The 72,089-nt window shown below is 37.9% G+C and overlaps 1 protein-coding gene across 1 annotated transcript; it reads right to left on the bottom strand.

The window, feature by feature from the left end:
• Positions 1-33,334: 33,334 nt before the first annotated feature.
• Positions 33,335-44,367, bottom strand: LOC102970894 (alcohol dehydrogenase 1-like). The gene is made up of 9 exons (XM_007080972.2): positions 44,332-44,367; positions 41,651-41,752; positions 39,137-39,275; positions 37,610-37,697; positions 37,248-37,467; positions 36,810-37,070; positions 35,571-35,706; positions 34,630-34,766; positions 33,335-33,361 (listed from the first exon to the last, which is right to left on the bottom strand). Exons 1-9 carry the CDS (start codon positions 44,365-44,367, stop codon positions 33,335-33,337), a joined length of 1,146 nt encoding a protein of 381 aa, XP_007081034.2.
• Between the last annotated feature and the right edge of the window lie 27,722 nt (positions 44,368-72,089).

Here is a 72,089-nt window from a genome sequence, read left to right as displayed (position 1 = left end):
CTTAGGATCTTATAGACTTAAGAGGCAAATCTTAGTGAAGAACTGAGCTAGACAGATAATTCCATAGATATCATATTGAGTTGACTTATGGAAAATTGCTCAAGAAATTTTCATTTCTATATTTATATGTGGGTAAGATTTCCCTTTCTATATAAAATCAATGACTCATTTTCTTTTGTAGGGGAAAGTACTGGACTAAGAGTCAGGAGACTTTGAACCAAGTTCTGACCCAACCATTTTTATTATGTAATATTAAGCAAGAATGGTTATTTCTCTGCCTATATTTCATCATCTTTAAAGTGAAAGACTTGAACTAGAGTCTTTTTAATATCCTTCCCAGCTCTAAGGTGGTATAATGTAAGCTACTATGTTGGGGGAAGAAATGTTTCATCTGGTAGAACCAACAAAGTGTAATCCCAAATTCTGGGTCTGGTATTACAAAGTTTTTTACTTTGTGATATTTCTGTTGTTTTTCACCATTTCAAACTGGAAAGAACATTTACATATTTATAATATAGTTAACATATCTACTCTTGCCATATTTTTAAACATTAGACTTTTTTTTTTTTTAATTTTTTTAACGTTTATTTATTTTTGAGACAGAGACAGAGCATGAATGGGGGAGGGTCAGAGAGAGGGAGACACAGAAACAGAAGCAGGCTCCAGGCTCTGAGCTGTCAGCACAGAGCCCGACGCGGGGCTCGAACTCACGGACTGTGAGATCGTGACCCGAGCCGAAGTCGGCCGCTTAACCGGCTGAGCCACCCAGGCGCCCCTAAACATTAGACATTTTATTTTATTCCTTTTATAATTTCATTTCAGAATCCTGAAATGTATACCATTAGTGTCTCTAAATACAAATCTTTTTGTTATTGTTCTTTTTTTATTTATTATTTTCTGTTATGAAGTTAGTTTCATTTTTGCCTTAGGTGTAGCTTATAAATTGATTTTTTAGAAATGATCCCTAAGACCGATGCAAAGTTTGGAGTTCAGAAAATAGTCCTAAGAAATTCCAGTGGGGGAATGGCATTCAATAAGGGACCACCTATGCAAGGTCTAGATTAATTGGTAAGGATCACTGTAAAGCAGAAATTTGGTACCTTTGAAATCACCTAATCTAATCTACTTTTTATAGATTATTACAGAGTTACTCAATGGTTCCATAAAACACTTGTGATTACATGTAATAACTACTTTAGTTAAATTCTCTCCATTTTGAGGATTGAGTTCTTTTTGAAATTTTGCTTGAGGTAACAATGCCTTTGGTTCACTTTTTTATTTTGAAAGACATTTTTAAGTTATAGAAAAATTGCCAAAGTATCAAGGCCATGAAATTTAAGGAAAGAATGAGGAGCTATTCCAGTTCAGAGGACTAAAAAGATATAGCTAAATGTGGCTTGTGATTCTGAATTGGATCCTTTGGTTCTAAGAACATTATTGGGGCAATTAATGTAATTTGAGGAATAGATGATAGGAAAGTATTAATATGAATGCCCTGATTTTGGTGTTTGTACCATGAGAATGTCTTTGTATAAAATATGCATTAAAGCAATTGGGGATAATGGGATACTACATTGTTAACTTATTCTCAAATAGTTCAGGTAGATAAATTCTTTGTTCTGTACATGCTACTTTTCTGTAAGTTTGGGTTATTTAAAAATATAAAGTTTTTTTTTTTAAAGTATGAAGAAAAAATCTACACCCATACTCTAGTTTTAATCATTTTCCAATAATTTCCTTTATAGGATATTCCCCGCCCCCCCCCCCCCCCCCCAAGAGTTCAAGATCCATTCCAGGATCATGGATTGCATTTAGTTGTCATATCTCATTTGTTCCCTTTAATTCTGAACAGTTTCTTAGGCTTTCTTTACCTTTCACGAATTGGCATTTTTGAAGAACCACATGCCAGGAATTCTTGTCTGAAGTTCTCTTAAAATTTTGAATATGAGGCTAGCAGACTTATGATCTTTCATGTTTTTTAAGAAATAAAAATATTTTGATGAGTCAGTGAAAGCACACACATCATTTTCTTGGGATGCCTTCATTTTCTAATAACTCTCTGTTGTAGTTAGCTCTTGTAAAAGAAAAAAAATCATTCATGACACTTGTTAAAGGCAGTAAAGAAGACTTGCAATGGGGGCTTTGCAGCAGGGGAGAGAGATTGGGCTCACCTCTGAATATGACAAAGACAAGTGGAGATTTATAGCCAAGGAGCAAGGTGGGGGTCAGTGGAAGGAAAATTACTCAGAGCAAATATTAAGACCAGGGAGATTCATGCTGGCCTGGCTCAACAGGATCCTGTAGACAACGGTGATAAGATGGTGAGGTTGAGGAAAGAGGAATTAGATCAGATGTCAAAGGTGTTTTTGTTTTTCTAAAATGATCCAGCAGGATTCTTGCTAAAACTGGACTAAGCAGGCCAAGGACAGAGCCCAAGGTCAGAGCCTACTTGGGAAGAGGGCTCAGTGGAGCCTGACTCAGGTTTGGTCAAAGAGTCTTTATCACTCCTTGGTAAGGAATTACAACTTTTTGCTTCAGATGCAGCTTCCATAGATGCATTGATACACATCCATTTAGGCAATTACATACTTATGTAACAGGAAGAAAAAGTGTTACTTTAGAATCTGCCTATATATACTTTGTGATAATTGGCCAAGGAAAAGTAAAAGGCTCACTCAGGTGCAGAAAAAATGCCTTCATGGTCATGGGTGGTCCTGTAAGGCAGGGCTTCTGGTCAGAGATTAGATAGAAGAGGTGTAGACAAAGAAGAATTATATTTGTGTAAGTAATAGAAATAAAAAATAGGTGGATTTTAAGACTTATGCTAATATAATTCTTCTGCTTGTGGGTGCAACAGAAGTACCAGGATTTGAAGAGTGTAGAGAAGGGCAAGAATAGGCTTGGATGAGATCTGAGTGAGAAGAGAAACAGCCCATGGAAATTCCCAAGCATGGGGATGGCCAGAGAACACGGGGGCAGCAGCATCTAACATTAAATTGCATGTTGTCTGTTCATGCCCCACTGCACTATAATGTATCTTTCTTGAGTCATCGGCAAAGTCTGCTTTCCCCCAGGGCCTTGGGGTGGTGGTGCTTTCAGAAATACGGGAAGAGGGAAAGTATAGCATGTGGTGAAGTGGCACAGATGACAGTAGGTTTAGGAGGACAGCTGACCCATGGGATGATTAAAAAAAAAAAAAAATCAGCAGGAGCAGGAATGCAGACCACATGAATGTAAGCCCAGAAATAGAAAGTGTGGAAGGGGGTATGCATACCAGTGATTGTTGTGGGGTCCCCAGGCACTGTTTTTGCAGGGAGGATAGTGAACAAAAGGTGGGGACACACGTGCATGACAAATATTTGGATTACTGATAAAATCAAAAGTTTTCCTACAAGAGAAGTTTTTTGTTTTTATTTTGAGATAAATCTTGTCATGACTTTAAGCCATATATATATATATATATATATATATATATATATATATATGTATATGTATTAAATGGTTGTTATATGTTAAAATAGTTGCCTCATATTAAGAGACACTCTTGCAGGTAGGCTATCAAAGTTAGGCCTATGTTGTGCAAACAGTTGGGTAATTAATAAGAGGCATGTCTATAGAAACAAAATGTTTGGAGCAAAGTATAAATGTAGTGTTTGAGTCCTGAGTGCTGCCAGTGAGATTTCTAGATGTCAAGCTTAAAGCATCCTTGGGTGGAGTGGGAGCAGGCAGGGGTAACCTGATGGATTTTTGTCGTTAGTAGCTCAAATGTCTCTGGTGATCCTTTTGAGTGACCCATAGAGCAGCAGGCACGAATATTGTGTGGACATGGGCCATGGTGGCAGTTTCTCTGAAGATTACCTCAAAGTGCCTAGCATCAGTTTTCAGGGCTGTAGGAAAAAGAGCACTTTGAGTTCTCAATGATTTCAAGTCAAGAGAATTGGAGAAAATTGGAAACTTCAGTTTGGAAGGTTTATAGCCAGATATTTAAGGAAACCAGAAGAATTCAGGATCTGGCCTAGTTTTATAGGCAAACAACAAACACTCAAAGACAATTAATCAGAACTAGAATTTAACATCCGTAAAGTGTGTTACTGAAACATAATCTTTTTCTCCAGAATCACCCTCCTTCCTATCAGAGATAGCCAAATTAAGACCAATTTATTGTTTGTGAAACACATCTAGTTTTAATAAACTTGGTTAATTATTTACATAAGCACAGCAAAATACCGATTGACCATATAGGTTTTTAAAAAATCTGCTTTGCTGAAATTTTTATAGGGGATTTCAGATTGAACTTTTCATAGCCTCTCAAGGCCAGAGGCCAAACCAAATATTTGCCATCAAACTCACTTGCAGGATCTGTAGATTTGGGTGAGTTCCTCTCTTTCTGAGGTGCCCCAAATAGCCTGAGGTTCCTGCACCTGCCAGGAAGTTACATTTTTTTAATTCACCTGGTAAGGCTGCTGGGAACTTTGTAAAGAAGTTATCAGGCCGAAATTTCCAAAGGGCTTCATTGGTTCCGTGAAGTCAACTTTAGTTCTTTAAAGCTGTCTGATCATATCTGAGTCTATGCCTGTCCCTTTCAAATAGGACATTCCAGTCAAAGCCTTAGTAAAATAACCAGTGTTAGAAGAAGAGATTCTTATTGAGCTTCTGCAAATAATTATAATTACCATGAAAGAAAGAACGCTCACTGAGAGTTTTTTGAATTCTAGAGGGTTCAGATAAAGGGGAAAAGATAAATGTTTTAATTTGTTTACAAAGCATTTTTAAAATCAATTTTTTATAAGTTGTAGATATCTTAATTTTTTTTAATGTTTATTGTTAGAGTGCACACACACATGTGCAGGCGTGCACACACACATGCACATATGTACGAGTGGGGGAGGGGCAGGGGGAGAGAGAGACACACACAGAAATCGAAACAGGTTCCAGACTCTGCTGTCAGCATAGAGCCCGACGCGGGGCTTAAGCCCACAAACTGTGAGATCATGACCCAAGCCAAAGTCAGACGCTCAACCGATTGAGCCACCCAGGCACCCATATAAGTTGTAGATATCTTAAGGGAAAAAGTTTCCTTAAATCTTGAAGAGCAAACATTAGACAACCAACAATGTTTCAAATAAAAGTCATAAAAACTATAATTATCCTCCTCAATTCATTTAGTCCAATGTTATTTATTCTTCTTTTGTTTGAATGCAGTTTTTCCATTAGTTCCAGAAACTTTTAGTTTAGTTTTGTGATCTTAAACATATCAGAAACTTGTATTTGTCAAAAGTAATTTTCATGAATCTCCTTGAGGCTGAAACACATTCATAAGAGCATCAGAGGGAAACAGTAATCATAAGTGGCAAAAGACTGAAAATGGCCATGGTTAAATACCTGATGAGAATTCATTTTAATGCAGTTGACAAGAATATTTGTTTATTTTTATGACATACAACATTTTAATAATTAGGATTTCAAGTGATAGCATTATACAAGAACATATTAAAACTTTAGGCATGGGATGTCTGGGTGGCTCAGTTGGTTGAAGGTCTGACTCTTGGTTTCGGCTCAGGTCATGATCTCACTGTTCATGAGTTTGAGCACTGTGTTGGGCTTGACAGTGTGGAGCCTGCTTGGGATTCTCTCTCTCTCCCTCTCTCTCTGTCCCTCCTCTGCTTGCTCTATCAAAATAAATAAACCTAGAACAATTAAAAAAAATGGAAAACTTTAGGCATTTTATATGCTTTTCTTTTTTTAAGATCTTATTTTTTAAATAACCTCCACACCCAACATGGGGCTTGAACTCACAACCTTGAAACCAAGAGTTGCATGCTTTACTGACTGAGCCAGCCAGGCACCCCAGGAATTTTTTAATACTTTCTAGTACAGTTATAGCATTCATTCATACAATATAACCTAAGAAGGTTTATCGTCCCTTATCTGATGATGCTTCCCATGTAGTTTAACATAGCAAATAAACAAGCCTAATTAGTCAAAAAGACTTAATTCAGTATGTGAATATTTGGGAAGTCTGTACAATCAGAATTTTAAAGCACATGCCTCAATAGGATCACAGATCATTACAAAACTTAAAACTTAATTGTCTGTTTAACCAATGTGTTCATAAGAGATTCTAAAGACAAATACAAAAGATTACACAGTTGTCAGAAAAACTTAGCTCTTTTAATATTGAGAAGATAAAACCATCTTAAGTAATTGAAGATCTCATAAGGAAAAAACATAAAAACTGATTCCCTAGATAGATAAAGAAATGCCTTTGTTCATGATTTTTTATCAAGAGCAGACAAACAATCCAAGAAAACTTTGTCTTTTTAACAGTGAGAAACTGAATTCTACTCTTACACCAGTGTACTTTTAAAACTTATTCATTACAGTCTTAGGCCTGTCTACATATAACATTCTTTTCTAAAGATTCCCCTTTATAAACCTACTACAACTTTCCATTTTCATTTAGATTTTGTCCTAAATTTTCCCTCTCTAAATAACTAGTCTCACTTCAGAATGAAATCACTTTTTTTTTCTGCAATAAGATGTATTTTCATGTCTTATACCTTTCTTATATCTCTCTTGCTTTCCTACATGCAGAGTTGCTTTCCTTATCATTTCTAGCAGTCTCAATTACATTCATCAAAATTTTAACTTTTAGAGACTTAAGTCTCCAGTGAAAACTAAGTAGTAGCCAGTTGTGAACTGTCTCTTACATCAGAATTCTTTATATTGGCAAATTTATAACTTCTAGAAACATGTTTTTTTCATACATAACATATAAAACATGTTCCTAATAGACCCAGGTATCTTGAGTTTCTCTGTAATAAGGCAAATGCAGACAAACTTGTGTTTAGTAATTGTTTTAGTATTTTATCTTATTTGGAAAAGACTTAGATATTTGATGAATTTAATCCAATTTATCATTTAACCTAGCAAAACTTAAAAGTTTCAGGTTACTAAAGATTTGAAAGCTGTTAAAAGTTCACCTATAAACCTTTTTATTTATTAAACCTATTTGCTCTTTAACAATTACCATGAAAAGTTCATGACACAGAAAAAATTAACCATCATTTTAAGTCATTTTTGTTGACAAATTGCAACAGAGATAACATGAGCTTATTTGACCTGTAGTAAACCTTGACAGAATAAACATTATATATTTAATTCTAATAAGTCTAAAGACATGTCTATTTTAATTAAACCAACAACCTTGACTTTTAATTTACCAAAGATTATCCCAGAGCATGTGAACTTGAAAGATATTTGCGTTAATTTTTATCATTTTGAGTTTTATTTATTTATTTTTCAAAGTGTATTTATTTTGAGCGAGTATGCACCTGTGAGTGGGGGAGGGACAGAGAGAGAGGGAGAGAGACAATCCCAAGCAGGTTCTGTGCTGTCACCATGGAGACTGACGTGGGGCTTGAACCCACAAACTGTGAGATCATGACCCGAGCCAAAACCAAGAGTCGAATGCTTAACCCACTAAGCCACCCAGGTGCCCCCTTTTTGAGTTTTAGAGTGCCCAGTTTTTACAAGTACTTGCCTTTAAACCAGTTAAAGCTCCTTTACAAATTAATTTTAGCAATACCATCTGGAGGTAGAGAAAATATCTCATATTTATAGGACATATGGGAACATATACAAACAAAACTAGCCTTTGTTTCACTAATATTTGTGGAGAGGATATTAAAGGTTCAAATTCCAAATATCTCTCTTCTACAAAACAAATTTAATTATAGGATGGCATTATAATTTATGGATCCGTTAATTAGTCATTTCCTACTTTCCAATTAGAACACAGCTGGTTTTGTCCAAATATGCCAAAAGCTGCAGCGACAAAAAACTAAATCAAGCCCCAGAATACCTTTGTGAGCCTTGGTTCCTCACCAAAAGTTGGGGGCTCATTAGCTGACCCAAATAGCTTCCGAATTTCTGGTTGCTTAGTCTTATAACGGGCTTTCTCTAATTGTGTGCACAAGAAAACATATTCAGTCATGTCAAAGAGAATCATAGGAGTTTGTTACTGTTATAATTCTGGTTTGGTATTTAAATTATTAACTAAATTAAAAATAATTATTTAGTGGGAAGAAACTAGCCGTTATTGAATGCATAGTGAATATTAGGCACTTTGTTACTGATTTCATCCTCTCTTACAGCCCTGTAAGGTAGATAATATGTTTCCTGTTAACAAGGTTCATACTATCTGATTCTGAACAATTATTAGCTAAGAGAGCAGGGATTTGATTTGAAGTCTGTTTGAATCCAAAGTTCATGTTTGTTTGTTTGTTTCTTTCTTTTTTTTTTCCAGATAAGCGCTGCTCTGTAAAGTTTCAGGTTGTTTGATAAAATTTGGGCTCTGTAGTTTCCCTTCTCTTACCATTACCTGTAAATAGAATTGTGACTTCTAGGATACTGTCCCTTTTACTTTCATTGTTGTTAAGTTAGTAAACATATAGAATTAATAGGTCCTAGTTAGAAAAAGGAGATTGTTTTTACATCTTTAGATGAGTGTCTATAAGATAATTCATAATAACATATAATAATTTTCACATTGGGATACTGGGCAAATGTAACTCTTGTTTTTCAGATTTTAGCTTAAGCATCCCTTGTTCCAAGTTGCCCTCCCATACCCCTCAGATTGGGTGAGGGCCCCTTGTGTTACGCTCTCAGAACACCCTCCACTCTTCCTTCACGGCACTTTGAACCTTCACTTTTAAATTTAGTGGTGTTTAGTTGTACCTCTTTTTCATCTCATGTTTTCTCTAGGATGAATATAGTGTGTAGGATTTAAATGGACTTACTGTAATTCTGTAACATCGACTTACCATGCAAGCTCTAGCTGCATCTCAGGTTATGGCAGGGGCACATGCGCGGAATGAACCTGAACTGCTCTGAAGTAGAGTCCACATATGTCTTTTTCTTCCAGAGAAAACAAAGGTCAGAGTCCTGAAGAAACCACAGAAGGAGATACTGAGTTGTTAAACATTACATACATTTTGTTGAATGTTAATGAAATACAAAATGAGAATTATAGCTCAAGCTATAAGTCCTGCTAATGTTAATGAGCAAAGCATGGTTGCCAAACCAAATAACAAAAACCTAAAAAAAATCACAGAACATACCACAAAAGACAATAAATGTTATATTTTCTAAAAGACTCAGCACAAATACAAACCTTATATCTAGGCCTATTATAAATACACATTGCTGTGTTAGTATTTATAGCTCACCTTAGTATTTAAAACTTGACTTCCAATCTAGAATAGATTCATTCTGTTCTGTTCATTTTGGCCAATTATCTTCTTTAAAATATTTATCACAATTTGTAATTATGTATTTATGTGTGAGTTTACATGTTTAATGTCTGTCTCCTTGAGACTGTAAGCCCTACAAAGGTAAAAGACCATACCTGATTTGCTCAAATCATGCACGGGCTGCCATCCATGCCTGCCACACAGTTCTTACATAGACAATTTGTTTCTTGAACGTTGAATGGCTAGGCTTAGCACTACCTGTAACCTGAGCCATCTTTAAATAGGGAAGGGTCGAATTTGGCCTTTGTACCATCAGTGTTAATAACATTAAAAAGATAAACAAGATAAATTTCTTGTTAAAAATTCTTTCCTGTTAAAAACGTATAGTTTTAGATCTATATAGAGTCATTATGTACTTTACAGATCCACGGCCAATTCTGGGTTTAATTTGTGAGACTGCCAGAAACTCCCAAAGGCTGGCTCCATGCATTAAGACAAGTAATTGAAGAGAATGTCTGCTGGATTGGTGAAGATAATTGCCACTGGAAACATTATTTTTTACGGAGGGATGGTGCAGTCCAGAGGATTTGAATCTGTCTGGAAAATACTTATGAGGTGCCTTAAGACTTGTAGATTTCAGTTAAGAGCATGTTATAGTGTCTTAAAGACTTAAATTTTTAATTATTTGTTTTTAAAAATTACATAAATGGTACATCTTTGTTGTAAACATGAGTTGGGGTGGTTTCAATCCACCATTTACCAGGTAAGTTACTGTATGTAATTTATCTTTTGATTATGGCCTTTATACTCTTCAGGTGTTCTCTTCCTGATATGTGTGTTATCTCAGTTTATCTCTGGCACTCTAGCTATCAGAATATCATGCGAAAAATCAGGATGCTGGAAAGAACACATTTACAAAAATATCCCTAGTTTTTGCGGTCATCAGGGTGTTCATGGCCAACAGTGGCTGAAAACTTGAAAATGTCAAGGAGCTGCTTAGAAGATTTCCTGACGAAGAGCTGTGTGGCGCTGTGTCCTTCCAGTAGTCACCAGCACTTTTACTTTCCCTCCTTAGTTTTAGCATCTTCTCCTTTTGGCAAACTGCCTGGACGGAGATGCCACTGCTTCCTGGTCCTAAGTCAGTCCACTGGCCCCAACTTGTCTAGCTACTCTCTTTCCCGGGATGCTCCCTGGGCCATGGAGCATGCACACGGAGCACTAGCTGACAATGCCCAGGGGCCAAGCCATGCCATTTAATGTGTCTTCCATTCAGTTTGGAGCAAGTCGCTAGTCGCTGGGTTAGGATAGTGTTTCTCAAGTTACCCATAGTGAAGGATGACTTTTGTTTATATTTTCAGTCTATTGTAGACTGGTACTTTTTTATAAAAAAAATTTAAAAATCAATTGTTAGAAAAATAAAATAGGAAATAAAGACAAAGACAAGAATAGCCCTAATTTTTATTTTTTTAAAAATTTTTTTAATGTTTATTTCAGAGAGAGAGAGAGAGAGAGAGAGAGAGAGGCAGAGCATGAGCACGGGAGGGGTGGAGAGAGAAGGAGACACAGAATATGAAGCAGGCTCCAGGCTCTGAGTTGTCAGCACAGAGCCTGACGCGGGGCTCGAACTCAGACCGTGAGATCATGACCTGAGCCGAAGTTGGACGCTTAACCGACTGAGCCACCCAGGTGCCCCAAGAATAAGCCCTAATTTTTATTATTAGATTCAAAAGACCTAAAAGTATTCTGCCAGTGTGCTACAGAAGCTTCAAAATGTTTACTCTCAGTTTTGGTATTTACTTGGTCATGGGCTGATAGCAAAGAATACCTGGGCCTGTACTGGTCCACTGTCCACACTTTGAGTAGCTGATTTGGGCTTTTGCTCTGGAACCCTCGCCACATATTTTTGGAAAGTGTTTTGTATTTGGAGACCTTACTTGTGGTCCTACTGTATGTATTCATGTGTTTATGTATGTGTGTGTGTGCATGGTAGTTCTAGTTATGCTCTTACCTACTACTTTCTTTTTGATGTGATTACTTCAGTTTAAGTGGAACTTCCAGCAACATTTTCCAATGGCATGGCACTTCTACAAAATTCTTTGGGAACGCCAAGGGCCTATCACATGCTGTACCTCTAATTGCTCGTGCCTGGGCATAGCCTTTTCTTTCTTTCTTTTTTTAAAATTTTATCAAGTTTTTAATTTTAATTCAAGTGTAGTTATCATACAATGTTATATTAGTTTCAAGTGAATAATATAGTGATTCAACAATTCTATGTATGTATCAGTGCTCATCATGGTTACGTGTACTTTTTAATCCCCATGAGCTATTTCACCCATCTCCCTACCCAATTCCTTTCTAGTAGCCATCAATTTGTTCTCTATAGTTAAGAGTTTGTTTCTTGGTTTGTCTCTCTCTCTTTTTTCCCCCTTGTTCATTTGTTTTGTTTAATTCCACATATGAATGAAAACATATGGTATTTGTCTTTCTGACTGACTTCGCTTAACATTATATTCTCTAGCCATCCATGTTGTTGCAAATGGCAAGATTTCACTCTTCTCTATGACTGAATAATATTTCATTGCATATATGTACCACATCTTCTTTATCCATCATCTATCAATGGATACTTGTGATGCTTCCATAATTTGGCTATTAAAAATAGCTGCAATAAACATAGAGGCGCATATATACTTTTGAATTAGCATTTTTATATTCTTTGGATAAATACCCAGTAGTGTGATGACTGGATCATAAGGTAGTTCTATTTTTAACTTTTTGAGGAAACTCCATACTGTTTTCCACAGTGGCTGCACCAGTTTGCATTACCACAGACAGTGCAAGAGGGTTCCTTTTTCTCCATGTCCTCACCAACACTTATTTCTTGTGGTGTGGATTTTAGCCATTATGACAGGTGTGAGGTGATAGCTCATTGTAGTTTTGATTTGTATTTTCCTGATGGTGAATGATGTTGAGCACCTTTTCATGTCTGTTGATCATCTGGATGTCTTTGGAGAAAAGTCTGTTCATGTCTTCTGCCAGTTTTTTTTTTAATGTGTATTTATTTATTTATTTATTTATTTATTTAGAGAGAGGGAGCATATGTACACTAGTGGGGGAGGGGCAGAGAGAGAGGGAGAGAGAGAATCTCAAGCAGGCTCCTCCCTGCCAGCACAGAGTGTGATGTGGGGCTTGAACCCATGAACTGTGAGATCATGACCTGAGCCAAAATCAAGAGTCAGGCGTTTAACTGACTGAGCCATCCAGGTGCCCCATGTCTTCTGCCAGTTTTAATTAGAATATTGCTTTTTGGGTGTTGAGTTGTATAAGTTCTTTATATATTTTTGATACTTGGGCATACGCTTTATCTGATAGAAAGTGGCCTCCTGCTTACAAACCCAAAGGGATGTGACTAGAATATCTCTAGATACACACAAAAATGTGCGAGGATTACAAGTGTGTAACACATGGTGGGCAGGTTGTTGGCATCTGTCTTGTGTACTGTTTGTTCCCCCGGTGTAAAAGTCATTAAATTATTTTGTCTCAACTCCAACCTCCCTTGTATGCTTGGCTGTGTGATGCTGGGGCTCTTGTAAACCACAGCTCTGTGTTATTCTCTGCCAATAGGTGGCACTGGGGTTGTGGAGGAGAAGAGACTGGGAGGGAGGAGAGGAGACTGATATGCCCAGTGAGTTTCCTGTTTTATTCTTGGATGTTTGCATTTCCTGTGACCATCACCCCAGCGTCATTTCTTCACCCCAGTAGCAGCAGGGCCCTCTCATAGCAGCAGCTCAATCCAGTTAGAAGTTATTCCAGTCCTTGCAAAAGTAGCCCATGGTGGACCCTCAGCGACCCAGCTAGCCTGAACACCCTCCTCGGAGGTCTGAGTTTCAGGTCTGTTGGGCCCATCTCTCCATTTTTAATAATTACAACCTTGTCTTTTTGTTCTCTCCATCCTATTTTGTTCTCTCAATAAATTGCAGTTTATTGCAATTGCTACCTTTATTACAGTGTAGTTTTCTCTTCTTGCCTTTTTAGTTACCTAGTAACCAACCTTATTGCTACTTAACAATTTCTTTCTTTATGAACTGGTGTGGTTTTTGTCTCTAGACTGAATCCTGACTGAAGCATAGCCAAGAACAAAGGCAAGGACCTTTGACTGTTTCAGTGTGTATGCTTTGGGTATGCCCAATAGCACACATTTGAATTTGAGCTTGAGCTAAGTTTGGTGTCATAGAAGACAATAAAATAGAGAAACTGGTTTTGGTATTCCTGAACCTCTCTTAGTGCCTGAGAGATAAAATGGCAATGACAATTATAAGAACTGTGGGTTTAGTTGGGTTTTGTTAAGTGTCATTAATATATTGAAGGAAAAACAAAACAACAAGCTTGAATTAACCAATCACCAACTAACAGCATGACTGAAAACCATGAAACTTAAAAAATTTTTTTTTTAACATTTATTATTGAGAGACAGAGTGATACAGAGCATGAGCAGGGGAGGGGCTGAGAGATGGGGAGACACAGAATCTGAAGCAGGCTGCAGGCTCTGAGCTGTCAGCACAGCTGGGCTGGAACTCACAAAGTGCAAGATCATAACCTGAGCCAAAGTCAGACGCCTAACCGACAGAGCCACCCAGGTGCCGCAGAAAACCACAAAACTTCTATGACATCTTTGAATTTTCCCTTCATCTCCTCTGGTTACTTTGGCTGTAACCAGAGGACAGATTAGGCTAAATATCAGGTCTAGGATTTGATTATTAGCTAAATTGCAGATAAGTTTTCATGTATAGTTCCTCCTTTAACCTCCAACACTAAAATCAGGGCCCTGGTCAGGAAGGGATGAAATCTTAAAACCGTATGGGGAGTGTCTTCTAAACTTTGAACCATAAAATTATGCTGAACCTAGAAGCCTAAAGAAGTGGTCCAGTCCCCATTGCTATAGGATAGCAGGCTCTCCCTGCCTGGAGACCACAAGGAGCCTCACTAAGGTAAATGCTCATACAATGATACTTACCTTCCTTCTCTTCATGACTTCCTGGCCAATAAATAAGTTCAGGTCTCAGCTTGGCCAGGAAAACAATTCACCAAAACAACCACAAGACATAGTTCACATGTGCCAGCAAGACCTGGAAAAACATGCTGAAAATAAATCATAAGCATCCTGGACCAAGGGAGCAGAATATAAGAAGCAATTGAGGGTAGGGTTGAATTTAGTTTAGAATGTGTAAAAAGTGTCCTAATTGGATACTGTAAAGATTGTTGGGTTTAACTGAGATAGATAATGTAAAATGGCAAAAATAAATAAGGGGGCCGGGGCAGGGATCAGGGAAACAATGCAATCTATGAAAATATCCATCAGGTCATGATCTCATGGTTCGTGGGTTCGAGCCCTGTGTCAAGCTCTGTGCTGACAGCTCAGAGCCTGGAGCCTGCTTTGGATTCTGTGTCTCCCTCTCTCTCTGCCCCTCCTCTGCTCATGCTCTGTCTCTGTCTTTTAAAAATGAATAAATGTTGAAAAACATTAAAAGAAAAGAAAGAAGGGAAGATGACACAAAGAAGAGAAGGCTGCCAATAAAGAGGATATTTTTTATTGTGATAAAATATACATGTTATAGAATTTTAGGTATATAGTTCAGTGGCATTAAGTACATTCACATTGTACTTATATTCACATCACCACTATCTATACCTAGAACTTTTCCCCGCTTTCCAAATTGAAATTCCCTACCCTTTGAACACTGCCTATTCCTCCCTCCTCCCAGCCCTTGGCAACGACCATTCTACTTTCACTCTATAATTTGACTTCTCTAAGGTACCTCATATGAGTGGACTAACTATTGTACTTTTATGTCTGGCTTATTTCACTTAGAATAATGTCTTCAAGGCTCATCCATGTTGTAGCATGTGTCAGGGTTTCCTTCATTTTTAAGGCTGAATAATATTCCACTGTAGGTGTGTATCATATTTTGTGTATCCATTTATCTGTCAGTGGACACTTGGGTTGCTTCTACATTTTGGCTACTGCCAATAATGCTGCCATGAACATGGATGTAAGAGTGCATTTTTTAATTTTTTAAAATGAATTATTTTTTTAATGTCTGTTTTTGAGAGAGAGAGAGAGGGAGGGGAGAGAGAGAGGGAGACACAGAATCTGAAGTAAGCTCTAGGCTCTGAGCAGTCAGCACAGAGCCCGATGTGGGGCTCAAACTCATGAATTGCGAGATCATGACCTTAGCTGAAGTTGGACACTTAACCAAGTGAGCCACTGAGGCACCCCTAGAGTGCATTTTTTTAAAAATGTATTTTAGAGAGAGAGAAAGATAGAGCAACCACAAGTGGGAGAGAGGGGTAGTGGGTGAGAGAGAGAGAGAGACAGAGCATCCCAAGCAGTCTTCATACCCAATGGGGGGCTCAATCCCATGACCCTGGCATCATGACCTGAGCCAAAAGCCAAGAGATACTCAACTGAGCTACCCAAGAGCCCCAAGAGTGCATTTTTAAAGCCAGTTATCAAAATGGGCAACTGGAGTTTGATCCCATAGGAGTACTTTGCGGAATGTGTATTTTATAGAAACTTGTATTAGTCATTATTTAAAGGCTTCTTGGGAGGTATAAATTCTCTGGAGCTTCTGGTCTGTGTAACCCAGAATAGAAGAGACTGTCCTTTCCCTATTGCATATTCTTGCCTCCTCTGTTGTAAATTATTTGACCATATAAGCATGGGTTTACTTCTGAGCACTCTATTTTATTCCATTGATCTCTGTGTCTGTTTTAGTGCCAATACTGTACTTTTTCTTGATTACTGTGGTTTTGTAATATTGTTTGAAATCAAGGAGTGTGATACCTCTGGCTTTGTTCTTTCTCAAGATTGTTTTACCATTTGGGGATCTTTTATGGTTTTATACAAATTTCAGAACTATTCTAGTTCTGTGAAAAATGCCATCGGAGTTTGCATAGGTATTTCATTGAATCTGTATATTCCTTTGGGTCCTATGGACATTTTATTAATTTTCTCAATCCATGAACATGTAATATCTTGCCATTTTATGTCTTCTTCCATTTATTTCACCAATGTGTATAGTTTTCAGTGTACACATCTTTTATCTCTTTGTTTAAATTTGCTGCTAGGTATTTTATCCTTTTTGATGTAATTGTAAATATGATAGTTGTCTTGATTTCTCTTTTTGGTAGTTCATTATTAGTGTATAGAAACACAATTGACTTTTGTATCTTAATTTTGTATCTTGTAACTTTATTGAATTTAATTATTAGTTCTAACAGTTTTTTGGTAGAATTTTTAGGGTTTTCTATACTTGGTATCAATCATGTCATCTACATATAGTGACAGTTTAACTTCTTCCTTTCCAATTTGGATGTCTTTTTATTTCTTTTTCTTGCCATAATTGCTGTGGCTAGGTCTTCCAATACTATGTTGAATAAAAGTGTAAATACTTGTCTTGTTTCTGATCTTAGAGGAATAGCTTTCATCTTTTCATTGTTGAGTATGATAGTAGCTGTGGGTTTGTAATAGTCTTTATTATGTTGAAATACGTTCTCTTTATATTCACTTTATTGAGAATTTTTAATCATAAATGGAAGTTGAAATTTGTCAAATGCTTTTTCTGCATCTATGAGGCGATCCTGTTATTATTATCTTTCATTTTGTTAATGGGATATATCACATCAATTGATTTACAGATGTGGAAACATCCTTGCATTCCTGGAATTAATCCCACTTGATCGTGGTGTGTGGTCCTTTTAATCATTATTGAATTCAGTTTGCTAATGTTTTGTTGAGGATTTTTGCAGCTGTGTTCATTTTTCTTCTTTTGTAGTGTCCTACTGGCCTAGTAAAATGAGTTTGGAAGCTTTCCTTCATCTTTATTTTTTTGAAAGTGTTTGAGAATGTTAATTCTTTAAATGTTTTTTTAGAATTCACCAATGAAATTTTCTGGTCCTGGACTTTTTGTTGGGAAGTTTTTAATCAATGATTCAATCTCCTTTCTAGTAGTTATTCTATTCAGATTTTCTATTTCTTCATGATTCAGTTTTGGAAGATTGTAAATTTCTAGGAATTTATCCGTTTTTTCTAGGTTGTCCAATTTGTGTATAATTGTTCATAGTAGTCTCTCTCTTGCCATTCTTTGTATTTTTGTGATATCAGTTGTAACTTCTCCTTTTTCATTTCTGATTTTATTTGAGCTCTACCTCTTTTTTCTGAGTTTAGTAAAGATTTGTCAATTTTGTTTATTTTTCAAAGCTCTTAGTTTCATTGATTTTTTTTCTATATTTTTGTTTCTATTTCATGTATTTCCTCTCTGATCTTTATTATTTCATTCATTTTAGAAAGTAACTTTGGGCTTTGTTCTTCTTTTTCTAGTTTCCTTAGGTGTAAAGTTAATTGTTTATTTGAGATTTTTTAGTTTCTTGGAGTTGGTCTGTATTGGTATGAACTTTGCTCTTAGAGGAACTTTTTGCTACATCTCTTCGATTTTAGTATATTTCTGTTTTCATTTGTCTCTAAATATTCTTCGATTTCTCCTTTAATTTCTTTTTTTTTTTAATGTTTGCTTTTTTTTGAGAGAGACAGAGCATGAATGGGAGATGGGCAGAGAGAGAGAGGGAGACATAGAATTCCAAGCAGGTTGCAGGCTTCTAGCTGTCAGCACAGAGCCCGACGCGGGGCTCAAACTAAGGAACTGTGAGATCATGACCCGAGCCAAAGTCAGACTCTCAACTGACTGAGCCACCCAGGTGTCCCTCCTTTAATTTCTAATATGACTCAATTGTTGTTCAGTAACATGCTATTTAATCTTTATGTTTTTGTAGTTTTTTCAGTTTGTTTTTTTGGGGGAGGGTAATTGATTTTCAGTTTCAAACCTTTGTGGCTGGAAAGATGTTTGATATGAATTCAGTCTGCTTGAGTTGTTTCGTGGTCTAATGTGCAATCTATCCTGGAGAATGTTCCATCTGTACTTGAGAAGAATGTGTATTTTGTTGATTTTGGATGGAATGTTCTGTATATATCCATTAAGTTCATTTGGTCTAATATGTTACTTAAGGCCAATGCTTCTTTTCTGATTTTCTGTCTGGCTGATCTATCTACTGATGTGAGTGGAATATTAACATCCCTTACTTATTATTGTATTCCTGTCAATTTCTCCCTTTAGGCTAAACACTCTGGTAGCCAACATTCTGCTGCTACCACCCACCATGACTGCTCTCTGTGCCCCAACTTCTTGTTCATGCCATTTTAAAAATTGTTTTCTGGCTTTTTTTGTATTTGTTCTCTTCTACTCTTTCTCTCTTCCCAGTTGTTGATAACTTTCTATAGTGTTATGTTTAGATTTCTTTCTCATTTTCTTTTGTGTATTTATTATAAGTTTTTGCTTTGTGTTTACTCTGAGGTTTACATATATCTTCCTATGCATATAATAGTCTTTTAAAAGTTTATAGCAACTTAAATTTGAAAACATTCCAAAACTACATTTTACTCTCCCCCACATATGTGGTTTTTTTTTTTTTTTGAGTTTGTTTATTTTTGAGAGAGAGAGCAAGCAGAGGAGGGACAGAGAGGGAGAGAATCCCAAGCACCCTCTGTGCTGTCAGCATGCAGCCAGACATGGGGTTTGATCTCACAAACTGTGAGATCATGACCTGAGCCAAAATCACAAGTCAGACATTTAACTGACTGAGCCATTCAAACGTCCCTTATGTTTTTTTATTTATTAATTTTTTAGAGACATTGAGGTGGGGGGGGGGGTGCCGAGGGAGATAAAGAAAGAGAAAGTCTTAAGCGGGTTCCACATGTAGTATGGAGTGGAGTGGGGCTGAATCTCACAACTGTGAGATCATGACCTGAGCTGAAATCAGAGTCTGACATTTAACTGACTGAGCCACCCAGGTGCCCTGATTTTATGTTTTTGATGTCACTTTTTACACTTTTTTTTTATCCCTTAATTAATTACTGTAGCTTCAATTAATTTTACTACTTTCTCTTTTAATCTTTTTAGTAAATTTACAAGTGATTAGTCCACTCCTTTCCCTATATATTTATCTTTTCCAGTGATTTTTTTTTTTTTTTTTACTTTTGCATGTTTTGTTATTAGTGCCATTTTATTTCAGCTTAAAGAAGTCCCTTTAATATTTCTTGTATGGCTGGTTTAATAGTGATGAACTCTTTTAGCTTTTGCTTGTCTGGAAAACTGCTTACCTGTCCTTCAAATCTCAGTGATATTCTTGCCACGTAGAGTATTTTGGCTGCAAAATTTTCTTTTCACCATTTTGAATATGTCAATTCTACTCCCTTTTGGTTTGCAAGTTTTTGCTGAGAAATCTGCTGACAGCCTTATGGAGTTTTCCCTGTATGTAACAATTTGTTTTTTCCTTGCTGCTTTTAAATTTATCTCTTTATTTTTAACTTTTGACATTTAATTATAATTTGTCTTCGTGTAGCTTTCTTTGTTTTTTTTTTTTTTTGTTTTGTTTTGTTCTTTCTGGTTCTTATATTTTATTTTATTTTATTATTTTTTTCAACATATGAAGTTTATTGTCAAATTGGTTTCCATACAACACCCAGTGCTCATCCCAAAAGGTGCCCTCCTCAATACCCATCACCCACTCTCCCCTCCCTCCCACCCCCCATCAACCCTCAGTTTGTTCTCAGTTTTTAAGAGTCTCTTATGCTTTGGCTCTCTCCCACTCTAACCTCTTTTTTTTTTTTTTTTCCTTTCCCTCCCCCATGGGTTTCTGTCAAGTTTCTCAGGATCCACATAAGAGTGAAACCGTTTGGTATCTGTCTTTCTCTGTATGGCTTATTTCACTTAGCATCACACTCTCCAGTTCCATCCACGTTGCTACAAAGGGCCATATTTCATTCTTTTTCATTGCCCTGTAGTTCTCCATTGTGTATATAAACCACAATTTCTTTATCCATTCATCAGTTGATGGACATTTAGGCTCTTTCCATAATTTGGCTATTGTTGAGAGTGCTGCTATAAACATTGGGGTACAAGTGCCCCTATGCATCAGTACTCCTGTATCCCTTGGGTGAATTCCTAGCAGTGCTATTGCTGGGTCATAGGGTAGGTCTATTTTTAATTTTTTGAGGAACCTCCATACTGTTTTCCAGAGTGGCTGCACCAATTTGCATTCCCACCAACAGTGCAAGAGGGTTCCCATTTCTCCACATCCTCTCCAGCATCTATAGTCTCCTGACTTGTTCACTTTGGCGACTCTGACTGGTGTGAGGTGATATCTGAGTGTGGTCTTGATTTGTATTTCCCTGATGAGGAGCAACGTTGAGCATCTTTTCATGTGCCTCTTGGCCATCCGGATGTCTTCTTTAGAGAAGTGTCTATTCATGTTGTCTGCCCATTTCTCCACTGGGTTATTTGTTTTTTGGGTGTGGAGTTTGGTGAGCTCTTTATAGATTTTGGATACTAGCCCTTTGTCTGATAGTCATTTGCAAATATCTTTTCCCATTCCGTTGGTTGCCTTTTAGTTTTGTTGGTTGTTTCCTTTGCTGTGCAGAAGCTTTTTATCTTCATAAGGTCCCAGTAGTTCATTTTTGCTTTTAATTGCCTTGCCTTTGGGGATGTGTCAAGTAAGAAATTGCTACGGCTGAGGTCAGAGAGGTCTTTTCCTGCTTTCTCCTCTAGGGTTTTGATGGTTTCCTGTCTCACATTCAGGTCCTTTATCCATTTTGAGTTTATTTTTGTGAATGGTGTGAGAAAGTGGTCTAGTTTCAATCTTCTGCATGTTGCTGTCCAGTTCTCCCAGCACCATTTGTTAAAGAGACTGTCTTTTTTCCATTGGATGTTCTTTCCTGCTTTGTCAAAGATGAGTTGGCCATACGTTTGTGGGTCTAGTTCTGGGGTTTCTATTCTATTCCATTGGTCTATGTGTCTGTTTTTGTGCCAATACCATGCTGTCTTGATGATTACAGCTTTGTAGTAGAGGCTAAAGTCTGGGATTGTGATGCCTCCCGCTTTGGTCTTCTTCAAAATTACTTTGGCTATTCGGGGCCTTTTGTGGTTCCATATGAATTTTAGGATTGCTTGTTCTAGTTTCGAGAAGAATGCTGGTGCAATTTTGATTGGGATTGCATTGAATGTGTAGATAGCTTTGGGTAGTATTGACATTTTGACAATATTTATTCTTCCAATCCATGAGCAGGGAATGTCTTTCCATTTCTTTATATCTTCTTCAATTACCTTCATAAGCTTTCTATAGTTTTCAGCATACAGATCTTGTACATCTTTGGTTAGATTTATTCCTAGGTATTTTATGCTTCTTGGTGCAATTGTGAATGGGATCAGTTTCTTCATTTGTCTTTCTGTTGCTTCATTGTTAGTGTATAAGAATGCAACTGATTTCTGTACATTGATTTTGTATCCTGCAACTTTGCTGAATTCATGTATCAGTTCTAGCAGACTTTTGGTGGAGTCTATCGGATTTTCCATGTGTAATATCATGTCATCTGCAAAAAGTGAAAGCTTAACTTCATCTTTGCCAATTTTGATGCCTTTGATTTCCTTTTGTTGTCTGATTGCTGATGCTAGAACTTCCAACACTATGTTAAGCAACAGCAGTGAGAGTGGGCATCCCTGTCGTGTTCCTGATCTCAGGGAAAAAGCTCTCAGTTTTTCCCCATTGAGGATGATGTTAGCTGTGGGCTTTTCATAAATGGCTTTTATGATGTTTAAGTATGTTCCTTCTATCCCGACTTTCTCGAGGGTTTTTATTAAGAAAGGATGCTGGATTTTGTCAAAGGCCTTTTCTGCATCAATTGACAGGATCATATCGTTCTTATCTTTTCTTTTATTAATGTGATGTATCACGTTGATTGATTTGCGAATGTTGAATCAGCCTTGCATCCCAGGAATGAATCCCACTTGATCATGGTGAATAGTTCTTTTTATATGCCGTTGAATTCGATTTGCTAGTATCTTATTGAGAATTTTTGCATCCATATTCATCAGGGATCTTGGCTTGTAGTTCTCTTTTTTTACTGGGTCTCTGTCTGGTTTAGGAATCAAAGTAACGCTGGCTTCATAGAATGAGTCTGGAAGTTTTCCTTCCCTTTCTATTTTTTGGAATAGCTTGAGAAGGATAGGTATTATCTCTGCTTTAAACGTCTGGTAGAACTCCCCTGGGAAGCCATCTGGTCCTGGACTCTTATTTGTTGGGAGATTTTTGATGACTGATTCAATTTCTTCGCTGGTTATGGGTCTATTCAAGCTCTTTCCTGCTAATTGAGTTTTGGAAGTGTGTGGGTGTTTAGGAATTTGTCCATTTCTTCCAGGTTGTCCAGTTTGTTGGCATATAATTTTTCATAGTATTCCCTGATAATTGCTTGTATCTCTGAGGGGTTGGTTGTAATAATTCCATTTTCATTCATGATTGTATCTATTTGGGTCATCTCCCTTTTCTTTTTGAGAAGCCTGGCTAGAGGTTTATCAATTTTGTTTATTTTTTGAGAAAACCAACTCTTGGTTTCGTTGATCTGCTCTACAGTTTTTTTAGATTCTATATTGTTTATTTCTGCTCTGATCTTTATTATTTCTCTTCTTCTGCTCAATTTAGGCTGTCTTTGCTGTTCTGCTTCTATTTCCTTTAGGTGTGCTGTTAGATTTTGTATTTGGGATTTTTCTTGTTTCTTGAGATAGGCCTCGATTGCAATGTATTTTCCTCTCAGGACTGCCTTCGCTGCATCCCAAAGCGTTTGGATTGTTGTATTTTCATTTTCGTTTGTTTCCATATATTTTTTAATTTCTTCTCTAATTGCCTGGTTGACCCGTTCATTCTTTAGTAGGGTGTTCTTTAACCTCCATGCTTTTGGAGGTTTTCCAGACTTTTTCCTGTGGTTGATTGCAAGCTTCATAGCATTGTGGTCTGAAAGTATGCATGGTATGATTTCAATTCTTGTAAACTTATGAAGGGCTGTTTTGTGACCCAGTATATGATCTATCTTGGAGAATGTTCCAGGTGCACTCGAGAAGAAAGTATATTCTGTTGCTTTGGGATGCAGAGTTCTAAATATATCTGTCGAGTCCATCTGATCCAATGTATCATTTGGGGCCCTTGTTTCTTTATTGACCGTGTGTCTAGATGATCTATCCATTTCTGTAAGTGGAGTGTTAAAGTCCCCTGCAATTACCACATTCTTATCAATAAGGTTGCTTATGTGTGTGAGTAATTGTTTTATATATTTGGGGGCTCCTGTATTCGGTGCATAGACATTTATAATTATTAGCTCTTCCTGATGGATAGACCCCGTGATTATTATATAATGCCCTTCTTCATCTCTTGTTACAGCCTTTAATTTAAAGTCTAGTTTGTCTGATATACGTAGGGCTACTCCAGCTTTCTTTTGACTTCCAGTGGCATGATAAATAGTTCTCCATCCCCTCACTCTCAATCTGAAGGTGTCCTCAGGTCTAAAATGAGTCTCTTGTAGACAGCAAATAGATGGGTCTTGTTTTTTGATCCATTCTGATACCCTATGTCTTTTGGTTAGTGCATTTAGTCCATATACATTCAGTGTTATTATAGAAAGTTATGGGTTTAGAGTCATTGTGATGTCCATAGGTTTCATGCTTGTAGCGATGTCTCTGGTACTTTGTTTCACAGGATCCCCCTAGGATCTCTTGTAGGGCTGGTTTAGTGGTGACGAATCCCTTCAGTTTTTGTTTGTTTTGGAAGACCTTTATCTCTCCTTCTATTCTAAATGATAGACTTGCTGGATAAAGGATTCTCGGCTGCATATTTTTTCTGTTCATCACATTGAAGATCGCCTGCCATTCCTTTCTGGCCTGCCAAGTTTCAGTAGAGAGATCGCTCACGAGTCTTATAGGTCTCCCTTTATATGTTAGAGCACGTTTATCTCTAGCTGCTTTCAGAATTTTCTCTTTATCCTTGTATTTTGCCAGTTTCACTATGATATGTCGTGCAGAAGATCGATTCAAGTTACGTCTGAAGGGAGTTCTCTGTGTCTCTTGGATTTCAATGCCTTTTTCCTTTCCCAGATCAGGGAAGTTCTCAGCTATGATTTCTTCAAGTACACCTTCAGCACCTTTCCCTCTCTCTTCCTCCTCTGGAATACCAATTATGCGTAGATTATTTCTCTTTAGTGCATCACTTAGTTCTCTAATTTTCCCCTCACACTCCTGGATTTTTTTATCTCTCTTTTTCTCAGCTTCTTCTTTTTCCATAATTTTATCTTCTAGTTCACCTATTCTCTCCTCTGCCTCTTCAATCTGAGCCGTAGTTGTCTCCATTTTATTTTGCAGCTCATTGGTAGCATTTTTCAGCTCCTCCTGGCTGTCCCTTAGTCCCTTGATCTCTGTAGCAAGAGATTCTCTGCTGTTTTTTATACTGTTTTCAAGCCCAGAGATTAATTTTATGACTATTATTCTAAATTCACGTTCCGTTATATTGTTTAAATCATTTTTGATCAGTTAGTTAGCTGTTGTTATTTCTTGGAAATTTTTCTGAGGGGAATTCTTCCGTTTCGTCATTTTGGATAGTCCCTGGAGTGGTGCGGGACTGTGGGCACTTCCCCTGTGCTGTCTTGAATAACTTGCGTTGGTGGGTGTGGCCTCAGTCAGACCTGATGTCTGCCCCCAGCCCACCGCTGGGGCCACAGTCAGACTGGTGTGTGCCTTCTCTTCCCCTCTCCTAGGGGCGGGATTCACTGTGGAGTGGCGTGGTCCATCTGGGCTACTTGCACACTGCCAGGGTTGTGGTGCTGGGGATCTGGCATATTAGCTGGGGTGGATCGGCAAGGTGCACAGGGCCGGGTTGGGGGGCAGGCTCAGCTCGCTTTTCCTTTGGAGATCTGCTTCGGGAGGGGCCCTGTGGCACCAGGAGGGAGTCAGACCCGCCACCGGAGGGATGGATCCGCAGAAGCACAGCGTTGGGTGTTTGCGTGGAGCAAGCAAGTTCCCTGGCAGGAACCGGTTCCCTTTGGGATTTTGGCTGGGGGATGGGCGAGGGAGATGGCGCTGGCTAGCGCCTTGTTCACTGCCAAACTGGTCTCTGCGTCCTGGAGCTCAGCAACTCCCCCTCCTGTTGTCATCCAGCCTTCTCGCTTTCCAAGCAGAGCTGTTAACTTATGACCTCTCAGATGCTAAGTCCTGCTTGCTGTCGGAACACACTCCGTCCGGCCCCTCTGCTTTTGCAAGCCAGACTTGGGGCTCTGCTTGGCCGGCGGGCCGCCCCTCTGCCCTGGCTCCCTCCTGCCAGTCCGTGGAGCGCGCACCGCCTCTCTGCCCTTCCTACCCTCTTCCGTGGGCCTCTCGTCTCGCTTGGCTCCGGAGACTCCATTCTGCTAGTCTTCTGGCAGTTTTCTGGGTTATTTAGGCAGGTGTAGGTGGAATCTAAGTGATCAGCAGGACGCGCGGTGAGCCCAGCTTCCTCCTACGCCACCATCTTCCTGTGTAGCTTTCTTTGAATTAACCTTATTTGGAACTCTCTGGACTTCCTGGATCTGGATGTCTGTTTATTCCTTACGTTAGAGAAATTTTCAACTATTACTACTTCAAATAAATTTTCTGCCCCTTTTCTCTCCTTATTCTAGGGCCCTTGTAATGTGAATGTTGTCCCGGAGGTCCCTTAAGTTTTCTGTATTTTGAAAAATGTCCCTTTTCTTTTTGCTGCTCTGTCTGTATGAGTTTCATTGCTTTATCTTCTAGCTCACTGATCCATTTATCTACCTCATCCAGTCTGTTGTTGAACCCCTATAGTGTGTTTTTCAGTTTATTATTGTATTCTTCAGCTGTGTTTGGTGCTTATGTGACTTCTGTTTGGTATTTATGTTTCTTATCTCATTGTTGAAGTTCTTACTGTGTTTAGCCATTCTTTTGAGTTTGGTGAGCATCTTTTTGACCATTTCTTAGGTTCTTTATTAGGTAGATTACCTATCTTTATATAATTAAGGTCTTTTTCTGAGGTTTGGCCTTGCTCTTTTGTTTGGAAAATATTTCTGTTTTCTCATTTTTATTGACTCTCCATATTTCCATATGAGGTGAAATGGCTACCTTCTCAATGTTGAAGGAGCGGCCTTGTTTTAGTGATGATCCTTCCTGTTCAACCTTGCCCTGGCCCTTTTTCATTTCTCAAACTTTTGTGATTGTCTGAATCACCTGATTTATTCTTGCTATGCCCCCATTGTTGAAGGTGTTCCAAGTGACCCTGTGTCAGTGTATCAGTGACCCAGGAGAGGAATTTCATTAGCACTAATTTCAGGCTGATTGGAAGCCAGACCCTCAGGCAACACCTTTTAAAGTATGCTAATAAGTATAGATCAGTGGAGCTGGAATTTTAATCTCTGTTGGCCTCCAGACCAGAAGGTCCAGAGGTGTTCCCTAGGTGACAGTTGTAAGAATCAGGGTTTTAGATGAGTGTTTAAGCTTTTTTCTGGGAAATCTTGTTTAGGTGTAGCAATGCCAAGGAGGTGCATAAGGATGATATTTTCCTGCTTATGTTCCCTGGAAGGCCTCCTTAGCCTTTACATGTATGAGAAACCTTAAGCCTGTCCCTTAAGCTAGAGTACCAGATGAAGTAAATAGGCCTTTGTCACAGGAGTATTGGGGTTGTGTTTCAGTCTGTTGTCTGTACAGTGCCCTGGGGGTGGTAGTCTTCCAAGAACTGTATTTCTGATTGTTACATTTTTGTAGAGCTCTGGAATGCCCTCCCTCTTGGCCACAAAGACCAGGTGATCAAGGAGCATCCCTTGTTTTGATTGTATGTGCCTCTTGGTTTTAGCTAGGCAGGGTGTAGGGGGCAGGGCATGCTCATGGGTTTCAGAAAGGCAGTGGAAAAATGTCTTGACTCCATGTATCTGTGGGCTTCAGCAGTGCAGCAAGAGCATGCCTCATCTATGTGCACACATGGGCTTTAGGCTGTTTAGAACAATGCTGGACTACTTGCGCTTCCCAGCTTTGGTCAGGGGCAGGGGAGTGTCAGAACTGTTCATGCTCAAAGACTTTAGCTAAGTACCAGGAGATTTCCTGCTCCAGCTAGGGAACAGGGGAGCATTGTAACCACTTGTGCCCTCTGGCCTCAGTAAGTGCCATAACTACTCACCCCCTGTCCCAGCAAGGCCATGGAAGTGTGCTGTATCCAAGCTTGCTCAACTATGCTAGCAGGTTTTATGGAGAGTGCAACAATAGCATCTGCCAGTGTCTCCAGTTCTGATGAACAGCTCAACTGGCCCCTATTCCTCCAGCTGATAACCCTAGATTAGTAAATTAATCTCCCTCACATATTGTCTAGATATTTTCAATCTGCTGATTTTTTTCTGGATCTTAGGGTAAGCAAGACCATACATGAGCCTTCCAAGAAGGAAATGTCAGTTTCCTATAGCACTTAAGTAACTACTTTCAGCCCTGGTTGGTTTTCCAAGCTAGACATTCTTGGGTCTCATCTCCCTGGGCTGGTACAAATCCCAGTGGCCAAGGTGCCTGATGTAGGGTACCAACCCTTTGCTTCTCTGGGACAAGCGCCTGTCTGGTGATATCCATCCTTATTGTATATCACTGCACCAGGGGTGGGGTTTTTGGAAGACTGTGTCTCTTTGCCTCTTCTCCCCATTGCAATAAGATCTTTTTATCCTCTGTTGTATAGAGCATTTCATCTAGTTTTCAGTTTTTACATCTTTTTTAGAGGGTAGTGATCCATTTGTGACTGTAGATTTGGTGTGTTTGTGGGAGGAGATGAGTTTAGGATATCCCTATCATCTTGTATCCTTCTCTTCTTAAATACTGCCATGTATCCTTCGCTTCTTTTTTTTTAAATTATAATTTATTGTCAAGTTGGCTTACATGCGACATCCAGTGCTCATCCCAACAAGTGACCTCCTCAATGCCCATCACCCACTTTCACCCCTTCCTCACCCCCATCCACCCTCAGTTTGTTCTCTGTATTTAAGAGTCTCTTATGATTTGCCCCCCTCCCTCTGTTTGTAGCTATTTTTCCTCTGTTCTCTCCCCCCATAGTCTTCTGTTAAGTTTCTCATGATCCACATGAGTGAAAACATATGATATCTGTCTTTCTGTGACTGACTTATTTCACTTAGCATAATACCCTCCAGTTCCATCCACATTGATGCAAATAGCATGATTTTATTCTTTCTCATTGCCAAGTAGTATTCCATTGTATATATAAACTACATCTTTATCCATTCATCAGTTGATGGACATTTAGGCTCTTTCCATAATTTGGCTATTGTTGAAAGTGCTGTTGTAAACATTGGAGTACATGGGCCCCTATGCATCAGCACTCCTGTATCCCTTGAGCAAATTATTAGCAGTGCTATTGCTGGGTCATAGGGTAGTTCTATTTTTAATTTTTTGAGGAATATCCACACTGTTTTCCAGAGCGGCTGTACCAGTTTGCATCCCCACCAATAGTGCAAGAGTGTTCCCGTTTTTCCACATCCTCACCAGCATCTGTAGTTTCCTGATTTGTTCATTTTAGCCACTATCACTGGTATGAGGTGGTATCTCAGTGTGGCTTTGATTTATATTTCCCTGATGATGAATGACGTTGAACATTGTTTCATGTGTCTGTTGGCCATCTGGATGCCTTCTTTGGTAAAGTGCCTATTCATGTCTTCTGCCCATTTCTTCACTGGATTATTTGTTTTTCGGGTGTGGAGTTTGGTGAGTTCTTTATAGATTTTGGATACTAGCCCTCTATCTGATATGTCATTTGCAAATATCTTTTCCCATTCCGTTGGTTGCCTTTCAGTGTTGTTGATTGTTTCCTTTCCCACACAGAAGCTCTTTATCTTGATTCGTTTTTTCTTTTATTTCCCTTGCCTTCAGAGACATGTCAAGTAAGAAGTTGCTGCAGCTGAGGTCAAAGAGGTGGCTGCCTGCTTTTTCCTCTTGGATTTTGATGGTTTCCTGTCTCACATTTAGGTCTTTCACCTGTTTTGAGTTTCTTCTGTGTAGGGTGTAAGAAAGTGGTCCAGTTTCATTCTTCAGCATGTTGCTGTCCAGTTCTCCCAGCACCATTTGTGAAAGAGATTGTCTTTTTTCCACTGGACATTTTTTCCTGCTTTGCCAAAGATTAATTGGCCCTATATTTGTGGGTCCATTTCTGGGTTCTTTATTCTATTTCTCTGATCTATGTGTCTGTTTTTGTGCCAATACCATACTGCTTGATGATTATAGCTTTGTATGACAGGTTAAAGTATGGGATTGTCATGCCTCCAGCTTTTTCTTTTTCATCTTTACTTTGGCTATTCAGGGCCTTTTGTGGTTCCATACAAATGTTAGGATTGTTTGTTCTAGCTCTATGAAGAATGTTGATGCTGTTTTGATTGGGATTGCATTGAATATGTAGATTGCTTTGGGTAGTATTGACATTTTAACAATATTTGTTCTTCCAGTCCATGAACATGGAATGTTTTTCCATTTCCTTGTGTCTTCTTCAATTTTTTTTTTACAAGCTTTCTATAGTTTTCAGCATATAGATCTTTTACCTCTTTGGCTAGGTTTATTCTTAGGTATTTTATGGTTTTTGGTGCAGTTATAAATGGGATCGATCAATTCCCTGATATCTCTTTCTGTAGCTTCTTATTGGTGTATATAAATGCAACCAATTTCTGTACATTGATTTTATAGCCTGCAAATTCACTGAATTCCTGTATCAGCTCTAGCAGTTTTTTGGTGGAGTTGTTCATGTTTTTCATGTAGAGTATCATGTCATCTGTGAAGAGTGGAAGTTTGACTTTTTCTTTGCCAATTTGGATGCTTTTGTTTTCTTCTGTTGTCTGATTACTGAGGCTAGGACTTCCAACACTATGTTAAAGAACAGTGGTGAGAGTAGATATCCCTGTCATTTTCCTGATCTCAGGGGAAAGTTCTCAGTTTTTCCCCCTTGAGGACAATATTAGCTGTGGGCCTTTCATATATGGCTCTTCTGATGTTAAGGTATATTCCTTCCATCCCGACTTTCCTGATGGTTTTAATTAAGAAAGGGTGCTGTATTTTGTCAAATGCTTTTTCTGCATCTATTGATAAGATCATATGGTTCTTATCCTTTCTTCTGTTATTGTGATGTATCACGTTGATTGCTGTGCAAATATTGAACCTGCAGCCCAGGAATGAGTCCCAGTTGATAATGGCGAATAAGTATTTTAATATACTGTTGAATTTGATTTGCTAGTATCTTGTTGAGAATTTTTGCATCCATGTTCATCAGAGATATTGGTCTGTAATTTTCCTTTTCAGTGGGGTCTTTGTTTGGTTTGGGAATCAAGGTAATGCTTGCTTCACAGAATGAGTCTGGAAGCTTTCCTTCCATTTCTACTTTTTGGAATAGCTTGAGAAGAATAGGTATTAACTCTGCTTTAAATGTCTGGTAGAATTTCCCTGGAAAGCCATTGGACTCAGGACTTTTATTTGATAACTGATTCAATTTCTTCACCAGAAATGGTGTTCTGTTCAAATTTTCTGTTTCTTCCCATTTGAGTTTTGGTAGTGTGTGAGTTTCTAGGAATTTGTCCATTTCTTCCAGATTGTGCAGTGTGTTGGCATGTATTTTTTCATAGTGTTCTAGTAATTGTATTTCTGTGTTGTTGGTTGTGATCTCTCCTCTTTCATTCGTGATTTTTTTTTTTTTTTTAATTTAGGTCCTCTTTTCTTTTGAGAAGTCTGGGTAGGGGTTTATCAATTTTGTTTATTCTTTCAAAAAACCAGCTCTTAGATTCATTTATCTGTTCTACTGGATTTTTTGTTTGTTTGTTTTGTTTTGTTCTTGTTTTCATTTTTTTTATTCTATATTCTTTATTTCTATTCTAATTTTTATTATTTTTCTTCTGATTTGGACTTTCTTTGGTGCTGCCTTTCTAGCTCCTTTAGGTGTAATGTTAGGTTGTGTATTTGGGACCTTTCTTGCATCTTGGGATAGTACTGAATTGCAGTGTATTTTCCTCTTAGGACTACCTTTGCTGCATCCCAAAGAGTTTAGACTGTCATATTTTCATTTTCATTTACTTCCATATGTTTTTAAAGTTCTTCTTTAATTTCCTGGTTGAGCCATTCATTCTTTAGTACGATGTTCTTTATCCTCCATGTATTTGTGGGCTTTCTAAAATTTTTTTTTGTGGTTTATTTCATGTTTTATAGCATTGTGATCTGAAAATATGCATGGTATGATCTCAATATTGTTGAGGGCTGTTTTGTGACACAGTATGTGTTCTATTTTGAGAGTGTCCCATATGTGCTTGAGAAGAATGTGTTCTTCTGCTTGAGGATGAAATGTTCTGGATATATCTGTTAGTCCATCTGGTCCAGTGTGTCATCTGAGCCATTGTTCCTTATTGATTTTCTGCCTAGATGACCTGTCCATTTCTGTAAGTGGAGTATTAAAGTCCCCTATAATTAATATTATTATCTATACATTTGTTTATGTGTGTGATTAATTGATTTATATATTTGGGTGCTCTCATGTTGGGAGCATTAACATTTACAATTGTTAGCTCTTCTTGATGGATAGACCCCTCAATTATGATATAATGCCCTTCTTCATCTCTTGTTGCAGTCTGTGTTTTGAAATCTAGTTTACCTGACATAAGTATGGCTACTCCAGTTTTCTTTTGATGTCCATTAGCATGATAGATGGTTCTCTGTCCCCTCACTTTCAATCAGGTGTCCTCGGGTCTAAAAATGAGTCTCTTATAGGCAGCATACAGATGGATCTTGTTTTTCGTCATTCATTCTGATTCCCTATGTCTTTTGATTGGGGCATTTAGCCCATTTACATTCAGAGTGATTATTTAAAGATATAGATTTAGTGCCATTGTGTTATATGTAGGTTTTGTGTTTATGGTGATGTCTCTACCCAGGACAGTTTAATGATAGTTATTTTTAGGGATTAAATTTGCTTAGATAATTTTAGTCTTGAACTTCAGTGTTGAGTTAAATTTATATTCAATCATATCAATCTCCATGTTAAACACATGATCTCCAGTCTTAAAAATCATCCAACAACATTGTTCTTATTTTCCCTGTTTTACAGTGTGGCAGTGGATACTCAGAGAGAGAAGAGCTTATTGAGAAGGTGACAGAACTAGACTTTCAGGATCATGTTTAACATAATCACCTTTAAAAAATATTTTTCTTTCTTTTCTTTTCCTTTGTTTTTTTTTTTTTTTTTTTTTTAATTCTTGGACCTTTCCTCATTATGTCAACTGGATATTCTGGGCTCAGATATCAGGAAGGGATATTGAATTAAAGCAATTGTAAGAGGAATTTTCCTGTCAGCTTTTGTGTTTCAAAAGCTGAAAGATTAAGGAGAATAGAAATGACTCATGGACAGATGAAAAATATAAGAAAAAAAGCAGGATAAGAGGAGCTTGAGTTTTTCTTTCTGCTCCTAATCTCTCAACCTCAATGAAGAAATGATTATACTGGCTCAAAGACTTGAAGAGGGAGTTTGGAGCTTGTAGATATGGAAGAATTCTTCTGAGAGGGTCCTATACCTACTACCTAAGGGTGGAATTGGCAAGATTTCCCAAATGCATTTTTGTGTTTGAAAGCAGTGAACCGTGGCTCAACATTTCATAGGTAGAGGGATAGAATGGTCTAAAGACCTTAGCATAGAAAATGGCTTACTGTGTCCTGAGAAAGCCTTCCAAAGATTTATGATACCCCAGCATGTTGAGGAAGAAGCAAAATCATGCAAACCCTGGTGTGGCATGAAAGATACAGAGAAATCTGTGTATTATGGAGGTACTCTGAGAATGGCAACAAGGGATAAGTCAGTGACACCTTTCATGGACTGGTGACAGAGATCAATTGGGTTGATGGACATATCAACAATGTCATCACTAAATCCCATCATTTCTCTTTTTAAAGTCACAGAACGAATTATGTAATATCTGTTCTCTGAGCAGTTATTTTATTACAGCTACGTTCAAGATGCACATATTTCATTTTTCACAATTACACTGCATTTCCATCTCTGGTATGCCTCTTTCCACTGTACTGGAATGATCAGAGAGGTGATACAGGAAAAGAATGATATCCCCAAGGATGCCCTTTCACCTTTTATCATCTGGGATCTCAGAACAGCAGAATACAGCGGATGGTGAAACATAAAAGTGTAATAGTAAAGTGATTGAATTGCTTAAGAAACAGTGATTTCAGCAAAGCAATTATGCACTGTATTATGTGACGTTGCATTGCCTACCTTTTCCTTCGTACCCCCTCCCAATTCCACCTTCATCCTAGTTCACCTATATGAAATATCACTTGATCATCTGATTGGGATCATTGTTAATATCACCACTTGGATATGGTGAAAGCAGGATCAACATCAGTATCCAACATCAGAAAGGAAGGCCTCAGCTTTGAGGACTGTTTCTCAGGCTGTGTGATCACAAAGACATCCAAACCCTCTGCTATGGCTTCTGATCAGCTTTTGTCAGCCCCGGAATCTAGCACTGTGTCTTCTTAGGAAAAAATAATAATTTTTTGGGGGGGTGTTCCTTTTACAGCATGTATACTGTCTGCTAGATCCCCTCTCTGCATTCTCCATAATCTGTTCATATAATTTCAGATGAGGTTTCTTGATTCTTTATTTCTGATTCAGATTGGCTGACATGCTAGGTCAAAACCAAGAAGGTGGTAAAGCAGGATAAAACTTAAAGACCTAGATTAAAAAAAATTTTTTTAAATCACTTACCAATCAGAGAATGTAGGTAGAATTGGGGGAGAGAATTTGAAAGGGAGATGTGCTTAGAATCAGAATGAGAATATCAAAGCATTCATCACAGGAGTAATTCCTCATTTACTTATTGTTGCTTATTCTCTACTGGTGTCTCTAGCACTTAGGACAGTCCTGGCAAACACTGCACCATCACAAAATAAACATTGAATGAATAAATGAACACACTGAGTGAACACTCCATCCCCGAAGGTTTGCTAGCTGAAACAGAGTGACCATTTGTCAGAAATGGTGCAGAAGGATTTGTGCCCTAGGTGGAATCTAAACCTCTGCCTCTAAGATTCCTTGCAAAATTGTATGACTTCAGTAATGTCAACTCATTCATTCTAGATCATTTCTCTAACCAGAAAAGTAATACATAATTGGCCAATGTAGTGTCAAGTGCTTCTTAGTATTATATGGAATCCTTGAACATTTTTAAAAAATAAGCTGATGTGGAACTTTCCCAAAGAGGGGCTTATAGGTAAAACTTTTTCTAATCCTGGTAATAGTAGGAAATAAGGTAGAGAGTGCGAAAGATATTGAAGATCCAAGTGGCCATCTCTTTCTCACAAAACCACTTGGAAATGTTTGAAGAGTCATTTGTCTGTGAATTCAGGGTAGTGGAGATCATCAAATAAAGCACTCACGTTTTTCCAGCATGGTACAACTCGAAAGCTTTGTGGAGTTGGTCAAAAGGCAACTGATGGGTTATTAAGGGATCTATATTAATTTTATTTTGCAGGTAATCAGTCACTAGTTGGGGAATACAGTCTCTGGTTTTATAATCTGCAAAACAAAAAAAAAAAAAGGCTATTGTGATAAGATTTGAGAAATGCCAAACCAACCAAAAGGAAACAAGTGTAAACTTGTGATGGAGATTTTCTTCTGAAAATCTGACATTGAACATGAAAGATAAATCATTTATACATCAGGAGCTATTGACTGCTGTTACTAAGTGTGGCTGCTACAGACAGTTCTGTTACCTAGAATTCCTTTAGAGAAAAATTGGGTCAGTATTCACATGTTACTGGGTTGAAAAATGGTCTTTTTAAACTAGCAGTTTATAGCCCACCTCCTGGGCTTACCTTTACCCAAAATTTCCTCTTTTGTGTATTCATACACACATAGAGATGGCATTGGGAACTACGTGCAGATGGGAATGTTAATTGACTGAAGCTGTTGGTCAATAATGCTCAGAAATAAGGGCTCCTCTGGGAGGATAAAAGCTGGTACCAAAACTCCAGGTTGGTGCATATAATTATCCAAAAGATTTGCTGCTAAAGTAGCAGAATAAACTTTGAACTCACCAGCATTTGGAACTGAAGTTGACTGAATTGTTTGAAACACTGGCAAAACCCAAAAACTATTTTGTAGGAGATAAAATTTGTATTTGAACTTAAAAAAACCTATTTAATTAAATTAACTGAAGTTTATTTGCAAAGCTCTCCGACTTATTGGAGAAGTCTTTGAAGACCTCTATCATTATAGCTCTGTTTCCCCAAGAGGAGGAATTTTGAATTGTATGTTTCTACAAAGTCAAAAGGGATTTCATGAGAGCAACCAACTAGTCCCTTCTGTTTGTTGACCTACCTCCTAAACACACACCCTTCAGTGTCCGTCCAGAGATAATATCTGGTGCGTTCAGGGAAAGCTGTGAATTTGATGAAGCCACCCCAACCATCAGACAGACACCATAGCTCCGGTGGCAGGAATCCCAAGCAGCAATCTGATAACAACAATAATGACCGTAAGTGCCTTCCCACACAAGTAACAACTACCACCAGAGGTTGAGGGATTGTGTTCCTAGATCTCGAACCTCTTCCTGGCCAGATGCTATCTCAACCTCACCTTCAACACTGCTAGTGATGGGATTTCTTTACAGAACCAGTAGAGTTTAGTGGGAAAGACTGTGCTAGCTGTGTGACCTTAGGTAAGTTACTTAACTTCCATATGCCTCAGTTTCTTCATTTGTAAAAGGAAGACTAATACTGCTTACTTCATAGAATTGTTATGAAGATTAAATAATTTACCATTCTTAAGACATTTAGAACACTATCTGATATATAGTGAGGACCATATATTTATTAAATAAAATTACTCACTGCCTTTGCCAGAACTTCTCACTTGCCATGGTTCTCTAACTCATTTCTATTAAAATAAAACATATACATATATGGGTGTGTGAAGCTTTATTTATTTATTTTTAATTCAGTTTTGCAGGGATGTACAGTGTACTTTTTCATATCTTATATATTTGTTTTACTTCCTTTTCTGGCTCATTGTCCTATTGTCTTCCTCCTTTTCTCCATTTTGCCTTATTTTCTCTTTTACCTATGTTACTACCTTTACTTCCTTTATTTGTCTATCAAGTATGTTAGGTACACGATAAAACATATTAAATGTCTATATAGTCTCTCTTCTGAACTGTAAGATCCAAGAGTGTAGTGCCTATTTTGTCCACCCTTATATCCCTAGGACTTCTGATACAGGACCCATAATTATCTTGTGAGTTAAATAATGTTTATACTTAAATATAAGAGTATATCTGAAGACCTAGGAATAAAGAAAAGGGAATACTGGTATTATGGCCTTTTGAATGTTTAAATTTTGTGTATTATAATGACATATCTTTAAGTATATATTACTTTTATTTTTAAAATAGATATTTTAGAGTGAATTTATTTTCCATTTTTACATTTGGGGTCCACAGGTCCAAAATGTATGTTCGGGAGAGTTTATACCCATCTATGTGAGGATATTTAGCATGTATTTCTCACTCCCGCCCCACCCTCTTTAAGCATCTATGCACTGTGCCCTAAGCCCACCTACCATCGTATCACTGAGTCCAATGGCTTCAAAGGCAAAGTCAACACCAACTCTTGTCATTTCCATGACCACCTGCTGGACAGGTTTCTTGAGGTTTCGAGGGTTGAGACAATCCGTGACCCCTAATGCTCTTGCCCGGGGAAACTTCTCCTCATTGATGTCAACCCCAATGATCCTAGAAGCACCAGATGCTTTACAGCCCATGACAATGGCTGAACCAACTCCACCAAGTCCAAAGACCACGCACGTGGAACCGCGAGTGACCTACAAATTCACAAAGCATGTTTGTATTAGAAATCAACCCTGGACACATAGGTAATTAGAAAAGCAAACAAACAAAAACAACCATTGGAACCTTTGGAACTGTATACAACTATTGAACATTTTGATGTTTTCCAGGCAAATCACTATGACACTCATTAACACGGGTAACTTCCTCACCTTGGCCGAATTTACAGCAGCTCCATAACCTGTAGACACCTCGCAGCTTATGATACTAACTTTATCCATAGGAGCAGCAGCATCAATTTTTGCCACTGCAATCTCAGGTACAACCGTATATTCAGTGAATGTGCTTGCACGGAAAGAGTGATAAATCTTTTTTCCTTTGCAGGTAAATCTGCTGGTCTTGTCCAGCATTAATCCAGAAGAAGGTAGAACACTGTTCCGCGGTGACAGACACAGTTACAGGTGGCGGCACCGACACGTGGAATTATAAAGACAGAAGAGAGCACATTTAGATATAGGTCAGTGCTTATACAATATCAGCAATTTAATAATAGAGTAAGGGGTAAATTACTAACTCTTGCTTCTCACAGAAGTTTCCCTTGGGATGCAAACAGGAACTGCATTCTCTACACTGTGGTATAGCGAGTGTGAGGACTTTATCTCCTATATATAGAGAAATAATAATATGAGTATTAGTTTAAAATATTACTGGGTCAAAAATACAATAGTATGTTTATAAAAATTTCATTGGATGGCTTGAAAACTTGCTGTGGGCAGATTATGGTAGCCAGCATAACATTGCCCATTGCTGTTTTATTTTTAAGTTTTCATTTAAATTCCAGTTAGTTAACATGTGGTGTAACATTAGTTTCTCTTGTAAGTTTAGATAAGGCACATCTTAACTTCACTGGCCTTTAAAAATTCCAAAGGTAGTGGATCTCAAATTCAGGAGAACTTTTGCTCTCTTGTCCTTTCTCCTCCAACTCTTTCTCCTCCAACCCCTCATTGTTTTACACAAAACTTTCACTGGATTTTTTTTTTTTTTAAGCTAAAGAGGAGTTAGAGCATATATCTCTTCTGTTTGCATTATGTTCTTGGAGATAGACCGTGCCTTTTTACTTTTGTCGCCTTTCTGTGCCTAGTGTCAGATTCAATGTAGGTATCTCATAATTGTTTGCCAAATGAATTCCCTGGTAAGAGCTTCACAAATATCCTGACCATGCCCTTTATTAAGTCTCTTTGTGTGCCTGGTTCCAAGTTGTGAGGTTCTATAGTATCTTAATCTGTGTGATTGCTCTTCTTCACTCTAATCATTTCAGACAGGCTAAGAATAGCTATGTCCAGATCTTTTTTGGTAGTCTGGGGAAGAACATATACTTGCTTTCTTTGATTCTTTGAAATATCATCATCATCCTGTCAATGAAAATTCAAGTTTGATATTCCAGTTGATTAGAACATTCATCTGTCAAACATTCTAATGCATTCTAACCATGGGACAGGCACTGTGGTAAACATGTGGGGGATACAGTATGGAAGGAGCAGTCTCAATAGTTTTCAGTCTATTTAGAAGTACACCTATCTCAACTCTCATTTAGTTATGGATATATTCTTGGCTCAGCTACTGCCCCTCTGAATTGCTAGAGAAAACAGCAGAGAAACCATGTGACTCTTGGAATGACTGAATACATTTAATATAATGATATGTGATTAGTTAGAAGAGTCTAGAGGTAAACCAGTTTTTTTTCTTCTGTAAGTGTGTGAATGCATTTTATTTGTTTGTTTATTTATTAAAAAAATTTCTTTTAATGTTTTTTATTTATTTTTGAAGGAGAGACAGACAGAGCATGAGCGGGGGAGGAACAGAGAGAGGGAGACATAGAATTTGAGACAATCAGTGACCCCTAACGCTCTGAGCTGTCAGCACAGAGCCCGATGCGGGGCTTGAACTCACGAACTGTGAGATCATGATCTGAGCTGAAGTCGGACGTTTAACCGACTGAGCCACCCAGGCACCCCAGTGAATGCATTTTAAGTTCCTTCTCTGTGCAGGGGAGCTCTTTGGGAGGCTGTTTGTGGGAAGGTTTCATTACCCCACTTCCTACCTGGTTTCACTGAGCTCACTCCTTTGCCAATACTCTCTACAATCCCAGCTCCTTCATGGCCTGGGATGAAAGGAAAGTTTACGGAGAGTAATCCTTTTACTGCATGATCATCAGTACCACAGATCCCTGTAGATATCATCTGCATAAGAATTAAATAGCCTAGAATCAGTTGGTTTGGAATTTTCCTTTATCTTTTTCTTTTAATCTGAGACTGATTATTAAAAAAATTTCTTTACTTGAACTGTGTCATTTGATCCCTATTACAATGCTCAGAGGAATACAGGGTGGATTGTATCATTCCCAATTTAGAGGTGAGGAAAGGGAGATTCAGAGACTTAGAATGACTTGTCCAAAGTTACGTGGCACATGTTAAGACCTGGAAATAAACTTAGATTTTTTTGAAATCTACTTTGTACATTTATGTCATCAAATAGTTTTGAAATATGATGGACAATCACATACAATGAAGGACTTTTTGCCACATTATCAATAACACCATGTTTGAGAAACAAAGAATTTTAGGCCCATACCGTTGAATGTTTTTCCAATGCTCTAGGAAAATCTGTTTTTAACATTTCAAATTTATACATTGAGAGCATTCTTTAAATTAATAATGTAACAATGAATTTAAGTTAAAATTAACCATTGCAAAATTTAGTTGACGTTGTGAAGTTTTAAAACTTTCTTAGTTAATGGCCTGAGTTTTCTTATCTGTCAATAGACCTGACCCAATGACATTGGTCATAAAAATGAAACATTTCATGTACCGTAGCCCCTAAGTTACTGCTGTGCCTGGGTTGCAGCCAGAAAAGCCTATGCCTGAGCATATTGACTAGTTCTCCAGTGTGTGTAGTGAGAGTGGCAGCATTTATAGCTGGAACACTGGGAACAACTGTGGTATATGATCCTGGCAAATGAAGGATCCTGGTGAAGAGAAAGTGCTCATGAGAAATATGCTGTGGTTTTGGTTCCCACAGTGCTAAAATGGCTTCAAGATGCTGTCAAAGGCTAGAAGTGTTGTTTTAGGTATGCAGCAGCCTGGAATCTCCTTATTACTTTGGTTCTACATATCAAATAAGAGTATGCAGTTATTTTGGGGAAGTTTCCCATGGCATAAACTGGAGGTGGAATTGACTGTTCTTATGAACAGACCCAGTCCTTAACCTTGATTTGTTCAGGGTTCAGTGTGATGTTGCTGAGTTTCTTGCTATGCAACTTCTACCTTGGTAGCCTATTGTGGATTTATTATTTAGGGGGTAGCCTTTGTAGTTAAGGAGCCTATCAATGTAAGAACAGAGAATATTGACTAATTAACTAGTAAACATTTCAGCAGATGGTGACCCAGTACACAATAAGGACTAATTAAATGCTGTTTGGATGGATGATAAATAGAAAAATACAGCTTCTGAACAGCAGTCAGTTACCAAACTTCTTTCTTTGTGTACATTCTTATCAATTATCATTTTGTTCTTTACCATGTCTCATTGGTGAAATAAAATCTTGAGTGTAACACTAGACATGGACTTGATAATTTATTCAGTGTTCCCAAATTCTCCTGTTTTGTCTTTCACTGCCTGTCTGTCTTTTTATACTTCCCTCCATCACCTTTTCCTTTTGGCATCTTTCCAATTCCCTTCATTCCTTGTCTCTGTTACTCCTGTAGCCATCCTCCTACACCTTTGGCTTTGATTAGATATAGTATGACTAGATGCATATGGCATCCAGTATTTGTCTTATTTATTAAGTCAAGTGTTCAATTTCCTGATCTCAAATTAGAAGATAGGTGGATATTAATGTTTAATTAGGAGTAATAATACTCCTAATCTTGGGTATTTAATGGTTTTATAAAATTTGGGATGTATTAATCAAAAGTTTGATTTGAGAGTGGCAAGAAGCCGTTGACAGGTCATTGTTTTCCCATCCCTGGTCCAAGCTCTGTTCAATAATTGTTAACTCTTCCAAGTCACTTTGAAGACTATCATGGAGTCCTAGCTGCTCATTCCTAGAAATTGAAATTTACCACACAGTGAACTTTTTCAGACATTTTCTGAGGTTATCATGTGTGAGCTCCAAACAATAGAGATGGAACATTAGTCTGTTAGTCATTGCATATTCATTTGTTGATATCAATTTTGCATCATTGAAGTAGGGGGAAATGCAGTTCTTGTCGCCTTTCCCTCAATGAAAAGAAGTTAGTACTTAAAACACCTTCTAGGTCACATTGTGAAGTATATAGACCTATGATGTTATATAATTTAAGTAAAAATTTCAATACTTAAAAAGTAATTATGGTAGATGAGTAAATTACCAGTATTTTACAAATATTAAGAATATATTAAACATTCATTACCTCTATTCATTTATCTTAGTTTAAAAAATTCATTTTACTAACAGAAGTGGACAGACCCCAAATGCAAATGTTATATGTATTACATATAAAATATGTTTCATTTCATGAAACAGGATTTCCTTACATTTACTTACAAAGGTAAAAGTTAAAAGACTTAAATTTACCTTAATACGAACTTCCCGAGCCTTTGGTGGATCGACTTGTACTTCCTCAATTGCAAGAGTAGAACCTGTTTTCCACGCAATGGCTGCCCGGCATGTGATTGTCTGTTGACACCAGGACAACAAAATTTTTGTGAAAAAAATTAATTTTTATTCTGATCATACAAACGACACTTATTTGTTATAATTAGTAAAGTACAAAAATCATAAATAAAAGATCACTGCAATTTTAGATGCAACCTACTGAAATTTTAGCATATTTCCTTCTAGTCTCTTAAAACAATTTTGATACAGTAGAGATCATGTCTACAGTTTTGTATTCTGCTTTTTTGCTAGTGACAGCCACCATGTAATGACCATTTGTCATTTACTTGTAAGTAGGCATTTTCTCATCACTTCAAATGCTTTGTAATCAGAATTTTAACTATTTTTTTTAGTAATCACTACACCCAGCGTGAGACTGAAACCCATGACCCCAAGATCAAAAGTCATGTGCTTTTCTGACTGAGCCATCCAGGCACCCCTGTAATCAGAATTTTAAATGGCTACTTTTGGGGCACCCGGGTGGCTCAGTTGGTTAAGTGTCTGACTCTTGATTTCAGGTCAGGTCTTGATCTCACAGTTCATGGGTTTGAGCCCCACGTGGGGCTCTGGGCTGACAGGGCAGAGCCTGCTTGGGATTCTCTCTCTCTCCCTCTCTCTACACCTCCCCTGCTCGTTTGTTCTCTCTCTCAAAATAAAGAAATAAACATTAAAAATAAATAAATAAATGGCTACTTTGTATTTCATCATTTGAATGTGCCAGTTTGCTTAGTAACCACTTACAAATGTAATCATTTCCATTGTTTTGACTGTTCCAAAGTCTAATGTGATAAACAGCTTTGTTCATAATTTTGACTTGCCTGGTTTCCTTAAGTAACAATTATTTTGGAAAAGATAGAGACATTGCTAAGGCTGAATTGATTTCCAAATCTCTTAGTAGAAATGTTTAATAATTTGGCACAATTCCTAGAAGTAAAAGAATATCTATATCATCATTTATCCCACCCTCATTAGCACTGACCATAGTCATTGAAACCAAAATATCTAATAGACACAAAAAATCAATCTCTTTTACTAGTATTTTTTGAATGCTAATAATATTGAATATTTTCCATGTTTATATTAGTCATATATACTTTCCTCTTTCGTGGAGTATTTGGTCATAGAGTTAATGTATGTATCTACTCGCATCTTGGTGTTTTTCTCATTAATCATTTGACCTCTTTACACATTAAAGGAATAAGTTATTGTCTGTCAGCTTGCTGTACGTGATTTTCCCTGATTGATATTTGAACCTTAATTTTTGTGCATTTACGTGCGTGTGTGCGCACATACACACATTTAAAAATTTTGGTTAGAAGCTTCTTTTCCTTTGTTATTTATCCCATTTTTATGCTTTGGAAATTCTCTCTGTATAGAGACCAAATAAATATTTCTTCTCTTTCTAGATGTTTATAGTTTGACTTCTAAGTGTTTAATTCTTAAATCCAACTTAAAATCATTTTTTTGTGCGATGTGCAGTTATAGAATCTAAATGAATTGTCCTAACATGAACTCTTGATTATTTCTTTCATTTATGCTTAATTAGCCCCTTTACTATATACGTAGAAGTTCTCACATTTACAGGTTTCTCTCTGGAAGCCGTTTCTCTTGTTCCATATATCATCCTGACAGTTCTTGCAGCAGTACCGCAATGATCAAATACTTTACTTTTGATAGAGCTTAATATCTGGTGGCCTTAGTACGCTTTATGATTTTATGTATGTTCCATTTGCAATTTTTTTGTGCTAGTAATTGTAAGATATACTGAACTGACTGACTCTGTTATGTCTCCAAGAAATTTAGATAGAGGAGATAATATATGTATTGTATTACAAAGAAAAGGGACAAATGCCACAAGAGAAGTTCAAATAAAATTATATAGAAAAACACTACTTCTTTCTCAAGATGAAATAATTCTGCTTTCACCTACCAAACTCCAGTAAAAGTGTATACTTTATGAAAAACACTTTCCTAATTTCAAAATGGTACACACTCAAGGCAAAAAACTTGGAAAGCTCAGACATGTAAAGGGGGGCGGAAAATGGCAAACCTGGCACTCAGCTATTACTGTTTGTAACATATGTTAAGTCTTTCCAATTGATATGCTATGTGTGTTTGTGTAATCATACTAAGAAAACTATTTTACAGTCCGTTCTTGCACTTTGCTTTATAAGTATTTTCCAGGTAATTTAAAATAATCACTTAGGACTTTATTGACTAATATATCAGAATTTATTTAATCAGTTTCCTAGTGTTTGACATATCTTGTTTCCAGTGTTGTCCTCTTAAAAACAATGCCATGATTAACCTATTTATAAAAACAACATAATTATTTCCTTGGAATAAATTTCCGGGTCAAATGATAGACACATTTTTAAGCATTTGATACAATATTGTCAAACTATCACCCAGGAGGTTCCTAAAAAGTTAGTCTCCCATCAGTGATGCTTGAGTTTCCACAAGTGGGAAAACATTAGGTATTGTGGTTAAAAATCCTTGCTAATCTGATTGGAGGAAATGGTTTCTTAACTTGGTTTCAGTGTATACTTTTTAGATAACTAATGGAAATGATATAAATGTATTTTAAAGGTAGCACTTACTTTGCCCGAAGTGTCCATGATGAATTTTCTTTCCATGGCACCCTACAGGTCTACCCAAGAGAACTGCACTTCTTCGACTCTGCTCCTGGGCAAACTAGACAGAGTAGTTATAGTGTTTGCACACCGGAAGTTATTAAACATAATTACATAATCACACATCAGCGAAGGGAAAACCAGACAAGCAAAGTGGTTGGCAAATATGGGAAGGTGAAAGACAGAACGGAGTGTGGAAGAATGATTAGGGAGGAAGGAGGTCGAAAACAAGAATGCTGAATGAGGAGAGCTTGAAGGGTAGGGATGCATCTGAAGACAGTGTAGGGATTATTTAAAAAAGTGAATCAAGTGAAAGAAACTAAGAGAAAGATCAACTACTAATTAGTTAACAATAAGAATTTCTGGAGTTTCAATTACATGAAAGGTACTGCCAGATCCAGACAATGAGAGTATAACACGGGTCTCGGGGAGTCAAAAAAGATGGAAGAGCACAAATAATGATCCAAACTGCTTTAAAAAGGCTGAGAAAAAGTGACAAAGATGGTAAGTGCCCAAGGCAATATGAGGTCATTGTGAATGATTAGAGAGCTTTATTTAGGTGAGACTTAGCTGCATCTGGACGAATTTATATAACAAAATAATTTATATAAAATAATTTATATAATATATAAATATATAAAATAATTTATAAAATAATGGGTAGCATATTCAAAATGGGGGTTTAAGCTTCATCAAGGTATTCATCACGTTTACATTTTAATATTTTTTTACCGCAGTGTTTCTTCACATCAGGATGCATAAGAATCAATCCTCTGTGGGAGGTTGTTAAAATTTGTAGTTCTGGGCCCTGCCCTCAATATTCTGGCTTCTGCCAGATGAGGATACCAAGGCAAATATTAGACCAGAAAACACCAAGGCCCCATTTATTAATTTGCAGAGTAAGAGCGTGAGTTCTTTGGTTGGCTGCTTAGGCTCCCTTGACTCACATCTCTTAGACATTATTTGTCGAGAGCTTCCTCAGAGGAGGCCAATGAAGCAGTTTCTTTGCTGAGAACATATTACTGTCATAGTTCATGGCTACTGTAAGGTGAGAGTAATTTGGGACGGGATGGATGTGGGGAAAAATTTGGGACAAGCTTCAATAATTACTAGGTCTCTAGGTTTGGAGTTTTTCTTGCAACAGAACTGTCTTAACCCCCTAATTAGTTAGTTATAAGTTTCATTTGAAGGGTTTTGTATCTGCTAATGATTCAGAAATCCTCAGGGTCCTGGCTATAGAAGCACTGCTTCTATCTTATCATACAGTCTAGGGACTTGCCATTCCCCCCAAGGATATTTTGAAGCTCTTCCTATAAGACTTGGACCTTATCTGAGCTAGAGTGAAGAGACCTGGTTTCTTTGCTCTAAAACCTGGCCAGGAGAATGCTCTTGGGAGGCATTCCAGCTGACTATGATTTATATAGTCAGGCAAGATGATACAAGAATGGAGGTGCTTGGATGGGGTTGAAGGGACTTAGGTTTGTTCGTTCTTCTCTCTCCTTAAATGACCTTGGTCTACAATACCTTAGTTACCAAGCTTTTTGCAACCATGCATTAATCTTGGAACCTACACATTTTTCCTGTTCAGCAATGCTTGGATCATGTGATGCTCAATATTGTTTGAGAAGATTGACTGGAAGGAATGATCTGATGTGAATGATCTTGTTCAGAAGGGCTAGTTTGGGCTTGTCTCTGCCATAGCATCTTGCTAAAGGCTAAAACATTAGAATTTTTTTCTTCCAAATTGCCTGCATTTATAGTTTTAGTGGGCATGTGATCTGAATCCTGAGATGGCAGGTGATAATTGACCATTTAATTGCTTTACTACAAAAATCTATCTTCAAATCAAGGATGGTGGAATTTTTATTGCTTCTCAGTCCCCTCTACTCAGTGAGTCCCACAGTTCAGGGATATTAATGAACCATTTTCCTTCTGGGACCCAATTTTTGTGTTAGGGCTCTTTTCTTTCCAAGTTACTGAAACCCAACATGAACAAGCTTAAGGAAAAGGGAGGAAATGTTGACTTAACAGAAATCATGAAAGGAATGAATAACCAAACAAGGTCAAGGGCAGGAAAGTAGCTGGGAGCAGGAACTCTGAATCAATTCAACTGCAGTAGGATTTTCCCTCTCTCTTATGTGAGGCAATGCAGCAAAGTGGTTAAAAGCATGGATACCAGCACTAATAGACCTGCATTCAGTCTTAGTTCCATCCCGTACATATTGTGACATAAGAAAAGAAATCCAACCTCTTTGTATTTTAGTTTCCCCATTAATAAGGTGAGGGTGATTATACTAGTTCCTACCTCATAGGTTTGTTAATAAGCATTAAGATAGTTAACAAATGACAAATGGTTAGAACCATGCCAAGCACATAGCATGGCCTATATATATTATGTATTTATTACTATTATTAATTATTACCATTATATATCACACATTGTTTGCCTTTTCTTACCACTGTCTTGCTTTTGCTCTATGGTGGGAAATATAGCCACAAAAAATCCACCTAATTCTTAAATCTAACAACTGCAATAAGAGAGTTCAGATCTGTCTGTGATCTTAAGTCCAAAAATGTAAGGAGGTCTCTCCATGCTCAGTTTGGGTCAAGCGTTCACTCCTGGACCAATGAAACTACCCAAGTTGTGGGAATGTAGAAGAATTTGGCAGCTATTATCACAGCCATGTTGATGCCCCTGAGCAGCTAAAGGTGGCTGGGGAAAATCACAGGGCAGACTGGCTCCATTGTAAATTCTGGATCATCAAGATGAAATGAAGTCTCAGTAGTGCTTGGCAGTACTTCATTTTCCTAGCTAACTTGCTGTCCAATTTCTTGAAATAAATGTCAGTTTTTCAACACTTGTGTCAAATATGTGACCATCTTCCCTCTGTATCTACCTCCACCCCCCTTTCCCTCAGGAGATGAGTTTACAGTACACTGAAAATTCATCCCGTTGCTCCAGGCACAACCCTTCCCGCTCTGTATCCAGTTCATTAACAAGTTCTGCCAGCTCTACCTCTGATATATTTCCCAAACTTGTTAGTGTTAAAGTCTTATTCTCTACTCTAGAATACAATTTCTATAAGAATAGGGACCTTGAATCTCAATATTTTTCTCTACTCCAATGTGTCTGGAATGGTGCCTGGCATATAGTAGGAGCTCTGTGAATGTTGGTTAAATGAACTAAAGTGAAGTTATCAGAAAAGAACTCCCTTGGATGCCTATTATGTAATGTACGTATTATGCAGTCATGTAACTGCATCTATATTCTTCCTGTTCTTCCCTGTCACCTGTCCCTGTCACCTAATCATTGTTTCTGATTTCTTCTCTCACTGTGACTTGTCAGCTTTTTTTTTCCCCCTAGATTTTATTTTAAGTGATCTCTACAACCAATATGGGTGGAGCTCGATCTAACAACACTGAGACCAAGAGTTGTATGCTCCATGGACTGAGTCAGCCAGGTGCCCAACTTGTCAGCTTTTTAATGTATTCATCCTTCTCCCATTAAGAAGAAAAGCAGAAACAAACTTTCTATTTTCCTGTATCTCTTTCTAACTACCACTAGGAGTCAAGACAAATGATTATGTGGCTTTCTGAATTGAAGGTTAAGATTTATAAGCCAAATACTATTAATTTGGGCTTCTGCTTATTGGTCTTGAGAAATTTTAATTATCCTGGATGTAATTGGGACTTTGTAATTAGACTAATTTGTGGGAGGACTTTTATATTTGAATAACTTTAATTTGACTTTATAATCTGAGTACCAGGATGCCAACATATGATTTGACTTTGTAATTTGAGTGATTTGGATTTCATAACTTCAGGAAGTTTCTACAGTAATTCAGGCAGTATCTGGCAGTGACCACAAAGACAGCAATAAACCAGAGTCCTAGTAAGAAAAAACACAATTTAAGAAAAGATGCTTTATGCTCAATATCTGTTTTTCCTCACCTCCCCGTCACTTCTTCATACACACCATCCTGTTTTATACCCCCCAACACTCCATTGAAGCATCCATATTGAATTTTATTCATGACCTCCATGCACTAAAGCCAATGGCCATTTTTCAGCAGTCATCCTGATAGTTCAGTGCTATTGATCATGCCCTCCTTGAAACTCTTTCTTTCTTTTTTTATTTTAATTTTTTTTTAACATTTATTTATTGAGAGACAGAGACAGAGCATTAGCATGGTACGGGGAGAGAGGTGGGGGGAGACAGAGTCTGAAGCAGGCGCCAGGCTCTGAGCTGTCAGCACAGAGCCTGACACGGGGCTCAAAACTCACAAACCGCGAGATCATGACCTGAGCTGATTATGACCTGTGTCTGACACCTAACTGACTGAGCCACCCAGGCGCCTTGAAACTCTTTCTTTCTTCAATTTCTTGGTTCAGCCCTCTTCTGTTTTTCTCCATAATATTTGGCTATTCCTTTTCTGACTCTTTTATTAAGGTTCATCATCCTCTTGGCCATTAAATAATCCCACACAGGTCTGACTTTGGCAGAGCAGGCTTGCTGAGCTTGAGAATTCAGCATCCTCTGGAGCTCTGCTACCCCTGAAATAATCTAGACTTGAGTCCCAGCTATGGTCAGCTCTTCAACTTCAGGAGATCAGAACTGAAATGTTTACTGTGGAACCATTCTTTCGTACTTTATCCTCTTCCTAAACCATCATCTTTAGTATTGTTGATGTTTAGGCAAGGTAGTTATGCCTCTTTATTAAAGTACTATTTTTTCTTTCTTTCTTTCTTCTTCTTCTTCTTTTTTTTTTTTATAAATGTTTATTTATTTTCAAAGACAGAAAGAGCACGAGTCAGGGAGGGACAAAGAGAGAAGGAGAGAGGGAATCCCAAGCAGGCTCCACGCTTAGCACGGAGCCCAAAGCAGGGCTTGATCCCACAACTGTGAGATCATGACCTGAGCTGAAATCAGGAGTCAGATGCTCAACCAACTGAGGCAGTCAGGCATCACAAAGCAATATTTTTTCTTATTTTAAGTGATATATGCTCATTTTAGAAAATTTAAAAAATATACCAAATGTAAAGGAAAAAATAAAAATTCTTACAATCACATTACCTGTTAATCACTATAAATATTTTAGAGCTTTTTCTGCATATATAAATGTTAATATTTTCAAAGTTAAGATATTAGGTATGTACAATTTTGTGTATAGGTGTACACAGCTTTGTATTTTGCACTTAAAATCTAAAATTATATTATGACTGTTTCCCGTGTTGTTAAATATTCTTCTAAAAACAGAGCTTTTAGTGGCTTTATTGTATTTCCTTTATAATTGTATTCCCTCTACAATTTAAATACACCCTTTTCATTGTACTTTTAGGGCATTTCTAATTTTTGATATAATGAATAACAAACGAACATTCTTATACTAATATATGTTTGTATCTGGAATGATTTGCATGAAATAGAGTCCTAGAAACGAAATTGCTGAGACAAAGGACAAGAGCTTTTTAATTAATTAACTAATTAATTTATATATTTTAATGTCTATTTATTTATTTAAATGTTTATTTTATTTTTGAGAGAGAGAGAGAGAGAGAGAGCACTAATAGGGGAGGGGCAGAGACAGAGGGAGACAAATCCAAAGCAGGCTCCAGGCTCTCAGCTGTCAGCACAGAGCCCGATGCGGGGCTCAAACTCATGAACCGCGAGATCATGACCTGAGCCAAAGTCGGATGCTCAACCGACTGAGCCACCCAGGTGCCCCATAATGTCTATTTATTTATTTTTGAGACAGAGAATAAGCAGAGGGAAGGCGGGGTGGGGTGGGGGAGAATCTCAAGCAGGCTTCAGGCTCCAAGCTGTCAGCACAGAGCCTGACGCGGGGCTCAAACTCATGAACTGTGAGATCATGACCTGAGCTGAAGTTGACGCTTAACCTGCTGAGCCACCCAGGTGCCCTGATAAGAGCTTTTTTTTTTTTTTTTTTTCATAAAAAACCCATATATACAATAAAATGCATAAACCTTAAGTATATAGCTTGATTGAATTTTTACTTATTTTTATATCTATGTAACCCTCTTCCAAATAGAAATACAGAACACTTTTAGTACCTCAGAGGAATCTGTCCTCTTTCCACTCAGTCAGTACTTTTAAAGGTAAGTGCTATTCTAATTTCTATCATCCTGACATAATTTTACTGTTTTTGAGCTTCGATGTAGTAGAAGCATACAGTATTTACTCCTGTGTCTGATTACTTTCTCTTGACAACATACTTTATCTATGAAATTCATCCTTGTTATTGCAAAAAGTAATTTTTTGTTGTTCAATTTATTTTTCATTTCAGTATAGTATTCCATTATAGAAATATACTATGACTTATTTATTCATTCTACTATCTTTGGATATTTGTATTGTTTCCAGTTTTTGTTATTATAATTACAGTTGCCATGAACCTCCTTGTACATGTCTTTTGGTCAACACTGCTCTCTTTACTTTGGGTAGGCTTTTAGGAGTGTAATTTCTGGGTCATAAGATATCTATATAGTATAATAGATTTATGTCTATTAAATTTAACCATAAGATTATTCAGAAATTCATTTGAAAATGCCGATTACCTAGAGTAGTCAAGCAATCTTGAATAAAAATAAAACTGGAGGACTTAACTGCTAGATATCAGAATTTAATTATAAAGTTGGAGTAATTAAGTCACCATGATACTAGAGCACGTATAGATAAATAAGCTAATGGAACAGAATAAAAATCCAGGAATATATCCACTTACATATAGTCATCACATTTACAATAAGAGCATCACTACAATTCACTGGGGGAAGGGTGGACTTTTTAGTAAATGATACTGTAGCAATAGGATATTTATCTGGAAAAAAACATGGACAGTTGTATTTTATCTGTTGTCTAGGTTTTAGAGTTGTCATCAGAAGGAGGTTCATTCTCCATCATGGTAGTAATCAGAAGTTTCACCACAATGTGATCTTCATGGAGGTTCTGATAAAGATTTTGCTTCCAGAAAAGTTGGAGCAGTTTATATTCCTAGAAGCAATAAACAAAAGTACAAATCATATATAACTTTACTAGCATTGAATATTACCCTACATATTTTTCATTTCATAGGATTTAATGTACTTAAGTATGCATAGTAAACTTCACAGCCAAAATTTAACAAGGTTTAAAAATTTCTTTTGCTGTTCAGTGTTGCCATTTAGGGTAATCATCCTTGCTCACAGGGTAATGATGATGATGATGATAATGATAGCTATGATAACTAATAGTTTTAAGTAATTGACATATATTAGCCTTTGAGAGATCATATGGAATAGTATAAAAGTATTGTCTTTGATGTCAGTAGACCTAGGTTTCAGTTCTGGTTGCTCTGCTTATTAGCTTCATTAATTTGGCCAGTTCACCATATATCCAAGTCTAGATTTTCTCTCTAAAATACTGACATACTACCTACCTCTCAATGTTATGGGGATTGCATTAAGTGGTGTTTGTAAGGCATTGTACATAATAATGTTTTTTCTTCTGCTATTAATAACTTTAATTTTAAGTGGTTATTCTAAACAATGATCTCTACTAAAACCTTTGAACATATTTCATTCAATCCTTAATTAAACAAATCTGAAACATTCTCAACTTATCTCAGAGTTAGTCTTTTGCTATTGTAAGCTATATTGTAAGCGAAAGTTACAAAGCTTTCGCTATTGTAACTCTGGGTTTCCAGAGTTCTAGTACTTATTGAGCCAATCTGGTATTTTGTATTGATTTGGATCACATGGAAATGATTATTTTGATTAACACTCTGAGAAGAAATTATTGGCTTTTGGAAAGAGTATGCTTAGATTTACTATGATGTGTACGCTTTTTTTAAAAACTTTCTTTTTAAATCTCATATGCAAAAACAATAAAAAAGAGAATCAAGGAAAAGGAATGCAAACATTTATACAAAAACTTCCATTGCTAGGAGCAAGTTTTGGGTAAGCACTGTGAAGTGAAAACCGAATTTCAAAAGTTTTAAACTAATATAGTAATGATGTCATTCTCTCCAAATTGATCTACATGTTTAACAAAAGTCCTATTAAAGTTCCAGCAGTATAGACAATATTATTCTAAAATTCATATGAAAAGGCAGTGAAACTAGAATAAACAATTTTGAAAAAAAAGAAAGTGGGAAGAATACTGTACCTGATCTTAGTACTTACTTTCTAGATACAGAACAGTGTGGTATTAGTGGAGGAATAGATACATAGATATCAATAGAACAGAATAGAAAACCTAGAAGTAGACCTGCACAAATAGATCCAATTTGACAGTGCAAACGCAATTCAATGGAAGAAGAGTAATCTTTTCAACAAATGGTCCTGGATGAATCAGACATTAATAAGAAAAGAAAGTGAACCTCAATCTAGGCCTTATACTGTATAGAAAATGAATTCAAAATGGACCGTGGATATAAATGCAAAAACATAAAACTATAAAACTTTTAGAAGGAAACATGGAAGAATGTCTTCAGGACATTGGGTTTGATAAAAAGATCTTAGAAATGACATCAAAATCATAATTCATAAGAGAAAAAATAAAGTAATTTGGGCTTTATAAAAATTAAAACATTTTTCCTTGTAATAGATCTTAGTAAGAGAATGAAGAGATGAGCTACATATTGGGAGAAAATAGTTGTAAGCCATATAATTGAAACAAAGAAACATATAATCGACTATGGCTTAGATCTAGAATATATTAAAAATTTCTCAAACTCAATAGTAAAAAAATTCAATTATTAAATGAGCAAAATACGTAAACAGATATTTCACTAAAGAAGGGTTCATCATCATTAACCATTAGGGAAATGCAAGCTAAAAGCATATATATGTGTGTGTGTGTGTGTGTGTGTGTGTGTGTGTGTGTGTGTATGTATAAATATGTCATATATATACACATATATGTGTATATATATGTATATATACACATACACTCACATATACATACCTATTAGAACTATACACCTATTAAAACAGCTAAAACCAAACTAGTGGTAATACTGTGCTGACAAGGATATTGGATCACCCATGCATCACTTGTGGGAATATGAAATGGTACAGCTATGCTGGAAAATAGTTTGGCAGTTTCTAACAAAACTAAATATGTACTTGCTATATGTACTGGGTTAGATAGCACCCTCCCAAACTTCTTGTCTGTCCAGAATCTCAGAATGTGACCTTATTTGGAAACAGAATTGCTAGAGGCTAAAAGTTCAAGTCTCCTCAAAATTCATATGTTGAGACCTAATCTCTGATATCGTATTTGAAGGTAGGGCCTTTGGCAGCAGGTGATCAGGTCATGACAATGGAGCCCTCCTGAATGGGATTAAGTGCCTTTTAAAAGAAACTCCAGAGAATTCCCATACTCTTTCTACTGTAAGGACACATTGAGAAGATGGCCGTCTATGAATTAGGAAGCAGGCCCTCACTGGATACTGAATCTGCCAGCACCCTGATCTTGGACTTCCCAGCCTGTGAGAGATAAATGTTGTTTAAACTACCTAGTTGATGGTATATATTTTATGGCACCCTGGATGGACTAAGACAAGGGTCTTTGCAGATGTATAATTAAGATGAGGTCATACTGGATTAGGGTGAGCCCTAAATTCAGTATGAACTGATGTCCTGATAAGAAGAGAGGATACACAAAGATATGCACATAGGTAAAAGGCCATAAGAAAATGGAAACAGACACTGATTGGAGTGATCTCACTACAATTCAAGCATTGTCAAGGACTGCTGGCAACCATTGGAATCTAGGAGAGAGACATGGAACAGATTCTCCCACAGAGCCTGCAGTAGTCACCAACTCTGCTGACCTGTTGATTTTGGACTTCTAGTCTCTAGAATTGTGAAAGAATGGATTTGTTGCTTTAAGTTATCTAGTTTATGGTAATTTGTTATAGTAGTCCAAGGAAACTAATACAGATTTTTGTATGAAAAGTGGGGTGCTCCTTTAGCAAATACCTAAAAATTAGGAAGGGGCTTTGGATTTGGTAATGAGTAGAGGCTGGAAGAATTATGTGACATAAGATAGAAAAAATCTAGATTGCTTTGAAGAGACTGTTGGCAGAAGTATAGATATTAAAAGGTGACTCTGATGAGGGCTCGGAAGGAAATTAGAAATCTGTCCTTGGACACTGCAGGAAAGGCAGTCCTTGTTACAAAGTGACAGAAACCTTATCTGAGTAGCATTCTAGTGTTGTGTTGGAAGTATAACTCATAAATGATGAACTTGGTTATTTAGCTGAGATTTCCAAGCGAAGTGTGGGAGGTGTCCTGGTTTCTCCTTGGTGCCTAGAGTAAATATGAGAAGAAAAAGAAGTTAAGGAGGGAAGTGGCAAGCAAAAAAACTTGACAACCTAGGTATTGCAGCTTTGAAACAGAGCCAAGAATGTGGCTGGACAAACCTCCACTGAAGAGAGCAGGTGTGTTATCCATGGATCTAATCAACTATCTTATCAGAAGCAGGGAATAAAAATGAGGTTACCAAAGAAGGATCTGTGGAAGACCCTCGTATGTAATGGTGAGGATCCCCTGACGTACACAGAAGACCAACAAGGTTTTTCAAAACATTATATCAGCAGAAAACCTACCAGCTTGGACTAAAGGGGCCAGAGACAGGACGAACGCTACCTGACTTCTGGGATTCTACAGAAAAAAGGCTGGGATAGAACCATTCAGCTACAAACATGTGCTACCCTTTAAGATGAAGGAAAAATGACTCTGAGGGCAGGGCGAGAGGGACAGGCCCAGAGAGTGGAGCCTCCTTGGACCTAGAGGGGGTCTTGGCCATAGAAAATTATTCTCAGGCTTTGAAACCTAAAGAAACTTGCCTTGATGGGTTGATAACTTTCTTTAGACCAGAGACTCCTTTATTTTTTTCTATTTTCTTCCTTTTGGAATCAGATTGTCTGTCCTATGCCTGTCCTACCACTGTACTTGAGAAGCAGATAACTCATTTTCTAGGTTCCTAGTACCACAAATGGGGAGGAACCTTGCCCCAGGATGGATGATACCTAGAGTGTTACCCATACCTGATTTAGATGATAAGATTTGGAACGTTCTGTTTTGAAGATACTTAGATGTAGAATTTAGAGTTAATGCTGGAATAGGTGAAGACTTTGGGGAATATTGGGATGAAGTAACTGCATTTTATACATGGGATGGAGAATTGATAAGAATTTCAGGAGGCCAGAGGAAGGACTATACCAGGTTGAATAGTATCCCTCCCAAATTCATGTCCACCTAGAGTTTCAGACTGTGGCCTTATGTGGAAATAGGGTCTTTGATGATATAATCAGTTACATTAAGTTAAAATGAGGTCACAATGGATTAGCATGGGCCCTAAATCCAATATAACTGGTGTTCTTATAAGAAGAGGACAGTACACACAAAGACACACAAGGAAGAAGGCCATGTGATGATGCACATTTGTAAAGGCAGCATTTTGTACAATGACCAGAAAATAGTAAGTGCTTCATAGATGTGAACTGAATAATTAGTGGTTTATAGAAATATTTATTTATTTTTTTATTCATTCATTTATTTAATGTCTATTTATTTTTGAGAGAGTGCAAGCAGGGGAAGGGGCAGAGAGAGGGGGACAGAAGATTTGAAGCAGCCTCTGCACTGACAGGCTGACAGCAGCAAGCCCACTGTGGGGCTTGAACTCGCTAACTGTGAGATCATTACCTGAGCTGCAGTTGGACACCTGAGCCACCCAGCTGCCTGTAGAAATAATTCTTTGTTTTTAATGTAATTTATTGTCAAATTGGCTAACATACAGTGTGTAAAGTGTGCTCTTGGTTTTCGGGATGGAAATCATTTTTTTGTGGAAAGCAAAATATATTTTAAAAATATTTTAATTTTTATTTATTTTGGGGGGGGGCAGGGAGAGAGGGAGGCACAGAATCTGAAGCAGGCTCCAGGCTCCAAGCTGTCAGCACAGAGCCCGACGGGGCTTAGACTCACAAACGATGAGATCATGACCTGAGCCGAGGTCAGACACTTAACTTGGTGAGCCACTGAGATGCCCCAAGAAAGCAAAAATATATTTTAAAAATAGGGAACCAGAGATGAGCCAAGTAAGATGCTCAGGTAAAACTGAATTTCAGGCTATTATTATATTTTTTCCCAAGATATTAATTTCTAGTTAATTCCTATTAACTTCTAATAGGAAAATTAATTCCTATTAATTCCTAATTAATTTCTATTTCCTAATGCATTCCTATCAATGGTTATCTAACCACAACTCTGGGTCAGTGTGTGAAGTTCCAGATCACCGATATTTGATTGATAGAAAGATGTTTGTGTTTTTGTTATTTCCATTGCCTCCTTAATTGTTTGCTTCAGCCACAATGAACACCAATCTGTGTTCATTATTCCATGTGTTTTCCTGTGTCCCTGCTTCTCTTCTTCTCTTCTGTCTGACTGGGATGGTTTTCCTTTCACTCTTTTTTTTCTTAATTCCAATTCCACTATAGTTAACATCCTCAAAAAATTAAAAATGTAACTACCCTACAATCCAATAATTGCACGACTGCATATTTACTCAAAAAATACAAAAAACTAATTCAGAGAGATACATACACCCCTACATGTATATCAGCATCATCGGCAATAGTCAAATTTGGAAGCAACCCACTCCTTTACTCTTTAAAAAATTTTTTTTTTAATGTTTATTTTTGAAAGAGAGAAAGACAGAGTGTGAGCGGGAGAGGGGCAGAGAGAGAGGGAGACACAGAATCTGAAGCCTGCTCCAGGCTCTGAGCTGTCAGCACAGAGCCCAACGCAGGGCTCAAACTCACAAACTGCGAGATCATGACCTGAGCTGAAGTCAGACGCTCAACCAACTGAGCCACCCAGGCACCCTGACTCCTTTACTCTTTACGTGTCTGCTTCAACTTTATTTAAATCTCTCTCTACGTAACTATGGAGGGAATTATTTTGTATATAGTTCATTTGGAACTTAGCACGCACACCCTCTTTTGTTTTCTTTTTTATGTGTAGGGACTGCTTTCGAGGCTGGAGTTAAGAGATGTAGAAGTCAAAATTACAGACTAGAACTTTTCTTTTTCTTCTTCCCCTTTTCCTTCCTTCTCTTCATCTTTTACATAGGAGAACTGGGTTTGAATCTCTACCCAGGACGGGTTAATGACAGTTTTAAAAAAAATTTTTTTTTCAATGTTTATTTATTTTTGAGAGACAGAGACAGAGCAGGAGTGTGGGAGGGGAGAGACAGGGGGAGACACAGAATCTGAAGCAGGCTCCAGGCTCTGAGCTGTCGGCACAGAGCCCAGCCCGACATGGGGCTTGAACCCACGAACCATGAGATCATGACCTGAGCTGAAGTCAGACTCTTAACTGACTGAGCCACCCAGGCACCCCAATGACAGTTATTTTTAGGGATTAAATTTGCCTAGATAATTTTAGTCTTGAACTTCAGTGTTGAGTCAAATTGATATTCAATCATATCAGTCTCTATTTCATTGTTATAAAACTACTACCATTCAAAACATTTCTGTAGAGAGATTGACATATGTTCCAGCACTCTCTTCTTCGTAGCAGGGAAGTCAGATGTTAGTCACAGCAAAGGTGCTCACTATCTCTGGCATTTCTGCTGTGTGCAACACCAGTCAGCACTGACTGTGCACCTTCCTGCTCCAGGCACTCAGCTGGGCACAGTGGGGTGGCAGTGATGGATAAGAGGTGCCGTCTACCTGAATTAACAGGGAGTTTGGAGCACTGGTTATGGCATGGCCTTGGGTTCAGGCAGACCCTATCCCAACGAATTGTTAACCTTACTTTTTAACTGTCTTTGAGCCTAGTTTCCTTTAAAATGAGGACAAATGATAGTACCTCTTCAAAGGGTGGTTTGATGAACAAATGAAGTAATTCTTTTAAAGCATTTAGGAAGCATCCTGGCAGATACGATAACCCTCGAAAAATATTAGCTACAATTATTATCCATAAAAGCAAGATCACAATCTATGGGAGAAAAGACACACAGACAACCAAGTCTTGTGTTGGCTTATCATGGGAAGTGCCATATCATGGGTCAGTGCTCTGGGAACAGAGGAGGAAGTGCCATTCTGAATGAAGGACTCAGAGGACACTTTGTAGAGGAGCAGGCCTTTGAGGTAGACTTTAATCTTGGAGAATAGAGAAATATCCTCATGAGGCCATTTCTATTGTCCTTTATTCAGTATAACTAGTATGTGTATGGTTTCCAGAGAATAAAAGTTTGATTTATATATATTTATTTATTTGAAAGGGAGAGAGAGAGAGAGAGAGAGAGAGAGAGAGAGAGAGAGAGAGAAAGAGAAAATATTTCAAGCAGGCTTCATGCACAGTGCAGAGCCTGATACAGGGCTTAATCTCACTACCATGAGATCATGACCTGAACCAAAACCAAGAGTCAGATGCTTAACCAACTGAGCCATCTAGGCACCCCAATTTTTTTTTAAATGCACATTTGGTGACCTTATAAAATCCATCATATAGCCAGCTATTTAATTAATTATAGTCTGTCCAGGTAGATAAGTTAACATAAAGGACATCTTTCTCTAGAATTGCCAAGGGAACAATTTGACGACTAGTTCATGGCTGTGTTGGCAAGCTGTGATTATGTAGTCACTGAGAAATCACTGGGGGCTAAGAAACATTCACCAACCAGATGTAAGGGACATCCTATGATTTCAAGTTGCATCTAGTTTGGAAAGGTCTGAAAGAAAGATGAAAGTCCAAGTCTTGTGTCTGACATTCAAGGCCCTTTATAATCTGACTCTAACCTTCTCATCCTCCTTACCTCTCCATTTTTTCTAGTATAGGACCTATGCTCTTTGGAAGCTAGTGTCTACATTGTCTTCCGAACAGAAATGCATTTCTCATTCAGCCCTTGCTCATCATGTTCCTTCTTTTCCTGTACCCTTGGGTCATTCAAATACTAAAATGCTGAGACCTAGATCAAAGTGCCCCTCTCTGGAGATGATGTCAGCTCCATCTCACAGTCATCCCTTTCAACATGGCACTTGGAACCCATTGTCTTCTTTTGCTCTTGATATTTAGTATGGAGATCCATCTTTGAAATCCTACTGGCAATTTCTAGTTAGGAACCTTCTTAAATTTCATTTATGTTCTCAGCTGTATTTAGTAGAATGTATGCAGTAGGTGTTTAATAAACAGTTGATGAATTTTTGTGCTCATTTTCCTTAGGGCTGGCCTATGCTCACCTTGAGGTATCTGTAATGAATACGATCCAGTACTTCCTATTTAAGGGCTTGCAGATAGCTGTGGGGTCAGCATTCATTAGGTCAACAAGGCAGAGAGACCCTCATATGATGTTGGAAGTGGTCAGTGGCAGCAAAGTTCTAAAGTAGTATTCAGAGGGCAAAGACTGTACCCTGTTTTTTCATTTGTGCATTTTCAACACCTAACTCAATGCTTGGCAAATAGTGCTCAGATATTTGTTCACTGAGATGGAGGAGCGACTTCTACTTAGAGAGTCAAAGAAGCCTTGAAAGAAAGGTATTTTATTAAGACTAACCTAGAAAGATGAGTTGGAATTGAGAGGTATAGTTGGAATCAACAACACAGACAAAGAACCTTGAATAAAATCTTTTCTCTTAATATCTCTTTTACACATTCTCCTGTTTACTCATCTCCCCTACCTGGAGGCCTGGGGTTTGAGGGAATTATAGTCATTACCACCTTGTTTTCAAGTCCCAACTGATTTTGGCTCCATGAATGACCAAAAACACATGGAGACAAACTCCATAGAGCCAGGCTATCTTATTTTCATACTATCTGGCAAGTTTTCTGCTCTCACCCTTTGCCCTACCTTCTAGAAGTTTAGATGGGTGGGTTAAAAGAATAGGGGACATGTTACTGGATATATCAGTACTCCAAAATCAAGATGGCCATAAAACATCTGGAACAAAGTCTGGAAAATTCAAAGGTAATTTTATCAGTTTCTAAAGGGTTACAGGCTATCACTCCCCTCTGTCTCTCTCTCTCCTTCTGTCTCTGTCCCTTTTTCTCTCTGTAACTGAGCCCAACTTTGTATAATGTTGTAATCCAAGCACTGTCTTCTAAGTTTGGATTCTCCAGAAAGAGGATATGATTGTTCCAGATGAGGTCACAGCCCACCCTGGGGTAGGCAGGATAAATGGCCTCCAGAAATGTCCATTCCTAAGCCCTGGGACCCATGAGTATGGTTGACCCTTGAACAACTCGGAGGTTAGGGACACCGATTATCCCCTTCCACCGCACAGTCTAAAATTGCGTATAACTTTTGATTCCCCAAACTTAATTAATAGCCTACTGTTAAGCAGAAGCCTTACCAATAACATAAACAGTTGATTAACACATATTTTGTATTTTATAGGTATTATATACTGTATTGTTACAATAAAGTAAGGTAGAGAAAAGAAAGTATTATTAAGAAAATCGTAAGTGGGGGCACCTGGGTGGCTCAATCGTTTAAGCAGCTGACTTTTGGTTTCAGCTAAGGTCATGATCTTGTGGTTTCATGGGTTTGAGCCCCACATCAGGTTCTGCATTGACAGCATGGGGCCTGCTTAGGATTCTCTCTGTCTCCCTCTCCCTGTGACCCTCCCCGACTTGCACTGTCTCTCTCTCAAAAGAAAGAAATAAACAAAAAGCAATCTTTAAAATACAAAATAAAATTAAAACAATAAAGAAAATCATAAGGGGAAAGAACTAAAAAGAAAAAAACAAAAGAAAATCTTAAGGAAGAGAAAATAAATTTATAGTACTGAACTGATTTATTGAAAAAAATCTGCCTGTGCAGTTCAAACCTGTGTTGTTTAAGGGTCAACTGCATGTTGCCTTACATGGAAAAAGGAATTTTGTAGGTATGATTAAATTAAAAGTCTTTCAAAATTATTGTTATTTCATTTTTTATTGTTGAAGTATAGTTGACATACAATGCTTTATTAGTTTCAGGTATACAACATGGTGATTTGACAATGCCATACATTATATGATGCTCACCATGATATGTCGTCTGTTACCAAACAACATTATTATAATAGTAATGACTGTATTCCCTATGCTATACTTTTAATCCCTGTGACTTATTAATTTTATAACTGAAAGTTTGTACCTCTTAATCACCTTCACCTATTTTGCTCATCCTCCCACCCCCCTTGCTCTGGCAACCACCAGGTCTCTGTATTTATGAATCTATTTCTGTTTTCTTTTGTTGTTGACTTGTTTGTTCATTTGTTTTGTTTTTAGATCCCACATATAAATGAAATCATATTGTCTTTCTCTGTCTCACTTATTAGCATGATACCCTATAAGTCCATCCATGTTGTCATGAATGGCAATATTTCATTCTTTTTTATGACTCAGTAATGGCTGAGTATATATACACATATATACATATACATATATACACGACACATACATATACCACATCTTTTTTTTATCCATTCATCTATTGATGGACACTTAGGCAGCTTCTGTACCTTCACTATTGTGAACAATGCTACAATAAACACAGTGGTGCATATATCTTTTTGTATTATTATTTACATTTTAGTTAATATACAGTGCAATATTAGTTTCAGAAGTAGAATTCAGTGATTCATCACTTACATACAACACCTGATGCTCATCACAACAAGTGCCCTCCTTAATACCCATCACCCATCTAGTCCATCACTCACCCACCTCCCTCCATCAACCCTTAGTTTTGTTCTCTATCAAGAGTCTCTTATGGTTTGTTTCCCTTTCTTATCTTCCACCCCCACTTCCCATTTGTTCATCTGTTTTGTTTCTTAAATTCCGTGTATGAATGAAATTATCTGATATTTGTGTTTCTTTTACTGACTTATTTTGCTTAGCCTAAACCATTCTAGCTCCATCCACATTGTTGCAAATGGCATAATTTCATGATGGATTTTATTTTTTAATATTCCATTGTATATATGTACCACATCTTCTTTATCCATTCATCAGTCATTGGACATTTGGCTCTCTCCATAGCTTGGCTGTTGTTGATAGTGCTGCTACAAACACTGGGGTGCATATACCCCTTCGAATCTGTATTTTTGTATCCTTTGGTAAATACCTCATAATGCAATTGCTAGATCGTAGGGTCATTCTATTTTTAGTTTTTTGAGGAACCTACATACTGTTCTCTGGAGTGGCTGCCCCAGTTTGCATTCCTACCAGCTGTACAAGAGGGTTCCCCTTTCTCCACATGCTTGCCAACACCTGTTGTTTCTTGTGTTGATAATTTTAGCCATTCTGACACGTGTGAGGTTATATCTCATTGTGGTTTTGATTTGTATTCCCCTGATGATGAGTGATGTTGAGCATCTTTTCATGTGTCTGTTGGCCATCTGGATGTCTTCTTTGGAAAAGTGTCTGTTCATGTCTTCTGCCCATTTCTTGACTGGGTTGTTTGTTTTTTGTTTATTGAGTTTCAAATAACCACCAGCATTCTTCACAGAGCTAGAATCCAACAATCCTAACATTTGTATGGAACCACGAAAAACCCCAAAAGCCAAAGCAATCCTGAAAAAGAAAAACAAAACTGGAGGCACCATGATTCCAGATTTCAAGCTATGTTACAAAGCTGTAGTCACCAAGACAGTATGATACTGGCACAAATCAGACACATAGACCAATGGAACAGAAGAGAAAACCCAGAAATGTACCCACAACTATAGGATCAACTAATCTTTGACAAAGTAGGAAAGGATATCCAAGGGAAAAAAAGATAGTCTCCAACAAATGGTGTTGGGAAAACTGAATGACATGCAGAAGAATGAAACTGGACCACACTCTAACACTATACACAAAAATAAATTCAAAATGGATAAAAGACCTAAAAAGAGACAGGAAACCATCAAAATCCTAGAGGAAAACACAGGCAGCAACCTCTGTGACCTCAGTTGGAGCAACTTACTAGACACATTGCCAAAGGCAAGGGAAACAAAAACAGACATGAACTAATGGGACCTTATTAAGATAAAAAGCTTCTGCACAGTGAAGGAAACAATCAACAAAGCTAAAAGGCAGCCTACGGAATAGGAAAATATATTTGCAAATGACAAATCTGATAAAGAGTTAGTATCCAAAATTCTATAAAGAACTTATCAAACACGTATCTTTTTAAATTAGTATTTTTGTTTTCCTTAAAGATCTTGAAATGAGACGATTATCCTGGATTATACAGGTGGACCTAATCTAAGTACATGGGTTCTTAAAATAGGAAAACCTTTTTAGGCTGTGGTCAGGGAGGGTGACATGACTATGCACAGTTCTCAGATGGCCATGTTACAATAGGGGGTATATTAGTTTTCCATTGCTTTTGTAACAAATTACCACAAACTCCTTGGAAGGTTACCAGGAAGGCAAAGACTGGCATCTCTAATACAGTTATTCAGCTAATTATGAGCATTGCTGAGATTTGACTCGAAAGCCTCAGAGGAAAAACTAGCATCTTTGCAAGAGACCCTGGCTCTCTCTTTTTTTCCCTAGTGGGCTCATCATTTACAAGCACCTAAGAAAGAAAAATGTAATTGGCAGAAATCATTCTCAATTCAAATTCTTAATTTTGGGGGGTTAAATTGCTTCGCAAAGTGAGGAGATTAACATTATTTAAAAATATTTAGAAAGAAAAAATGTAAAACTTCATATATGTTACATAAATAGTCTGAAAACTTTAAAGCATGAGGGATGAGTTACAAAATGAAGAGGGGAGCAGTAAATTCAGTAGCAGCATAAAGAACCCTCAGCCAAGATTTTAAATTCCTAGAGCAATTTTGAAAAATACTCACATTAAAAATCATTAATTGTTATACAGTTAGCATTTCATTTTGTTTTAATACTGAAGCTAAAAATGTTGAGGGACTTTAAATACTTGCCAGTTTTTCTGTGGCTGTGGCGCTGGGAACTTTGCCTTGAAGAACATCTGAGTGATATGCACCATCCTGTTTGCACATCTCCAGAGGGTCTTGGAAAATAATCTAAAAGAAGCCAAAATCCCAAACCACAAATATGTACATTCCATTTCTCTGTGAGAACCAAATGACAAACAATCTGAATGTCTCACAGATATTTTGGTGACGTATTTTATATCATTTTTATGACATGTTTGATAGATGCATAATAAAATTACTGAGATGATGTGGAAACACCACATATTCAGAATCCTTTGAAATAATACAAAGTAACACAAATGCCATGATTGTGACAATATAAAAATATTTAAAAACTAACAATAGTTGCTCAAGGGTGCCTGGGTTGCTCAGTCGGTTAAGCGTCTGACTTCAGCTCAGGTCACGATCTCACCGTTCCTGAGTTCGAGCCCCGCGTGGGGCTCTGTGCTGACAGCTCAGAGCCTGGAGGCTGCTTCGGATTCTGTGTCTCCCTCTCTCTCTGCCCCTCCCTGGCTCCCAGTCTGTCTCTCTAAAAAATAAATAAACTTTAAAGAATGAAAAAAAAAATAGTTGTTCGGTGGTGGAGAGTTTACTCCTCAATATAAAAATACTGTTATCCATGAAAAACAAGTTATTACTGTCAGTATCTAATATTCAATGGAGTGCTTAGTTTGGTAAATACTTTGAATGCATTTCAGTTCTTAAAATTCACATGTGAAGTAGGTATCTTTGTGATGCACATTTTACAGATGATGATGCTGAGTCTTGAGGAGTTTACATAAAATTTTCAAGGTAAAACAGTTAGTGGTAGAGCCAGTTTCCCAGGAAGCCCAGATCCAAGTTAAATAACCTGCCTGATAACAACAACAACAACAACAACAAAAACAACAGTGATACCTAGTATCTTTGTCATTCTGTGTTCCAGGTACCATTTTAAATGCTTTACATATATCAACTCATTTAATCCTAACAATAATTGTGTGGCAGATTCACTGTCATCCCCTTTTAATTTTTATTTAATTTTTCTTTTCTTTTCTTTTTATTTCAATATATGAAGTTTATTGTCAAATTGGTTTCCATACAACACCCAGTGCTCATCCCAAAAGGTGCCCTCCTCAATACCCATCACCCACCCCCCATCAACCCTCAGTTTGTTCTCAGTTTTTAAGAGTCTCTTATACTTTGGCTCTCTCCCACTCTAACCTCCTTTTTTTTTTTTCCTTCCCCTCCCCCATGGGTTTCTGTTAAGTTTCTCAGGATCCACATAAGAGTGAAACCATATGGTATCTGTTTTTCTCTGTATGGCTTATTTCACTTAGCATAACACTCTCTAGTTCCATCCATATTGCTACAAAGGGCCATATTTCATTCTTTCTCATTGCCACGTAGTACTCCACTATGTATATAAACCACAATTTCTTTATCCATTCATCAGTTGATGGACCTTTAGGCTCTTTCCTTAATTTGGCTATTGTTGAGACTGCTGCTATAAGCATTGGGGTACAAGTGCCCCTATGCATCAGCACTCCTGTATCCCTTGGGTAAATTCCTAGCAGTGCTATTGCTGGGTCATAGGGTGGGTCTATTTTTAATTTTCTGAGGAACCTCCACACTGTTTTCCAGAGTGGCTGCACCAATTTGCATTCCCACCAACAGTGCAAGAGGGTTCCCATTTCTCCACATCCTCTCCAGCATCTATAGTCTCCTGACTTGTTCATTTTGGCCACTCTGACTGGCATGAGGTGATATCTGAGTGTGGTTTTGATTTGTATTTCCCTGATGAGGAGCGACGTTGAGCATCTTTTCATGTGCCTGTTGGCCATCCGGATGTCTTTTATTGAGAAGTGTCTATTCATGTTTTCTGCCCATTTCTTCACTGGGTTATTTGTTTTTCGGGTGTGGAGTTTGGTGAGCTCTTTATAGATTTTGGATACTAGCCCTTAGACAAACCAGACTTTAAATTAAAGGCTGTAACAAGAGATGAAGAAGGGCATTACATAATAATCACAGGGTCTATCCATCAGGAAGAGCTAACAATTATAAATGTCTATGCGCCGAATACAGGAGCCCCCAAATATATAAAACAATTACACACATAAGCAACCTTATTGATAAGAATGTGGTATTTTCAAGGGACTTTAACACTCCACTTACAGAAATGGATAGATCATCTAGACACACGGTCAATAAAGAAACAAGGGCCCCGAATGATACATTGGATCAGATGGACTCGACAGATATATTTAGAACTCTGCATCCCAAAGCAACAGAATATACTTTCTTCTCGAGTGCACGTGGAACATTCTCAAAGATAGATCACATACTGGGTCACAAAACAGCCCTTCATAAGTATACAAGAATTGAAAACATACCATGCATACTTTCAGACCACAATGCTATGAAGCTTGAAATCAACCACAGGAAAAAGTCTGGAAAACCTCCAAAAGCATGGAGGTTAAAGAACACCCTACTAAAGAATGAATGGGTCAACCAGGCAATTAGAGAAGAAATTTAAAAATATATGGAAACAAATGAAAATGAAAATACAACAATCCAAACGCTTTGGGATGCAGCGAAGGCAGTCCTGAGAGGAAAATACATTGCAATCGAGGCCTATCTCAAGAAACAAGAAAAATCCCAAATACAAAATATAACAGCACACCTAAAGAAGACAGCCTAAACCCAGCAGAAGAAGAGAAATAATAAAGATCAGAGCAGAAATAAACAATATAGAATGTAAAAAACTGTAGAGCAGATCAACGAAACCAAGAGTTGGTTTTTTCAAAAAATAAACAAAATTGATAAACCTCTAGCCAGGCTTCTCAAAAAGAAAAGGGAGATGACCCAAATAGATACAATCATGAATGAAAATGGAATTATTACAACCAATCCCTCAGAGATACAAGCAATTATCAGGGAATACTATGAAAAATTACATGCCAACAAACTGGACAACCTGGAAGAAATGGACAAATTCCTAAACACCCACACGCTTCCAAAACTCAATCAGCAGGAAATAGAAAGCTGGAACAGACCCATACCAGTGAAGAAATTGATTCAGTCATCAAAATTCCCCCAACAAATAAGAGTCCGGGACCAGATGGCTTCCCAGGGGAGTTCTACCAGACATTTAAAGCAGAGATAATACCTATCCTTCTCAAGCTATTCCAAAAACTAGAAAGGGAAGGAAAACTTCCAGACTCATTCTATGAAGCCAGCATTACTTTGATTCCTAAACCAGACAGAACCCAGTAAAAAAAGAGAACTACAGGCCAATATCCCTGATGAATATGGATGCAAAAATTCTCAATAAGATACTAGCAAATCGAATTCAACAGCATATAAAAAGAATTATTCACCATGATCAAGTGGGATTCATTCCTGGGATGCAGGGCTGGTTCAACAGTGGCAAATCAATCAACGTGATGCATCACATTAATAAAAGAAAAGATAAGAACCATATGATCCTGTCAATCAATGCAGAAAAGGCATTTGACAAAATTCAGCATCATTTCTTAATAAAAACCCTCGAGAAAGTCTGGATAGAAGGAATATACTTAAACATCATAAAAGCCATTTATGAAAAGCCCACAGCTAACATCATCCTCAATGGGGAAAAACTGAAAGCTTTCCCCTTGAGATCAGGAACACGACAGGGATGTCCACTCTCACCGCTGTTGTTTAACATAATGTTGGAAGTTCTAGCGTCAGCAATCAGACAACAAAAGGAAATCAAAGGCATCAAAATTGGCAAAGATGAAGTTAAGCTTTCACTTTTTGCAGATGACATGATATTATACATGGAAAATCCGACGGACTCCACCAAAAGTCTGCTAGAACTGATACATGAATTTAGCAAAGTTGCAGGATACAAAATCAATGTACAGAAATCAGTTGCATTCTTATACACTAATAATAAAGCAACAGAAAGACAAATAAAGAAACTGATCCCATTCACAATTGCACCAAGAAGCATAAAATACCTAGGAATAAACCTAACCAAAGATGTAAAAGATCTGTATGCTGAAAACTATAGAAAGCTTATGAAGGTAATTGAAGAAGATATAAAGAAATGGAAAGATATTCCCTGCTCATGGATTGGAAGAATAAATATTGTCAAAATGTCAATACTACCCAAAGCTATCTACACATTCAATGCAATCCCAATCAAAATTGCACCAGCATTCTTCTCGAAACTAGAACAAGCAATCCTAAAATTCATATGGAACCACAAAAGGCCCCGAATAGCCAAAGTAATTTTGAAGAAGACCAAAGCGGGAGGCATCACAATCCCAGACTTTAGCCTCTACTACAAAGCTGTCATCATCAAGACAGCATGGTATTGGCACAAAAACAGACACATAGACCAATGGAATAGAATAGAAACCCCAGAACTAGACCCACAAACGTATGGCCAACTCATCTTTGACAAAGCAGGAAAGAACATCCAATGGAAAAAAGACAGTCTCTTTAACAAATGGTGCTGGGAGAACTGGACAGCAACATGCAGAAGATTGAAACTAGACCACTTTCTCACACCATTCACAAAAATAAACTCAAAATGGATAAAGGACCTGAATGTGAGACAGGAAACCATCAAAACCCTAGAGGAGAAAGCAGGAAAAGACCTCTCTGACCTCAGCCGTAGCAATTTCTTACTTGACACATCCCCAAAGGCAAGGCAATTAAAAGCAAAAATGAACTACTGGGACCTTATGAAGATAAAAAGCTTCTGCACAGCAAAGGAAACAACCAACAAAACTAAAAGGCAACCAACGGAATGGGAAAAGATATTTGCAAATGACATATCGGACAAAGGGCTAGTATCTAAAACCTATAAAGAGCTCACCAAACTCCACACCCGAAAAACAAATAACCCAGTGAAGAAATGGGCAGAAAACATGAATAGACACTTCTCAATAAAAGACATCCGGATGGCCAACAGGCACATGAAAAGATGCTCAACGTCGCTCCTCATCAGGGAAATACAAATCAAAACCACACTCAGATATCACCTCATGCCAGTCAGAGTGGCCAAAATGAACAAGTCAGGAGACTATAGATGCTGGAGAGGATGTGGAGAAATGGGAACCCTCTTGCACTGTTGGTGGGAATGCAAATTGGTGCAGCCACTCTGGAAAACAGTGTGGAGGTTCCTCAGAAAATTAAAAATAGACCCACCCTATGACCCAGCAATAGCACTGCTAGGAATTTACCCAAGGGATACAGGAGTGCTGATGCATAGGGGCACTTGTACCCCAATGCTTATAGCAGCAGTCTCAACAATAGCCAAATTAAGGAAAGAGCCTAAAGGTCCATCAACTGATGAATGGATAAAGAAATTGTGGTTTAGGGGCGCCTGGGTGGCGCAGTCGGTTAAGCCTCCGTCTTCAGCCAGGTCACGATCTCGCGGTCCGTGAGTTCGAGCCCCGCGTCAGGCTCTGGGCTGATGGCTCGGAACCTGGAGCCTGTTTCCGATTCTGTGTCTCCCTCTCTCTCTGACCCTCCCCCGTTCATGCTCTGTCTCTCTCTGTCCCAAAATAAATAAAAAAGTTGAAAAAAAAATTAAAAAAAAATTGTGGTTTATATACACAGTGGAGTACTACGTGGCAATGAGAAAGAATGAAATATGGCCCTTTGTAGCAATATGGATGGAACTAGAGAGTGTTATGCTAAGTGAAATAAGCCATACAGAGAAAGACAGATACCATATGGTTTCACTCTTATGTGGATCCTGAGAAACTTAACAGAAACCCATGGGGGAGGGGAAGGAAAAAAAAAAAAGGAGGTTAGAGTGGGAGAGAGCCAAAGTATAAGAGACTCTTAAAAACTGAGAACAAACTGAGAGTTGATGGGGGGTGGGAGGGAGGGGAGAGTGGGTGATGGGTATTGAGGAGGGCACCTTTTGGGATGAGCACTGGGTGTTGTATGGAAACCAATTTGACAATAAACTTCATATATTGAAAAAAAAGTCTAGTTTGTCTGATATACATATGGCTACTCTAGCTTTCTTCTGACTTCCACTGGCATGATAAATTGTTCTCCATCCCCTCACTCTCAATCTGAAGGTGTCCTCAGGTCTAAAATGAGTCTCTTGTAGACAGCAAATAGATGGGTCTTGTTTTTTTAATCCATTCTGATACCCTATGTCTTTTGGTTGGCGCATTTAGTCCATATACATTCAGTGTTATTATAGAAAGATATGGGTTTAGATTCATTGTGATGTCCATAGGTTTCATGCTTGTAGCAATGTCTCTGGTACTTTGTCTCACAGGATCCCCCTTAGGATCTCTTGTAGGGCTGGTTTAGTGGTGACGAATTCCTTCAGTTTTTGTTTGTTTGGGAAGACCTTTATCTCTCCTTCTATTCTGAATGACATACTTGCTGGATAAAGGATTCTCGGCTGCATATTTTTTCTGTTCTTCACATTGAAGATCTCCTGCCATTCCTTTCTGGCCTGCCAAGTTTCAGTAGAGAGATCGCTCACGAGTCTTATAGGTCTCCCTTTATATGTTAGAGCACGTTTATCTCTAGCTGCTTTCAGAATTTTCTCTTTATCCTTGTATTTTGCCAGTTTCACTATGATATGTCGTGCAGAAGATCGATTCAAGTTACGTCTGAAGGGAGTTCTCTGTGCCTCTTGGATTTCAATGCCTTTTTCCTTTCCCAGATCAGGGAAGTTCTCAGCTATGATTTCTTCAAGTACACCTTCAGCACCTTTCCCTCTCTCTTCCTCCTCTGGAATACCAATTATGCGTAGATTATTTCTCTTTAGTGCATCACTTAGTTCTCTAATTTTCCCCTCACACTCCTGGATTTTTTTATCTCTCTTTTTCTCAGCTTCTTCTTTTTCCATAATTTTATCTTCTAGTTCACCTATTCTCTCCTCTCCCTCTTCAATCCGAGCAGTGGTTGTCTCCATTTTATTTTGCAGCTCATTGATAGCATTTTTCAGCTCCTCCTGGCTGTCCCTTAGTCCCTTGATCTCTGTAGCAATAGATTCTCTGCTGTCCTTTATAATGTTTCCAAGCCAAGTGATATATTTTATGACTATTATTCTAAATTCACTTTCCGTTTTATTGTTTAAATCACTTTTGATCAGTTTGTTAGCTGTTGTTATTTCCTGGAGATTCTTCTGAGGGGAATTCTTCCATTTCGTCATTTTGGATAGTCCCTGGAGTGGTGCGGGACTGTGGGCACTTCCCCTGTGCTGTCTTGAATAACTTGCGTTGGTGGGTGTGGCCTCAGTCAGACCTGATGTCTGCCCCCAGCCCACCGCTGGGGCCACAGTCAGACTGGTGTGTACTTACTCTTCCCCTCTCCTAGGGGCGGGATTCACTGTGGGGTGGCATGGCCCATCTGGGCTACTTGCACACTCCCAGGCTTGTGGTGCTGGGGATCTGGCGTATTAGCTGGGTGGATCAGCAAGGTGCACAGGGCCGGGTGGGGGGGCAGGCTCAGCTCGCTTTTCCTTTGGAGATCCACTTCAGAAGGGGCCTGTGGCACCAGGAAGGAGTCAGACCTGCTGGAGGGATGGATCCGCAGAAGCACAGCGTTGAGTGTTTGCGTGGTGCAAGCAAGTTCCCTGGCAGGAACCGGTTCCCTTTGGGATTTTGGCTGGGGGATGGGTGAGAGAGATGGCACTGGCGAGCGCCTTTGTTCCCCGCCAAGCTGCGCTCTGTCATCCGGGGCTCAACAACTAACTCTCCCTCCCGTTGTCCTCTAGCCCTCCCGTTCTCCGAGCAGAGCTGTTAGCTTATAACCTTCCAGATGTCAAGTTCCGCTTGC

This window comes from Panthera tigris, chromosome B1 (assembly GCF_018350195.1).
Source record: "Panthera tigris isolate Pti1 chromosome B1, P.tigris_Pti1_mat1.1, whole genome shotgun sequence".
NCBI classification, from domain to species: Eukaryota; Metazoa; Chordata; class Mammalia; order Carnivora; family Felidae; genus Panthera; species Panthera tigris.
The sequence above is the reverse complement of the archived record's forward strand: the minus strand, read 5'-3'. Positions and strand labels throughout refer to the sequence as shown.

What these genes read in the sequence shown, in the direction of transcription:
- LOC102970894 (XM_007080972.2), bottom strand. Translation starts at nt 44,367, where the DNA reads ATGGAAAGAAAATTCATCATGGACACTTCGGGCAAA. An exon ending in CTCGGGAAGTTCGTATTAAG is followed by an intron (nt 39,276 to 41,650) that starts GTAAATTTAAGT and finishes ATTCTTATGCAG; the next exon opens with ATGATATCTACAGGGATCTG. An exon ending in GAAGGGTGTGTGTTTAGGAG is followed by an intron (nt 34,767 to 35,570) that starts GTAGGTCAACAA and finishes TTTGTTTTGCAG; the next exon opens with ATTATAAAACCAGAGACTGT.